Source organism: Trichomycterus rosablanca, unplaced genomic scaffold (genome assembly GCF_030014385.1).
Source record: "Trichomycterus rosablanca isolate fTriRos1 unplaced genomic scaffold, fTriRos1.hap1 scaffold_196, whole genome shotgun sequence".
NCBI lineage: Eukaryota > Metazoa > Chordata > Actinopteri > Siluriformes > Trichomycteridae > Trichomycterus > Trichomycterus rosablanca.
Window position 1 is genome coordinate 25,234 of NW_026947024.1, and position 62,401 is coordinate 87,634.

A 62,401-nucleotide genomic window follows, 5' to 3' on the forward strand; every position below is an offset into this window, starting at 1 on the left:
GAAGTGATGCGAGAGACTCTTCAGTGTGTATCTCTTTGTAATCCTGGAGTTCATGCTTTCATCATCATCATACCTGTTGGTCCACTTCAGGATGAAGATAAAGCAGAAATCAAGCTGATCCAGAGGATCTTCAGCTCCAGAATGAATGACCACACCATCGTCCTCTTCAGCAACAGTAACACTGATGAAACTGCAGCAATAAACTTTATTAAACAAAGTTCAGAAACAGAAGAACTTCTCAGCATGTGCAGTGGTAGATACATCATGTTACAGAAAACAGAGAGTGAAAGACTCCAGCAGGTACCAGCTCTGTTGGATCAAGTAAAGAAGATGGCGACTACCAACAAGTTTTATTCTCTCCTGATGTACGTTGAAGCACAAAAAGACAGAGTTAAACAAGAACTAGAGAACAAACTGGCTGAGATGGAGGAGAAAATCAAGCAGCTACAGAAACATCAACAGCAAACATGTGAGTAGTTTAATATATAATAATTATATAATTAATAGCTACTAATCAAATACAGGGCACCACTGACATTTTAAGGAGAAATTCATTTCTGTAGGAGTAAAGTCTGTTAAACAAGTATTTCTCTTACCCAAGTAATTAAACTCACAGCACTAAATTTTGAGTCTCTGTATTGTCTATTGAACTAACAAAAACAACACATACAATGACTATTAATAAGTAAATGGCATAATTAAGCGGTTATGATAGAAGTATGAATCTGTAGGTTAACTATTAGAAAACTATAAAACAACATTATTATAGTGGATTTATAGTAGAACCAGGAGTTTTAGAGCCAGATTGAAGTGTTTGCTTTTGATTAATAGTGGAAATAAAAAAGTATTAAAACCAAACACTCCACCGTGAGTACATGAGAGCGTGTACCTGTCGGCTCATGAAGGAAGTGTTTAAAGGGAGAGGAGAGAGTCCCGTAGCTGAATCACTTCAATGTTCCGCTGAGAAGTGGGCTTTCCATGCTGCAAGACTTCGCTTAGGTGCCTCGTCCCAATGACTTTTAATTCTGAGGTGTTTAAATCAGACTGAAGCGCTCTCCTTTTCTTAGTCTTTAAAGATGTACAGATGTGGAGCACACTGGTCAGCCCACTTTGGGCAATTCGATGAAGAGTTGATTTCTCTACATGCAGCTAAATAGGAACTTTTAGAAGCGGACCATTCACGTCATATCCAAACTTCCAAAAACGCAAACAGTAAACTACTGAATCAAATGAGTTGGCTCATTGACCTAACCTAACTCTTCTGAATTAGCTGCATTCTTGAAACTTCCAAAAGTTCTTAAACTGACTCCGAATGCTGTGCCGCTTCTTTTCAACTCAGTTACAGAGGAGTGGCCTGCAGGAGTTAAGCCAATGGAAGAGCCAATGAGCCAATTTAGGTTATTTAAGTGTCATTTTCAACTTATTAGGCCAGAGAATTTTTTCCCTCACTTTACCATGTTGTTTGGCTGTCATATGCCCATTACTTAACTGCAGCTTTCTGTTCTGCCACGCTGCTAAAATCATTCTGGCCTGATTTACTGTGTGCAAGCTGAGATGACACTGAGCACAGCACAGAGTTTAAACACTTTGTGAATAAGAGATTTCAGTTTGTGATTTTTAATGAATTTTTAAAAACCTCAAATATGTTTTATTATACAATTATATTATTAAATCAGGTTAAATCAGGACTGATTTCTTTTTCAACCATTATACTTGTGTTTTTCATTTTAATAGCATTTTATAACTTTACTGCTTTTATCTGGTCCCTTAAATGATGTAGAGCAAAATGCACAAATAAAGCTGGGAAAATTTTTGTTTTAAAGTTTTATAGTCATTTATTTTGAACTTTTATGTTAAAGTGGTTAATTAATGAGCACTGTCTACACAATCCTTAGTTATTAAAATAAAAAATGTCTTCATGTGCCAAACCCAAGATATACAGCTTAAATAAATACAGACAGCTGAGAAGCACTAAGTATTAATAAACATTCTACTCTTCATTTATCTGACCTGCCTTTAACATCATCTGCTGTTTTTATAGTTTAATGCTTTATCTTATTACTTATTCTCATCTGTGCAAAAAACATCACAAAAAACAGCATAAATTCACTTAAAGCATAAATTGAGCAAACATGGCAAATTAGTAGCATCCCTTGATGTCCTTTTCAAGCCCAACATGCACCTATCCAACTTTTTATAAATATTAGACATATTACTGCTATCTGATGGTGGGGCCACACACTACACTCAAAACAGTCATGAATCTGTGGCTTGATGATCTGGAAGGTCCCAAAATACACCAAAAGATCATGAAAGAAAGTGTCAATGTTTAAATTAGTGTTCCCAGGACCACATCATTTATTTTGTTTCTCCCCAAATGTTTCCTATTGCAGTTGCTCTGCTGCTAGCCCAGAAGAGCCAAAGACTTGCACAAGCCTTCTTGCTGTCACCAGGGCCTTTTTTTTCACCAGCCGATTCAGCAGCAGATTCCTACGCAGAGCCGTATCTAGTAGGTCATTGTATATCTAATGTGAATGTGACCTGGAGGCTGCATTGCGCAGTGGCAGTGTGGAGAAATTCAATCTTCCCTCTCTCAGACACAGCCATTTTTGTTTGTTGGACCCAAAGCCAGGTCTTTAGAACCACTGAGATTTAAACTTCAAACACATCTAAACTAGTGTATTAGACTGCTGCTGCAACTGAAAATTATAACATTTAGCTAATTAAAATAAAAATTAAAATGATCTTAGTGGCCAGTGCTTATACCAGAGTAATAGAAAATGTGTCTCTTGTCCTGTATTTTTTGGATTTGTAGCAAATACTTTATTTTAAACAAATAACATCAGGGGGACATGGTTATGATATTCAACATATTGAATTATTTTTGCAAAGTTAAAATTCACACCAGAAAAAAAAAAGATTGAATACATTTAATTTTAATTTAATACATTTTATTTTCAGGTGCTGAGGGTAAATCACCTGATCCTGGGAGTCTGAGAATTGTTCTTATTGGAAAAACAGGAAATGGGAAAAGTGCATCAGGAAACACCATCCTTGGAAGAGAAGAATTTCAGTGTGATGTCAGCATGAAATCTGTGACAAAAAATTGCCAGAAGGGATTTGGAGAAGTTGAGGGCAAAACCATTGCTGTTGTTGATACTCCAGGACTTTTTGACACCACATTGTCAAATGAAGAAGCAATTGAAGAAATAGTAAAATGTATCTCACTCTCTGCTCCTGGACCTCATGCCTTTGTCATTGTGTTAAGTGTAGGAAGAATCACACAGGAAGAGCTGAAGACTTTGAGTTTGATCAAGAAAATGTTTGGTACTGAGGCAGCAAAGTTCACCATAGTGCTGTTTACACATGGAGATGATCTGAAAAAACTGACTCTTAAAGAGTTTATCCAAAAAAGTGATAATAGAAGCATAGATAAACTAATCAGGGACTGTGGTGAAAGAGTTCACGTGTTCAATAATGAAAAAGAGAACGATCGTACACAAGTCCATGATCTTATTAGAATGATAGAAGAAATGATAAAGTCCGACAGAAACAATTACTTTACAAACGAGATGTTTGAGGCGGCAGAAAATTCCATCCAGCAGAAACAACAAGAAATACTGAAAGAGAAGGAGGAACAGATGCAGGCTGAAAAAGAAGCTCTGAGATACAAATATGAAGAAGAACTGGAGAAGATAAGGAAGAGTATGGAGACAGAGAAAGAAAAGCTGGAACAAGAGAGACGTGAAAGAGAAAAAGTGTTTAAGGAAAAGGAAGAAGCACTGAGACGAGAGTTTGAGAAAAAAGAAGAAGAAGAAAAGGAGAAACGGAGGCTGGAGGACCTAAGAAGATCAGAAGAGGATGAACAACAAAAGGCAGAGAATGATCGCATGTTGAAGGAGATGAGGAAGGAAATGGAAAACCAAAATGCTACATTTCTCAAGCAGCAAGCTGAAAAAGACGAGGAGGACCGGAGGAGAGCAGAAAGAGAAAAAATCGAGAGGGAACGTTTTGAACATGAACAAAAAGAAGCAATGGAGAAACTACAAATCAGACAACAAGAAGAGATTAAAAAGAAAGACGAGGAAGAACAAAAGAGAAGAAAAGAACAAGATGAAGAACAGGAAAACTGGAAGAGGAAAATGAAGGAGGCAGAAAATGATAAAAAGGAGATAAAAGATGAAATTCAGAGAAAACTGAGAGAACAGGAGATGGAATGGAAGGAGAAGATGAGAGCAAGCGAAGAAGAACACAAGACAACGAAAGAGAAACATGATAAAGAAGTAAAAGAACAGGAAGAAAAACAAAAACAAATGAGAAGAAACTTTAAGAAGGAAAAAGAAGATGAAAGACATAAAAGAGAAGAGGAAAGAGAACAACTGAAAGAAGCAGAAAGAAGAGAAAGAGAGCAGAGAGAGCGAGAGTATGAGGAATACAAACTAAAACTGAAGAAAGAGTATGAAGAACGAGAAAGAATTAGAAAAGAAGAGTGGGAGAGAAGAACCAGTGAGGACAATGAGAGAAGAGAAGAAGACAGGCAGAGGATAAAAAGACTAAAAGAGGAAATTGAGAGAGAAAGACAGGAAGAGATCAAGAGAAGAGAGAAAGAAGACAGAGACAGAAGAGAGAAAGAAGAACGAGAGCGTGAGGGAATGAAAAAGAACTACGAGAAGAAAGAGCTGGACATGAAGAGCAAATATGAAGATGAGGCTAGAAGACAAGCTGAGCAATTTAGTGATGTTAAAGCTCGGCTGGAAGAACTGATTACCAAGCACGAGGAGGATTATAAACTTCTCAGTGATCTGTACTACGGTACACATCAGTTCGAACAGAGCAAGGAGGAGACAAAAGGGGGATTACTTAAGCTTATACAAAGCAAATGTACTATTGCCTAAAAACAACTGCTTCTATATGGATATTATTGTCTTGATATTTATATTTCAACAACACAAACGGGGTAAGCCAAGAAATTATAGCTTTTGTAAATAAATTAAATAGCCAAAAGTATGTGGACACCTGAGCAAGATTACCTTCTTTAACCTCCCATTACAAAACCATTAATTTAACCTTTATTCATGCAATAAAGATTTATGCCCACACACAGAAATCCAGTAGCCTATCAGGAGAGGCAGTCTCTAAATATCTACAGGGAGGACACACTTATTGATCTGTATGGGCCAACAGCAATGTCCTATGAATACATATGTAGGGAGCCCCTCACAGGGGCCAAAAACAACTAATGAACCACTTAAACTTTGATTCCTCGGATGGCACTGCTTGAAAAAACAGCATGTATCTGTAATAAAATCATATGAGCTCATAAAATCATAAAATACTGCATTCTGAATTCATATGACCTTGTGTGTTGACTTGTGTTTTGATTCTTAAAAGAGTGTTGTCATGACTTTGGTATTCAGACTCCACCAGACCAGAAAGGTTCTGCGCTGTGACCCAGAATATGGGAAAGTAGATCAAAAGTTACTAATGTATCAGTGGTTCTCTACACCCAGATTTTGTGGTCACTTGGTTGGATAAGAACAGCCAGAGAATTAGTATTACATAGAAGTAGGCTAAAGGCTACCGACACCGCGGCCACAGTCACAAGGTGATGAGATTATTATTATATTTGAAGGACGGGCAAAACAGAAAGAATTTAGTCTGGAAAGCAGTATTGGTCGTTCTCCATTGTTCAACTGATATAACTACTTTTTTTGTTTGTTTTAAAATATTTTGCAGTATTGAACCAATTTAAAGATTTCAGTGTTATCCCTTCTGTATTTGTAAGTTGTTTTATATATAATATATATAATATATATGCATTTATGTCTACTTTTACTTTGGATGAAAAATAAATGTATTCTATACATTACAGTGTTCAAGCAAAGTGATTTTTTTTGTATAGCGCTTTTTACAATAGACCCCGTCTCATAACAACTTTATAGATTCCAGGACCTAAACTGCTGTTGAGCAAAGCCAAGGGCAACAGTGACAAGGAGAAACTCCATACAGCGAATTTAACCATTTTCGTTACACGGAGGGAGACGTTATATTGACATGCTAGCGTGTTGTGCCACCTCATCCCATTGGTTTAAATGGAAAGATGCTAATGTGTTAGCTTAGTAAGCGAAACTCGATGGAATCGCTGTCTAAGTAGCGCGTTCGAATAACCTGACTTATAAATCGATGACTTATTAGAATCCTCTCTACTGAGGCAGCTGCCTGTGTAGACAGCAAGGCAGCTCACTAGGTTTTCAAACACACCATATCTGAATGTTCCAAAAGGTAAACGAGGATAAAGAAGGCAAGATTATCAAAAAGTATGTCGTTGGCAGCATGTAATTTTCAACCTAACTGCACTGTTGTGTGGCAGTTGTGTGTTGTTTTGTGATGCTGAACCCACTGCGATTCTGACCATGAAAACGGTAAGTTTAAAAAGATGTACAATTCAGTAGAAAATCGAGACATAAAACATGTGCTGTGAATAAGAAAATGAAAGCAGATCTCACAGTAGAATGATGAGCAGTTACAGCAAACTCACACAATAAACTCCAATCTTATTCCACTCTAATCCACTTTAAAACCAACATAAAAATAAAAATAAATAAATAAAAATAATGCTAATAGAGGAAGAACTGAATGGATAATGGGGGGTATAATTATATATGAGGGCAGTAGATGGGGATGTTGTGTAGCAAGTGATGAAGGTTCCAACTTGACTGAAGTTTTGTTTGGCTAAAACTCACTTTCGATTTCAACTGGAACCAAATGGCGTCGAGTAACGGTAAGAGCAACATTACCTTCAAACTATGTAAAGGAGTTACATCTGATTTTAGTCATTTAACATAGATCTAAACTGTGTCTAAATGTGTAACATGAATCTGCAAAACTTAATAAAAAACAGGATCATATAACACAGTGTTAACACTAGTACTGTAATTTTACACCATTTCTCCATGTAAACAACACATAAGTCAGTGAAACAGTAAAAATCATTCTATTTCTTTTATTTCTTTTTTTAATATTCATGCTGTTAGGATGAATCTTTTAGTTCAAAAGGTCCTGAAGAAAGCAGTCGGGAAGTCCAGAAAGTACTCTTTAAAACACTTTATTAAGTGTAAAAATGATCTGTGAATATAGGTCAGAGCTAAGCCGATCGGCGCTCCTTTCTCCTGCAGTCTAGAAACACAACCACCAAGAAAGAGGCCCGGCGTCGGAGCGCGCCCTTCTTTTAAACTAGTCTAGGCTCCTCCTCCGCCGCTGCTGTTGGAGCCAATGAAATGTGCTAAAAAGCCCAGGGCTCCGCCTCCCCCCCTCGGTAGGAGTCAGGGAGGGGGCCTGGCCAGCGCCATTTTGAACAAAAGGCCGCATGGCCTGAATGTCGTAAAACTTCCCATATTGAATTTATGTTTAATAATGATGTTTAATAATGATGTTATGTTCCGAAAAACCTAACATCCCCCCTTGAAAGCATCTTAATGCTTTCACATTAACTTTTAACTATAGGTTAGGTGTTTCTAGATTCCAGGAGATAAGGATAGCTGTCAGCAACCCCCCAATTTAACCCCTTCTGACTTACATGGCCACTGGGCTGAATTTTTACAATAAAAGGTATCTAAAAAATAAAAGGCTACCAGTTAAACTAAAGGAACCGTACCTATCGCAACAGCTCCTACCCTTAAACCAAACAAACAAACAAAAAATAGAAAATTAAATAAGAATAGGAAAACAAAATAAAGCAATTTAAAAATAGGAAATCAAAAACGAGAAAAATAAAATAAAAACAATGGGTGCGTGGCTTCTACAGGAAGTCCGTTCAGGTTGTCCTCCACCAGACGGAGCTGCAGATATTCAGAAGGGGCCCATAGCTCCTGTGTCTCTGCATGACTCCTAATGTCTTATGGATTCTCCCCTGTCGGTCTTACCTGTTTCCACAGCAGTACAAACATTTAAACGATGAAACACAGAGAATATCCCTCCTAAAAATAGTATGAAACATATATACATTGTAAACAATCCTGAACTAACCCCTTGCGTTTTGTAGCTAAACTATGTGTGTTGCACTTAACTAGTGTTTTCAAAGATGGTCTATGTGTCTGCGAACTATATGTTTATGTTTTTCCCTCCTAGTCTAATCAAATCCTTTCTCTTCTTCTTGTTCCGGTGGCTCCTCTGGACTCGTCTTCCGCATAGTTGGTTTCGTTGGGCTTTCTGCTGTGTTTTTTGTTCCCTGTAGGCAGGTCCAGTTAGTGGCACTTCTGTCCCTTGGAGTGGGTCTTCCAGTCCCCTCAGTGTCTGCCTCTGCCAGTCCTTCCAAGTCTCCTTCCTTCATCACGGTGTGTGATCAGTAGTGCTGGTCCTCTCTCCAATCTTGTCTGGTCGGTTTTACCTTTAATTAAGCAATGTTAGTAGCACTTATACTGCTCGAAGTGGGTCTTCCGGCCCACCTTCAAGGGTATCCTCCTCATCATCATCTACATGATATCTCGACAAATCAGCCAACACCATCTGGATAACTGGTGGATCCTGCCCCCCTCTGCTTCCTCTACACACTACTTCTATCCCAAATTTTTCTATTAATACCCTACACATACTGACATCACCAAGACCCCGGTAAGTAGTTTCCCTGACCAGTTCTAGCCTCACTGACTTTACTAACCAATTGCTAACCATGCAATAGGAAACTTAATAAATTCCACTGATTATTCCACAAAGCAATTGCTATATTGGTTTTCAGGACCGACTGCTCGACACCGACCAGAAAATAACTTACCACACAAACGGTTGGACTTTAACCAACCGACCTGAACCCGTTCAGGCTTTCACAGTTGGACTCGGACCAACTGTCCTGGTACCAGGCTTCGAGTTTGGACTCTAACCAAACTGGCATGGACTCTAACCACACCGGATCCTTTAGACTCACCAGGAGTCAAGGCATGCCCACCATACCTTTGTCAGTGAAAGAGGAACCACGCCTTAACATTTATCAGTGATTATTTCTAATTATCTACAAGAGAATTCTCAACATACCAGACTCAGAACTAAATATTTGATTGCATCTAAATGAGGACTTAAATCGCCCTTACCTTTTTTTTCGGGTACCCTTTTGAGTCTGGCAGATTTCGAATTCTCCCGATCCTGGATCCAATCTGATCCCGTCACACCACTAAAATTGCCAATCCCACACTCTCATATTGACATCACTAAACTCGTAATAACTCCCTCCCATGGTCCAAATATCTTTTCTAGTCACTTGACCCATTCATTGTTTATCCCTGAATTTTCCTTCCATTCTCGTGACAAAGCCCTTAATCCTTCCAAAGCTCGTGTCACACTACCATCGGGTGCAGTATTATTAGGGATGAAGGTGCAACACGATGAACCCACAATCTGGCAAACTCTATCTTTCTCTGCTAACAACATGTCTAATGTCAGTCTATTCTGTATGGTCATAAGTGAAGTCTGGTCTAGCTGGTCTCTCAGTCCCTCAATGGCCTGAACACTGAAATTAACAAATCTCTGCTGATTGTAATAGAGATAGTTTATCCAGTCTACATTCTTGTTGATAGTTACCCACCAAAAGAGTGCACTTTCAAACCCTGCAGCAATCTGGTTCCCAGCCTTAAATTCATCTGGGACCCCCCTTGGGACCCCTATACCATCAATCCACACGGTCTTGTTGAAGGATCCGCCAGGTTTGACCTCTCGGGTGTCTCTTCGATGGCTGTGGTGATTGGTCAGGACGTCCGCGGCATCCTCCACTCCGTGCTGCTTGTAAATTCTGAAAGGCATAATCAGAAAGACCAACGCCCACTCCCCAGACCAATTCCCATACAACCTTTGCCGGATTCTCATATCTCCACACAACCATACTAAATCCGCCCTACTGAATTTTTGTGCATTCAGCTGGCTGCCTGTATACTTCCCATCACTATCCAGGATAATGGTTTCCTTACACCATCCTTCTGAAAAATATCCCCTTTTTTTCTTGCTAGGCTGACCCGCCTTAAGCAGAATTAGGAATCACCCTCAAGGATGGGTGCCTGCAGATCTTGTCCAGTCCCTGCGAGGGTTCTGGTCGGAGGTTCAGCACGGACGCAGTGGCTCAGATGATACCAGTTGTTACCTTTCTTCCCTCTTACTCTGACTGCATGTGAAGTGGCTTCAGTCACTTCCCAAGGTCCGGTCCACCTCGGCTGATCCCACTTCCTTTTGTGCACCTTGATCCTGACCCACTGTCCTGGTTCCACCTCAGACACCAATGGTACTCGTTCCTCTCCTTTCAGTTTCTGGGGAGAGATACTGGCAACAAACTTAGTTAAAGCTTCCATGTAATTGTCCAACTCTTCATCCCACAAATCTAACATTTTGCCTACTGCTCTATCTCGTGGCGGACCTGACATGGGTCGACCAGTCAGCAGCTGGTGAGGTGAGTAGTGAGAGTCCCCCCTAGGGGAGCTCCTCATGGACATGAGCACTAATGGCAATGCTTCAACCCAAGTCATCTTGGATTTATAGCAGGCTTTGGCCAATTTGGTCTTGATTGTTTGATTGGCTCTTTCTACAATACCCTGCGAACTCGGATGATACACTGAGCCAAATTTATGGGTTATCCCCAGGGCTTTTTCCACTTCTTGTAGTTGCCTGTTGCTAAAGTGGGTCCCATTATCCGACCTGATTGTGGTAGGTACACCATACCTTGGAATCAATTCGGTCTTAAGCCATTTCACTACAGTTTTGGCATCTTCACGCCTGGCGGGTATGGCTTCCACCCACCTTGTGTATCTGTCGATCATTACCAGTAGGTAACGATAACCCTTCACCACTCTGTCTGGACCCATGTCAGTGTAATCAATACAAATTTCCTTAAAAGTTGCGTCTGGTACTGGAAAGTTTCCGATAGGTAACCTGTAGGTTGATTTCGGATTATTTTCCTGGCACGCCCCACACTCTCTTACATGCAACTGAACCATGTCTGCTAGATTTGGATGCCACCAATTGGCCCTAAGGTGGTGTAGCATGGTTTTTGTCCCTACATGGGTGGGACCATGGGCTTCGATTAAGAGTAGCTTTAGTACCGCTCCTGGTGCCACTATCTTACCTTCGTGATTTCTCCAGATTCCGTCCACCTCTTTCGCCCCTTTCTGTAACCAACTATTCTTTTCATACGCTCCTGCCCTCTCTTGCATCTGTCTAAGATGAGTGTCTGTAAGTTCCGGCAGACTCAGTGTCGTCAGTGCTACCAGCTGTCTTACATAACCCCCAGCTGCTTTAGCCGCTAAATCGGCTGCATTGTTTCCCTGGGCTACCTTGGTTTTCAAATTGGAATGTCCCTTACACTTTATTATGGCTACATGCTTTGGTAGGTGTACTGCTGTTAACAGTTCCTGTAACTCAGTCATGTGTTTAATAGGGGTGCCCTGTGAGGTGACTAGGCCACGTCGGAGCCACTGAGGTCCATCTACATGTATGGCTGAGTGTGCATATGCTGAATCAGTGTAGATGTTAACCCTTTTACCAGCTGACAGCTTCAGTGCCTTAGTTACAGCAGTGATTTCTGCCAGCTGGGCGGAAGCAGGTTGTGGTATGATTCCATCCTCTAAGGTCTCAAACTGTCCCTGTTTTTCACTTACCACCGCATATGAGGCTACCAACCCCTCATTGCTCTTGTAGCAGCATCCATCACAGTACAGGTCCATGTCTCTTTCTCCTAGAGGTTCGGTGCTCAGTTCCTCCCTAACCCTTAGCGCTTTGCTAGCTACTAATTCACAAATGTGTAACTCATCTTCTTCTACTCCACCAGGAAGTGTGCTGGTCATATTAACAGTTTTTGCAGGTGCAAATGTGATACTTGGCTGAAGCAGGGTGTCACTAATCTTTGAACGCCTAGCATTAGATAGTGTAAACGCAGCTGAGGTCAAGAATGCTACCACCCCATGCGATGTGTTGATTACCAAAGGATGACACATTACAATGTGGGCTGTTTTATCCACTGCTGTGGCTAATGCTGCCAAATGTTTAGTACATTGTGGTTGTCCCTGTACTACGGGATCCAATTTTGAGCTATGGTATTGGAGAATTTGTCTTTCCCCATTGCCTCTTTTTCAGAGACATCCAGATAAAAAGGTTTAGTGTAGTCAGGGGACTGCAGATGCTCTGCAAGTGCGAGTGCTTGTTTTACTTGGCTAAACTGGCTTCCAGGCTGGTACTCCACTCAATTAGAGCAGTGAGGTTACGTTGACCCAATCTGGTCACTTCAGCCCTCAGTGGTGAGGTTAAGCCTGTGTAATTTGGGATGTAATTTCTACTATAGCCTGTCAGACCTAAAAAAGATAACATCTGGCTGACTGTTTTAGGTTTAGGGAAGGCTCGGATCGTTTGCACAGCTTTCATAGTCAATGTGTGTCCCTTTGGAGAAATGCAACGACCTAAGAAGGTGACAACGGGTCGACAGACCTGTAATTTGGATTTGTTGACTTTATATCCTGCTTGTGCTAGCCTACAAAGGACCGTCTGGGTGTCTGTCAGGCAGGTGCGTGAGTCAGTGCAGGCAATAAGTAGGTCGTCTACATACTGAATTAGTGCTGTGTCAGTGTCCAGCAATTGGTCAGTCAGCAGCTGGGAAAGATCTTGTTTCAGACACTTGTTAAAAATACCGGGACTGTCCTTGTAACCTTGTGGTAATCTAGTGTAGGTGTATTGTTGTCCCCGATATGTGAAAGCAAAAATGTTTGCTAAATGTGATGGTACTGGTATGCAGAAGAAAGCGTTGGCTAAGTCAATAACTGTGAAAAACTTGTGTTCAGGGGTCAAGTTCTGTAGTGATCTGTAGGGGTCTGGGACAGGTATGCTTTCAGTGACAGTCACCTGATTGATCAGTCTCAAGTCATGTACCATCCTGTATTCGTCCTTGTCCGGCTTTTTAACTGGAAGTATGGGTGTGTTCCATTTTGATCGGGTTGGGACTAAGACCCCAGTATCCAATAGGCCTTGTATAGTGGGGGCAATGCCAGTCTCTGCCTCAGCAGAGAGTGGGTATTGCCTTTTATACACGACCTCCGCCTCAGGTTTCATAGAAATAGGGGCGACATGATGTTTTACATGCCCTACGTCTATTTTGGAGGTGGTCCATAAAGAAGTAGGGACAGTCTTTAGCATCTGATCAGCCAGGTGGTGATCTGTGTGTTCTCGTCCATGGTGACGTGGGAGGGAAACCTGTTCATAATGTACATTGTCCACACACTTACAGTCAATTTTCCAATACTTACTGTCCTGAGTTCGTGACAGGTATGGAATGTCCGTCGGTGTATATGTCAGGGTCTGTGCAAGACATACCATAGGACCAAAGGAATCTAGCTTCAGAACCTTTAGCCAACATCAAGGAGACATGTGGTGCCTGCGAGATGTCCGGATCCATTTTGAAGTATTCTTTCTGCTCCTAGTTTAGCTGCACCGCTGCTGCTACTCCCTCTGGTCCTAAGAAAATGGCTACACTACACAATTGGTTATTTAATCCTTCCATGTTTTGTTTCCATAAGTCATCGTAAAGGTCATCAGGGTCTCTGGTGTAGTACAAGGTACAATGGTATGGGTCTTGTGGGGGAACCAAGCAGGCTTGTGCCACCAACCAGGGTTTCCACATGTTAAATACATACATTAAATTGGATGTGTTACCTTGTTTGTCGGGTGCGGTCAATCTAGCCCAGTAGATATCGCAGGACTGAGGTTTCGGCTCAGAAACAGGCTGCATTACACAAATTCTGGCCTCTGGAGGAGGCTCCTGGCCTGGTAAAACTAACTTTGTACCTTGTGGGGTACAATAGACAGTGGCCGACAACTTGCACAATACATCTCTACCCAACAGACAAATAGGACAATTCGGGGAATATAAAAAAGAATGGGTTAGTCATAGTTTTCCAATTTCCAGAACCATTGGGGTGGTGAAATATTGGGTCTGCGCTGTTCCCGAGTATCCAACGGTGGTGATTGTGTTTGACGTAAGCGGAGGAATCCAATTGGGCTTACCAGTGATGACCGAAGCTGTAGCTCCAGTGTCAATCAAAAAGTCAAATTGCTCACCACCTACACCACAGGTGACAATTGGTTCTGGGAAAATGTCACGACCTGTGGAGGACACTGGGCAGCATCAGTAAGGGCCTCCGGAGTTTCCAGGGCTCTGGGGCTGGTAGGCGGGTGCTAGGGATTGATTTGGAATTTCGGGATGTGCTTGTGGTTTAGGTCCCTGTGTAAACCGCGGTTGCGGTGTCCCCGCACGCTGGCTGGGGTAAGGACAATGTCTTGCCCGGTGGTTTGGTTCGCCACAGTTAAAACATCCTATTCTATCTGCTCGTCTAAACTGAAAGTGTGGCCTACGTGGACCTTCATAACTTCGCCTATTATGTGGGGTTGCCCATTGCTGTACAGGAGGGTTGGGACAATATTGTGGCTGGTACTGGTGCTGGTATTGGACAGGGGCAGATTGCTGTATGTACTGCTGTGGCCTCTGCGATGTTAACGGCTGGGCGGGAGTTGCGGTTTGGGCCGGTTGTACATTATCGTTGGCGAAAGTCTCACTTACCACCAATTGCTTCTTTTTACCCTTGTTGTCTCTTTCTGCCAGTTCTAACTTAATCAGGCGTTGTTGCATATGTTGTAGTACGTCTACCTGCTCTGACTCCTTTTTATTGTGTTTGGTGATGCAATGAACCACAATGGCTGTCCACTCGTCCTCTGGTTTATTTAGCAGTCCTACTACATCGTCTAGTTTGTCCTGTATAGCAGTTGGGAGTGCTTTGACAACTTGCGTCTTAAATAACAATGAGTTTACTGAATTGTGGTCATGTCGCTCTCCCGTGCACTGTCTCCAGGTTTTCTGAGCTCGCCTCAAGAATTCACCTCCCTCTTCACCCTTATTCATGGTCATGCCCTCTAACGCCTGTAGGTTCTTTTGTGTGGGGTACATGCTGCGTAATGCATCCCAGACATCTCCTCTATGGCGTGAAAAAGGGGTACGAGAGGACAATGCGGTAGTTCCTAGCTGTGTTTCTATTCGCCCAAAGGGTTCCTTGTAATCCATCCTCAGCATTATGGCTCTAAGGTCGCCCATACATAAATTGTCAGCTGCGGTTAACTGTTCAAACTCCTCTATCCAAGGTTGGGCCCCTTTAATTAGGGGAGGTAAACTATTCACTAATGATTGCATATCGCGGTGAGACCATGGGACAAAAATCTGACCTCCGGAGGCAGTTTCGATCAGTGGGAGTTGCAGGTGTTTCCCGCTTCTTAGTCTGAGTCCGTCGTCAGGGTGATTGATGGGCTGTCGATGCATTTTGTCTAACATATAATCGTCTTCTAGGTGTTCCGAGATTGACGAATCAATGGGGTTCACAGGTGGTGGAGTAACAGTCATGGGAAGCGCCCTATAGTCTGTACTAGGGGATTTACGTGTTGCAGTGGGTATAGCTACAGGGTGAGTCCGTGTGACGGTCAATGTGGTGGGGTGACAGTCCTGCTGGTTTACCTGGGGGTATGTCATTGGGTGGGGATCAGTTGATGTCAAATGATAACCAGTCACTGTTATCTGTTCAGGGGGTCCAGGTGGCTTGGATGTGGGGGATATGGTTGGGAGAGCTTGAAAAGAGGATCTGGTCTGGTCAGAGCCTACACTATCTTGTTCCGACTCACCACAACCACTACGATTGCCTTGAGGTGAGTGTGTAGGTACCTGTTCGGGGAATCTTACCGTGTTATTTTCAGGTCTCTGTCGTTTTGTGCCAGTTGGTGACTGTTGTAGATCAGTCAGTCTATCTATGGTTTGTTTGTGTTTCTGTCTTAGGTTAGCCATCTCGGCGTTTAAGTCGTCCAACATGGCCAAGTGTACACTTAACTGCCCTCCGGTCACTACCATCGTAGTCTCTTGGGCTTCCGGACGGTGATGTGTGGGTGAAGCAACATCCTGCTTGGTAGGGTCCGAATGCTCCCCATTCCTTAGCGACATCTGCTGGAGAGCTTTCAACATATTATTTGCATTTTCATATGGAGGAGGGGCCTTGGGTAGGGGTATTGCACCAGAATCCAAAGCGGGTGGATCAGGGACTGGTAATTTAGGTTGAGGTGTGTCAACGTTTGGAGCCACAAGGCCTTTGTTCATTTCCCTATCTGCTTTGCTTATTACAATTTTCATATGTTGCAAACACACCTTAGTTCTAGCTAATTGGTCTTGCAGTTTTATCAACTGTCGCCTGTATGCTAATGACTTCAGTAGCCCTCCTTGATCTAATCTCTCCTGTTGTACCCCAACTTCTCCCTGCTGGTATTCCAAAATTTTTAATCTTTGTGCAGCTGGAGGAACAGACTCACTTGAAATTGGATACAATCCCCTAGTTACCCAACTACGAAATATTTTTTTATATTTCTCCCCTTCCTTGTCTCTACCTTTTACTGGAGTGGTGTCTTTAATCCTATTAATAACTACCTGCTGCAATTGTCCTGCTGTTAGATCTCCCATTTTAGGTTACACTACTGTTATATTTTGCTATCAGAGCAGTTAAAGTAAAACACAAGTGTGATGGACTGAATAAAGTGTCAAGCTAAAAGCAACACACACCAAGTTATTCACCTGAGGAAGAAATGGTCTTACTCAGAGGTGGGGAGTCGCAGATAATGTTAGCCACTCGTGACGTCACTTTAGCTCCACCTCTTGAGGGTCGTCCAGGGCTTCCTGGTGGGATTCCTCCAATTCACTACTTACTGCAAAAAGAGACCACATACAGTATTTCTAAAGTTGATCATCACCATTTGCAATGGAAGCCTTAAACTTTTTGGATCACGTAGCCACGTGTTTCCTAACTCCACAACCCCCACACTAGGGTTGGATGATATGGCTAAAATTTATATCACGATATGATTCCTAGTTTCGGTCGACACGACACAATTCCGACATTGACACGAACAACACAAATTCTCAGAAAAACTGCCAAAAACAACAACATTGAAAGGCCTCACCTGTAAACTTCTGAACCCTGCAACAGTCTATGAAATCTCACTCTTTACAACTACACAATATTTTAGAAACAGTAACATATTAGCTTTTACCTTTTTACTTGTATTCAGCATTTGTACACAGAGAAAAACACGACATCACTCTCAAATAAACACAAGCTTTGACAGTATATAATCCAATATATCAACACATGTCTTAATCAGAGGTGGAAAGAGTACCAAAAAGTGTATTCAAGCAAAAGTACTATTACCTTAATGAATCACCACCTAATTACGAGTAAAGTTACTACTCTGAAAATCCACTCAAGCAAAAAGTAGAAAGTAACTCATTTAAAACGTACTCAGAACAAACAGCAAGGGGGTCTCCTCTGTGTAATGCAAACAGGAGTGGATACAAACCTCACAACCGTAGTCTTTAATTCAAATGCAATAGAAGAAACGTTGTCCTTAACTCAAATGCAATAGAAGAAACATGTTGATGCAACAATTAAAACAGTTAGGGATGTGTAATGTGTCATTTCAAATGACATAAAACTTTTTCAAACTGTATAATCACTAGCGATGTGTCGTAAAATGATTCGAATCTATGAACCGGCTCTTCTAACCGAAACATAGGAACCGACTCTTCCAGGAGCCATTATGTAAATATACGGCTCCCTAAAAGGAACCGAGACAAAAGACTCGACTCCCCGTCGCAAAACTCACTGGATTCTTTCAGACGTCACCCACATTAAAACACACTTAATAAGGTACCATAACAAATACTTCATCTTAACTCATAGTTATCCTAAGATTATAAAATTAAATTATATTATAAAATTAACTGCAGCACTTACCCAATCCAGGCATACAAAGACAAAACGGCCGTTGGACACACATAACACGCTGCGCACATAGAGCCAAAATGGCCGACGGACAGAACCAAAATGGCGGACAGACAGAAAACACACGCAGCGCTCCCAGAGCCAAAATGGCGGACAGACAGAGCCAAAATGGCGGACAGACAGAGAACACGCGCAGCTCTCCCAGAGCCAAAATGGTGGACAGACAGAGCCAAAATGGCGGACAGACAGAAAACACGCGCTGAGTTCCCAAGACCAAAATGGCGGATAGACGGGAAACCACGCTGCGTTCCCAAGACCAAAATGGCGGACAAACAAAAGGTTACATACAAATACACACAGAAACACTGACAAACAAACTCCTGATGTACTATTTACGAACCGAATTTAGAATTCTAGTAGTCTAATTAACCGAACTCCGCTCCCATAACAGTCAAGTCCGAATTTAGAATAATCTTATTGATCAAATCTCGTTCCCAGCACCGACAGATTCTTTCAAGATTAAACGGCACTCCGCTACCATAACAGACAAGCCAGTATATAGGACAAGCCAGTATATAGGACAATCCTATTGATCGAATCCTGTTCTCAGAACCGCCAGATTCTTTCAAGATTTCCCACACGAATTACGAATTCCGCTTCCATAACAGACACATTCGTTATAATTTAGAACAACCAATTTAGCTTCGCCCCGCTTCCATAACAGACAGGCTTGCTTTTTCACTCCAATGGTGCTCCGGACCTTGCCCTGCCGAACACATGGCGCCCTCTACTGTTTATTTTAACCGGTTTGGTTCGAACTCAGCAATCAGGAAACATACATTTTAGCTCCAACATATATTCACAGTTTTAAACTATCTAATGATACTTTAGTAATTTAATCAGACACTTACGGACTCTGAGATTCACTTTCACACTCAGTACGCTAAATAATAAATGCAGCTAATATATATACAGAGAACGTCTGTTTACCTTAAGTAGGCGCGCGCCTTGTACTGAGTACAAAAGATCCTCAGAATCTCCGGTCTTAGCTTTATCAGCTGAATCGATCTGATGCTACCTCAGGTCTCTTGAACCATCCTCCTGCTACCATTTGTTAGGATGAATCTTTTAGTTCAAAAGGTCCTGAAGAAAGCAGTCGGGAAGTCCAGAAAGTACTCTTTAAAACACTTTATTAAGTGTAAAAATGATCTGTGAATATAGGTCAGAGCTAAGCCGATCGGCGCTCCTTTCTCCTGCAGTCTAGAAACACAACCACCAAGAAAGAGGCCCGGCGTCGGAGCGCGCCCTTCTTTTAAACTAGTCTAGGCTCCTCCTCCGCCGCTGCTGTTGGAGCCAATGAAATGTGCTAAAAAGCCCAGGGCTCCGCCTCCCCCCCTCGGTAGGAGTCAGGGAGGGGGCCTGGCCAGCGCCATTTTGAACAAAAGGCCGCATGGCCTGAATGTCGTAAAACTTGCAAAATGCCGTAAAACTTCCCATATTGAATTTATGTTTAATAATGATGTTTAATAATGATGTTATGTTCCGAAAAACCTAACAATGCTTATAACCTCCACTGTTAAATGTTGGTTAGGTACACCCGGACACAGATATTGACTTTGTGTTAACATCAGTATGATCCTAGCTTTAAAATGTTCTATTTAAACACACATACACTACATTGGTATGTTGACAGCCCTTGTCCTATTAATAACTCTTTTCATTACATCCACACTGTATGATTAGTACAGTGTACTGAGTACATTTTCAGCTCTCTCCACAGATTTTGGACAGGGTTTATGTCTGGGCTATGGCTGGGGCACAAGGATATTCATACTGGCATCAAAGTAAACTGTATACTGCATACTTTTATGAACGAGAGATTTTAGCTTTTACATTTTAATAATTTTTTTTTTTGAAAAACAAGTTTTCACTTCAATATGTATGATTAAGTTCGAATTGATGTTTAAAATGACACGTTAAAATGTGCCACACCCCTCTCTTTAGGAGCACATGTTGGAGGTGGACTTGTTTATAGTTCCAAGTTGATGCTCCTTTGCTACAATTGGTAAATGAAGCTGATGATCCACAGCTGAACCTCATTAGGTTCTATACTCAGTGTATTTAGGGACTGAGCTGTGGATCATTCGGTGGAGGTTATTTTGGTTTGTTATGATGACTTTGACTTAGCGGTAAGCTTAGCATTTCGCTTATTTCATGTGTTTGTGTCAGGTCTTGTCTTGTTATAATTAAACGTTTTGTGAAAGATCTCTGCGTGTGTGTCCGCCTTTCTTGTCATGCCATAGCCCATTTGTTACAAAAGTTTTAGGGTTAAATTTTTAATGTTAAAGTTTCCAGTGTATTTAAAAAGTTCAGATCAAGCGACAGTTTCCTCAATCAAGAGGTGAGGGCTTAATTTCTCTTACCTGCATTAATCATGCATTACAGTAATCCCTCCTCGATCGCGGGGGTTGCGTTCCAGAACCCTCCGCGAAAGGTGAAAATCCGCGAAGTAAAAACCATGTGTTTATATGGGTATTTTTATAACTCGATTCCATCGGCTTTAGCATTTAGCATCTTGTCATTCAAACCAATGGGTTGAGGTAGCACAGCACGCTAACATTTCAATATAACACCTCCCTTCATGTACCGATAACGGTTACATTTCCTGACAAGCCCGAACTTGCAAATAAAAACACTCGGTATAAGTTTATACAAGTTAAAAATCAGTAATATTTTATTTACGTTTGAAAAGAACTCCATTCGTTTGTCCGCACCGTCAGCCATGTTTATTTTTCTGTGAGAGAAGATCACCTGACCCGTAATGAATTCTGGGATTGCCTTGATCACTAAGGCAGCGTCGGATGCACACTCATTTTTGAGTGAAAATAACGTTGAAACGTTAAGAAGTGAGGATATTAAGGCATCTAGGATTTGGAACAGCTTCCTAATCGGGAGCGCGCACAGGATTACGTAAAATGCGTCTATGTAGAGAGCGCACTAGCTTTTCGAACACACCCATAGTCTGCAGAAATCCACGAACCAGCGAAAAATCCGCGATTTATATTTAGACATGCTTGCAAATAAAATCCGCGATAGAGTGAAGTCGCAAAAGTCGAAGCGCGATATAGCGAGGGATTACTGTAATTAGTTTTATTGTCATGAAATAAAAATGTGTGTATTTCAGTAACTACTTTATGCCAGTCACCTTGATGTTACTGTTTTTATTACAGTGTTTACATGTCTGGTTTATATATATTTTTATTATCGGCATATTGGCAGGAAGAACGGGAAACACTTTAACGTTTGGAATCTTTGATGCTAGAAGTGTTGTGAGAAGGAACGGCAACATTACAAAGTGGAAAATGCTTTACTGCCCCAATCTTTCTGGAATCTGTTGCAGGCCTGAAATACATAAATGGATTTATATTAACACATTAAATGAAGTTGTGTTCATGCTGTCTGCAATAAAATAAAAGTCAATAAAAAATAAAAAAGTAAATGTAAAGAACACTGCATTTTTATAGCATTTTCTATAATGTCCCAACTTCTACTCATGTGAGGTTGTAATCAATTCAGATTATATGGTGTGAAAATATTTCCAGAGTTAGCAGAACCATGTAATTTGTCTTCTTAAAGGGTTTAAAAAATCTGCAAAAGAAGCACAAAGTATGCCAATACCTCTCACTTGTAAGTCATGTCAAAACTTTTTCATTTAAACTTAATACTCAGACGTGTAAGTAAATGTTCATCAAAAATAGCTATTAATAAACAAAATATAAAATATACAGCAGTCAGTTTTCTCAGAAATATAATCACACGTTACCCTGGTTACTGAACCCAGTGACTGAATCTGGACCAGTTTACCAATCATAAATGTGAATTATATTTTTTTCAGTCTCTGAGCTGAGGATCGTGCTACTGGGTACAAATGTTCATTACACCAACAAATTAGCAAACATCCTCCTGGGAAAAGAAGTGTTTGAGACTGAAGTTCCTCCATATTTAATAGATCATCACTGTCAGAAAGTTAGTGGACGGGTGGAGGGAAGAACCATCACCATCATCAATGCACCTCACCTATATAATCCCAAACTCTCTCAGAAGGAACTGATACAGAAAGTGAAAGAGTGCATCACACTCTCAGATCCTGGACCTCATGTGTTCTTACTGGTGCTCCAGTCCCAAAACCTCACAAAGGAGCACAATGACAGAATCATAAGCACCCTGTACTCGTACATCCCACAGTCTATAAACCGGTTATTATTAGTAACTACAGCTGAAGAGCATGGATTCTTCTCCACATGTATCAGTGAATGTGAGATGAAACACTACAGAATTGTGGATCTATCACCATTTAATGAACATCAAGTTCTGCAGCTTCTGAAGAAGATAGATCTGATGGTAACTGAGAATGGAGGAGATCACATGACCTGCACAATTAATGAACCACGCGAGAGGAAGAACCTGGGATTACCAAGACCACAAGACCAGGATTATTCATTAGAAACTACATCAACTGATCCAGCTGTGAAGAGAAAACAGCTGGTGCAGAGTGGAGGTAAGATTATTTTAATGTCTTTACTAAGGATAAAACTTGATATTTACTTATTTTGTAGATCATTTGTAGAACTACATGAAGTCGTCTTAAGCAGAGATGGTCCTGACCAATGTGGTGCCCCTTGCTTTATTCATTCATCAGTCATTGTGTTTATACACAGACAGTCCCCATATGCTTTATGTTGTTGAGATTTTCATTATTTTACAAACAGCAGTATTAAATAGTATACGTAGAATAAAAAAAAACTCGTGACAAAAAACACATTTTAAATATAACTTAATTCACAAAAGTGTGAACCCCCTGGCTCTTTGTGAGGGCTCTTTTAGGTAAAAGTGGGAGTTGCCTCAGACTGTAGAGCATTTTTTTATGTTGTTTTCATGGCATTTCACATGCAGTTATAGTTGCTGTGCTTCAGTTCAAATGTTTCTTTTACATTTTATTTTTTTCCATTCATATTTAATGCCTGTAATTTGCTCAAAAAAGTTGGGACAGAGGCAAAATAAGAGTGAAAGTAATAGGTGAAGTTACAGTGTTTTGAAACATTCCAAAATAAGCAGGTAAGTTGGTAACAGGTGCATGGTTATTTTAGCAAGGTGATACCAGGCCTAATTCTATACACACTACAAAAGTGTTGCTTTATTGACTCAGAGTGAGTGTGCTTTACTGACCTGCCTGCAGTCCAGATCTGTCTTCTGTTGAGAATGAACACAAGTGTTAAAATATTTTTGTACAAACATTTTTAAGTGTTTGGAGACATTAAATGTACTGTTTGTTCATATTTACAAAATACAATTAAGTTGTTCAAAGAAAATTTCTTTGTACTTTACCCACCAAAGACTCAAGTGAATTAACAAACACAAATTCCTCTTTTTATTGCATTATAAAAACTGTCTCAACTTTAATGTGAATGGGGTTTGTATTCTTGCTGCAAAGGTTTTCTGCTTTTTGACTTGTCCAGGGACACCTGCTGTATGGGTTTGAGGCATTTGGGTCACGCTTATTTATTAGTTAATGAAGTATTTGTGAATGTTAGTGTTTCCTAAACCATTAAATACAAATTAATACAAAATATTATGTATTTTTCTCTTGTAGAGCCTAAACTAAGGATCGTTATTTTGGGTAAGAGTCAACATGACACCAGTACAGTGCAAAGTTTAATCTTGCAGACCAACGTTCCTCAACGCTCAGTAGATCAGCACAGTGCAAGTGCTAAAGGAAAGGTAAAGGGAGGACGCTTTACCCTCATCAACCCACCTCTTCTCTATGATCCAGATCTTTCTCAGGAAGAAGTGATTCAGAAAGTGAAAGAGTGTCTGTCTCGTTCTCATCCACACTGTAAAACCAAACAAGTTCAGAAAACTCAAAACTTTTGTTGTAACCGATTACCTAAGAAAATTTAAGTGTATGTAATATATTTTTTAAGTATACTGTACTTAACAATGATATTTTCAGTGAACTCTTTTTTAGTGTTCATTTTAAGTTTTCTGAACTTATATATAATATTTACAATTTACAATATTTTAAGTATACTGTACTTAACAATTATATTGTCAGTGAACTCTTTTTTAGTGTTCATTTTAAGTTTACTGAACTTATATATAATATTTACAATTTACAATATTTTAAGTTCTACATACTACATTAGTGTTAGTAAGCATTATATAATTTGATTAAGGTCCACCAACCTTAATCAAACTACGTATAACAAAATATATGATAGTAGACAACTTATTGCTTTTAGGAAAAAAAGATAAGTGTGTCAAACTGCTAGTCAATCTTAGTCAAGATCATTTAAACCAATGAATTAAAAATTTAACATACAAAATTTTAAGCATGTAATTCACAAAACATGAAATAACACCAATGTAAGAATAAGTTATTTATTAAAGTTATAAAACACTTTAAAAACAAACTGCCATTCCAAAGGCAATAACACAAAAAACAGGCTGCCATTCCAAGGCAATAACTGTTAGAGCTCGAAATATCTTCTATAATTAAATATTTCACAGTAAACACTCAACAGATAATGACACTGAAAATGTGAAAGACATTATCTTGAGGTAAACACAAAAGAGCACTTATCTCCCCCTGAACATCATTCATACCTACACAGCTGTATTGAAAGCAATCAATATTTAACCTTAACACCACCTCCTTATTTCTACACACATTGTACATTCTATTAGCTCCACTTACCATATAGGAGCACTTTGTAGTTCTATAATTCCAGACAGTATCCATCTGTTTCTCTGCATACTTTGTTAGCTTCCTTTTATCCTGTTCTTCAAATGGTCAGGACCCCGCAGGACCACCACAGAGCAGGTATTATTTAGGTGGTGGATGATTCTCAGCACTGCAGTGACACTGACATGGTGGTGGTGTGTTAGTGTGTGTTGTGCTGGTATGAGTGGATCAGACACAGCAGTGCTACTGGAGTGAAACGGACGCAGAAACAGTCTGGAATTGTAGAACTACAATGTGTTTCTATATGGTCAGTAGAGCTGATAGAATGGACAGTGAGTGTAGAAACAAGGTCAATGTCATGGCGTGTATGTTATGTTTATATATATATATATATATATATATATATATATATATATATATATATATATATATATATATATATATATATATATATATATATATATATATGCATTCAAGTGTCCTAATAATCATAATCAAATGTGAAAAACAAACTGCATAAACAATTGTACATCACAGTAAACGGTCTTTCCAGCATTAGGCTGAACATGCTGGTTGGAAAAATATTAATCTGTAATAATTTTGACAGTTGAATAATTCAGTCAGTCAGTCATCATATGCTTAACATTGTCTTTGTCTAGCTTTTAAGCTGTGAAATTTGCAATCAAATGAGCAGTAATATTCTGACAGAAAAGACCAAACAATCAAATAACGTTTGACTCAAAACAACAAAAAGTTAAATTTGTAACAGTTTACAATCAACTGCATTTTTAATTTACTTAGCCTGAAGCACACACGCTCACTGGCCACTCGATTATAGACACCTCCATGTATCTAATGTGTCTAATAGAATGAACAGTGAGTGAACATCTCTGCAGCGCTGCTGTGTCTTATCCAATTGTACCAGCAGAACACACACTAACACACCACCACCATGTTAGGGTCACTTTGTGAACTTTGGTGGTGGTGTTTTGGCGTGTGTTGTCCTGGTACAATTGGATCAGCAGAACACCCACTAACACTACCAGCACCACAGAGCAAAGAGTGACTAACATGGTGGTGGTGTGTTAGTGTGTGTTCTCCTGGTACAATTGGATCAGCAAAACACCCACTAACACTACCAGCACCACAGAGCAAAGAGTGACTCTAACATGGTGGTGGTGTGTTAGTGTGTGTTCTCCTGGTACAATTGGATCAGCAGAACACCCACTAACACTACCACCACCACAGAGTGACCCTAACATGGTGGTGGTGTGTTAGTGTGTGTTCTCCTGGTACAATTGGATCAGCAGAACACCCACTAACACTACCACCACCACAGAGTGACCCTAACATGGTGGTGGTGTGTTAGTGTGTGTTCTCCTGGTACAATTGGATCAGCAGAACACCCACTAACACTACCACCACCACATAGTGACTCTAACATGGTGGTGGTGTGTTAGTGTGTGTTCTCCTGGTACAATTGGATCAGCAGAACACCCACTAACACTACCACCACCACAGAGTGACCCTAACATGGTGGTGGTGTGTTAGTGTGTGTTCTCCTGGTACAATTGGATCAGCAGAACACCCACTAACACTACCACCACCACAGAGTGACTCTAACATGGTGGTGGTGTGTTAGTGTGTGTTCTCCTGGTACAATTGGATCAGCAGAACACCCACTAACACTACCACCACCACAGAGTGACCCTAACATGGTGGTGGTGTGTTAGTGTGTGTTCTCCTGGTACAATTGGATCAGCAGAACACCCACTAACACTACCACCACCACAGAGTGACCCTAACATGGTGGTGGTGTGTTAGTGTGTGTTCTCCTGGTACAATTGGATCAGCAGAACACCCACTAACACTACCACCACCACATAGTGACTCTAACATGGTGGTGGTGTGTTAGTGTGTGTTCTCCTGGTACAATTGGATCAGCAGAACACCCACTAACACTACCACCACCACAGAGTGACCCTAACATGGTGGTGGTGTGTTAGTGTGTGTTCTCCTGGTACAATTGGATCAGCAGAACACCCACTAACACTACCACCACCACAGAGTGACCCTAACATGGTGGTGGTGTGTTAGTGTGTGTTCTCCTGGTACAATTGGATCAGCAGAACACCCACTAACACTACCACCACCACAGAGTGACCCTAACATGGTGGTGGTGTGTTAGTGTGTGTTCTCCTGGTACAGTAGGATCAGACACAGCAGTGAATGGAGTGAAATGGCTGGTCAGTGTACATGTATGGAACATTTATGCACATGTGCATTCAAGCTTGGTTTAGTGTTCCAACAAATCATTTTTCAGACTCAGCAGGCATGGTTTCAGTGGTTTACCATCATCCAGACACATCAGTATTTTCTGGACAAAGGTGAATGTGTGGATGAGTTTCTTTGGATATTGTAAATTGAAAGCATAGATCAAGCCAAACAACACAATGAATGCATCAGGCAACCAGGGAAGACCACTCACAATAATGCCCCCCTCAACTACAACAAAGATGCTGTTGGGGTTGAAGGAGTCTCCACCAGTATTAAAAGGAGCAACAGGAGTGTCGGTGATATCTGGCTCCTCTTCCTGCTGCAAAACACAAACACTCTAATGAGGAAAGTGGCAGAATGAAGGCTACAAGTCATGAACTGTATGTTCATCATTGCTCTTGTCACACTTTTATAGGTTTGCATTTTTAAGCCTGTGTTGATGCTTACACCTTGCATTTCTCACCTGGAAACAAACACACACACACACACACACACACACACACACACACACACACACACACACACACACACACACACACACACACACACACACCTCTGGAATGGCTACTCGCCGAATTGACAACACACTGACTTCAGACGCACGCCCTTCTACAAACCATCAAGTATAGGGAGACGCAGCCCCTGTAGGTGATGATGACGACAGGATGCAGCAAAATTCTTTAGTGCACTGACTAATCTGCCATGTGAAACCAAAAATAATCGGACCAAATGTATATAATGTGACATAACCACAAACTTTAGTTTGGCAAGTGTAAACAGGGCCAATCACTATAAGGCATTTCACAACTGTTAAGATAGACTTGCAAACATACAAAACTATATGGTAATCAAAATAATGTTCATATAGTTTTTGTATAAATTAATATGCATTTTTAAAGTCTGATACAATTATGTGAAATCCTGGAGGACACATTCAAGTTGGTTTACTTTATGATATGTATGCACTGAACTAATTGACATTTCCACATCACATTGCTTACATTGAAGGTCTTGAAGAACTCTGAGGCATCCTCGCGCAGGTAGACAGGAAGTGCGTGAAGGGACAAAGTGCGTCTTACATTGACATCATTTTCTTCCTTGACAAATAAAAAGAAATAGTTATTGTAAAAATTTAATCAACCACAAGTCTGTTCTGCCTATATCATCTCTACACACAAAATAATTTAGCCCTCCAATTCAACTTGGCAGTATAGTGGTTCAGCTCCATACTAATACATGAACTTATTTTAACTTTATTGTAACTAAGTATCGGACACATGAGTGTTGTACTGTATATATCCTTTAACCAGAAACAAAGTTTAATAATTTTGATACTGATAGGCTAGGTTATGTTGGGTTGACCCATAGAGACAAAAGAAAAACGAGAGACCGTTAAACAAGACAGTGATGGCAATTCCAGTCACTGCACTTAACTTGTGGATTTTCCTTGATGTGCCAAAAAAATCTCGCCAGAAATGGAAGTTCTACATGTGTTTCTAGGCTAGTCTCTCTTTTTACTTCCGAAAAAAGCTCGTTTAGTGAATATAACCGAGAAACAGACTGCTGCGAACATATGCTAATACTGGAGTCATGTTGTATTTGTCCCTAGTGCTGCACTTTAACTACTCATCATTTAAAAATGCTCATGCATTGTCAGTTAAGTAATAACCGAGTAAAAATAAACGAACTTTTTCCAAGCTGGCGTCAGATACTGATACAGTCACAAACCTAAGTTTGAAAAAATAAAGACCCACAAATTGTTTTCAAAAAACAATATCTGTGCCCTCACAAGTTTTAACAAACAAGTACTTAACTTACCCGTTTTGCTCAAAAAATCTTCTCATCCGTTAACGTGCCGCCATCTTCACCACTTTGAAAAGGTAAATCCGGGACACAGGGCACGTTGATGACGTCAGACGCTGGGTGTCTTTGTATACTCATAAGTTATAGTATAGGTGACGACGCTTACTCAAAAATATGTACTTAGGTAAAATTAAAACATAACAACAAGTTAATATAGTGCAAAACTTTAATGTTGGGTTAACTAAATAACAGGTTTTGATTGCTAAACCAATAAAATGTATAAGTTAACAGTACTGTTCGGGTTTACAGTGCAGGGCCTCATGTGTTTTTAATTCTGGTAAAATCATACAGCTTTACAGAGGTGGAACGAATGCGGCTGATCTCCATACTGAACTGCTTCAGTGACAAAGCTCTACAGTATTCCATTTTGATCAGAACAGACAGTACAGGTGGTAGTTTCAAGAGAACGTCTGATGCTTTTCAGAAGCTAAAGGAAAACTGTCCTATGAAGCATCACAAACTCAAAGAGTTACCTAAGAATGAAAAAAATGTTTGCCGGCTTTTTCAGGACATTGAAATAATGGTTAAAAAGAATGGAGGTCACCTCACGTGTAAAAGCGTTAAAAATGTGAAGAACATTTTGTTCCCAATAGATGACGGATCTACAACACAAAAAAGGGGAACTAAACAAAGTATAATGGAACAGGTTAAAGAAAAGGGTAAGTAATCATTTATAACATGGTGGCACAGCAGTGTTTCTTACAGTTTTATTATCCTTAGGACCTGTGTGCAAACCTCGCCCTCAGTCACTGAGCGTATTAAACTGGACACGAACAATCTGACTAAGACCAAGTTCTGGTTGTAACTTTGATTATCCCAATCTGATCAAATATATTTTAGTCTAATTCTAGTACTTATAATGAGTAAACTTAAAATCAGGATTTCTGCCCAGAGTGGTACAGTGTTGCAGTGAGATGGTCTTGGGTTTACTTCCCTGATGAAGCGGCCCAGGTCTTTTCTATGTGGAGTTTGCATGTTTTCCTGTATCTGGGTTTCCTCTGGGAGCTCTAGGTTTCTTCACACAAGTCCAAAGACATGCAATTAGGATAACTGGAGCTGCTAAAAACATAAACAGTGATTACAAAGCACTATTTTTATTACTCATATATTTTGTTATATGTATAGTTATATAAACATAAATTGCATAATTATACGCCGAGGTACTGACTGGATGAATCCTTTCTAATCACTGTAGTTGTTGGTATTTATTGTTTTATAACTGTATTGTGTTTAATTATAGTTGATGTGGCTAGTGTAAGTATTTTGTGGTCAGTTGTTTGGGCTGTAAATTAATGCCTGCAATCTTAGTGATTACACACAGAGATCCATGTTCATTTGACTTTAACTTGAAATTTTTACAACCCCAAATCAGAAGAAGTTGGGACAGCATGGAAAATGCAAATAAAATAAAAAACACAGTGCTTCTTAAATTTACTTTGACTTTTATTTGATTGCAGAAAGTTTGAACCCAGGATATTTTATGTTTTGTCTGGTTAACAAAGTCAGGCAAAGTCAAAAACTGAAAGACAAACAGACAGGCAGAGAAAACCAAATGGCGCAGGCAAAAACAGTAATCGGAAGAAGAAAATGGTCATACACGGTAACGACTAGATCCAGTATTAAGGAACGCTCTGTATGCACAAAAATACGGTCTGCAATACTTCGCGACGAGACAAACAGAAGTATTTAAATAAAGTTCATGGAATTAAACACAGCTAAACAGAATCAAAACTCTGGAGACGGTGAGCGTGAGGACCAATCAGGATTGGCTGACTGGGGACATGTGACAGTCACGTGAGAGTCCGTGGGAGCATAGGAATTGTAGTCTATGTTGTCAGAGGCAGAGAGAGAGTTGGTACTCGTGACAGTACTCCCCGCCAAGGAGTCTGAGACGGACTACGACGAATACTACCCACGCCACCGGAAGCAGTTCTACAAGTTGCACTGGAACCATTACGAGATTGACGAGTACTGGCAGACATCTGTACAGACTTGGTAAGACGTGACACAACACCCTCTCATACTGGATCCCCATCCACTGCCAACAGTCTCAAAGGTGAGTTCAAAAGATCTACTTGCAGCTGGAGTTGTTCCTCCAGTCTGGAATGGATGAAATTCCCCTCTGCTCCGGAATCTACCAGTGCTGGAAAAACAGACATAGAACTGGTGCAGGTAAATGTCACGAGTAAAAAGAAGGACTTTAAAACCAACCCCAGAGCTAGTACACTCACCACATTAGCACGTGGGGTAGCCTCCATGTGCTTTCCTGGGGTCGGTGCCTGGGGTCTGTGTGAGCGAGCCCGACAATCATGAAGAACACGACCAGCTGCACTGCAGTACATGCGACCAAACAGTTTTGATCTCCTCAACAAATGATGCATATGAGTCTGTCCCAAACAGCGGTAGCCCAATCTAAAGCTTTGCCAGCCAGGGTCTGTCATGGTATAGGATGTGTCAGTGCCAGGGTCTGTCATGGTATGGAAGTGTGTCAGTACCAGGGTCTGTCATGGTATCAAATCAAATCAAGGTTTATTTGTCACATACATAGTCATACACAGTACAACTGGCAGTGAAATGCTTTAGTGACTGCTCAACCACATTAGTTGCATGGTATGGGGGTGTATCAGTGCCCTTGGTAAAGGTCATTTACACTCTGTGATCCAGCATTTATGCAGAAAGGTACATAGAGATCAACATGTGCTGCCCTCAAGACGTCGTCTTTTCCAGGGACGTCCAGCAATTTTTAACAAGACGATGCAAAACCAGCTGCTGCACACATTACAAAGGCGTGGCTGTGGAAGAAGAGGGTACAGGTACTAGACTGGCCTGCCTGCAGTCCTGACCTGTCTCCAGTAGAGAACGTGTGGAGGATTTTGAAACAGTGACGACCCCCCGTACTGCTGCACATCTTAAGACGTGTTTGCAGGAAGAACGAGACAAAATAAAAGCTGAAACACTAAATCACTTGGTCTCCTCGGTGCCAAAACCTCTTTTAAGTGGTGAAAAGGAACGACAACATTACAGAGTGGTAAATGCTTTACTGTCTCAACTTTTTTTGGAATGTGTTGCAGAACTGAAATGCAGGAATGGATGTTTATTAATACATGAAATGAAGTTGAGCAGATAAAAGATGAAATATCTCAGGTTCATCCTGTCTGACATCAAATAAAAGTCAAAGTAAATGTAAGAAACTTACTAACAAACTAACTTTATTATTTGCATTTTCCATGCTGTCCCAACTTTTTCTGATTTGGGTTTGTAATACTAATATCTAAATATTTTTTTATTTCTGTAATAAATTTAAAGGTATTGCATCAGTGATACCAAAATGGTCAAGAAGAATCAAAGACGAAATTATACAAAGTAAGTATTCAGCATGTTCGGGTAATAATACCTCTAAATATCAAATTATTTTTAACCTTTTATATTCCTGTTATATAACTGTTATTTGTACACTTTGACTCTGCTTTGTAAAAGTTTGTTTAGCTTGTGTAAATGTCTACTTAAGCAGTATTATTTTGGGTAAACATGTAACTTGGCTATATACAACCGAGCAACCTCAATCTTTCTGTGAACAGTTACTCATGGAAGCCTTTTAAAGAAAATGCCTGTGCTGTAGGTGATTAAGCAAATGTAACTTTACTTATTCTATTTGTTTGCAATTTTACCACTTTTACTCTGTTACTTCAGTACCAGAAGGAGTCTCTACATTGCCAGTGTTGAACTTGGTGCTGTGTGGTAGTGATGAACTCAAATCTTCAATATCAGATCTCATTCTGAAGCAGACAGAACTGATATCAGATCCCAGATCAGAGTGTTTGATGAGGAAGGGTGTGGTGAGTGGATACCAGGTCACACTGGTGGAGACTCCGACTCACTACAGCACTCTGCACTCAGAAGAGGAAGTGATGCGAGAGACTCTTCAGTGTGTATCTCTTTGTAATCCTGGAGTTCATGCTTTCATCATCATCATACCTGTTGGTCCACTTCAGGATGAAGATAAAGCAGAAATCAAGATGATCCAGAGGATCTTCAGCTCCAGAATGAATGACCACACCATCGTCCTCTTTAGCAACAGTAACACTGATGAAACTGCAGCAATAAACTTTATTAAACAAAGTTCAGAAACAGAAGAACTTCTCAGCATGTGCAGTGGTAGATACATCATGTTACAGAAAACAGAGAGTGAAAGACTCCAGCAGGTACCAGCTCTGTTGGATCAAGTAAAGAAGATGGCGACTACCAACAAGTTTTATTCTCTCCTGATGTATGTTGAAGCACAAAAAGACAGAGTTAAACAAGAACTAGAGAACAAACTGGCTGAGATGGAGGAGAAAATCAAGCAGCTACAGAAACATCTACAGCAAACATGTAAGTAGTGTCACTAGTGTCTCTAGACATAGAGAACACAAGGAAACATGATTTTAATAAATTATTTCATTTTTTGTTGAAAATAGGCTGTACAACATTTAAATCATCAATGTGAAAAATCCTTAAAACTATTTGTGCCACCTTTAACAGGAACCATTGCAACCTAGATGAGCTCATGTTTGAAAATGTTCATTCATTAGCAGCCCATTTAAAAACCTGCCAAAGCCTTTCAATGAGGTTTAAGTCAGGACTTTCTATAGACTCTCCAAAACTGTATTATTATTTTTTCAGCCCTTAAATAATTTTCTTCTTACACCATCAATTGCACTTTTACCATTGGTGCTTATTACCAAGGGCTTTTTTATATTTCATAGGTAGATGTAGTAGGATTTGTGATGGAAAATCCATAAAAATACCTCAAAGACTGGATTGTGAGTAAGATATCTTGTCTGCAGAGAGAAGATACACTGAGGCTCTGTGTATGTGATAACAACTGATAAAATACACGTCTATTTATACTAATGTTAGTGACCTTGTAGAACAGTGGAAGATTCCACCGTTAAAAGAGATTTCTTAGCTCGAACATAGGAACTGGTCTAAACCACCTGGAACTGGGTTTCGGAGGTCATACAATGCAATTGATGCACATCTTATCAAATACACCGTGTACACATTCAGTAACATTCTACTGTAGCAGAATTCTTCTCATTTTGGAATATGACTACTGGATCTACATTTTAGAAGTAGTATTTGATTGTGTTAATACTTCCAGGTTAATGCAGCCAGGTCATTAGCACTGCTGAGATTCAAACTCTAAAAACCTAAGCTCCAACCAAAATCCCACCAATTGGCAAATTAGAATAAAAGTAATGCCAATGTATAAATAAGCTCATACCAGAGAAACCATGCAATGTTAAAGAGATGTTAGAACTTTATTTTAAACAAAGAACTGGATGGTACGTTGTAATTAAAAAATTTATTATTAGCAGTATTAATAATATTTATGCAAAGATAAAATTCACACTAGAATAAAAGATTAAATAAATGTAACTTTTATTTTCAGGTGCTGAGGGTGAATCACCTGATTCTGGGAGTCTGAGAATTGTTCTTATTGGAAAAACAGGAAATGGGAAAAGTGCATCAGGAAACACCATCCTTGGACATAAAGAATTTCAGTGTAATGTCAGCTTGTCCTCTGTGACAAAAATTGGCCAGAAGGGAGTTGGAGAAGTTGAGGGCAAATCCATTGCTGTTGTTGATACTCCAGGACTTTTTGACACCACATTGTCAAATATAGAAGCAGTTGAAGAAATAGTGAAATGTATCTCACTCTCTGCTCCTGGACCTCACGCCTTTATCATTGTGTTAATTGTAGGAAGAATCACACAGGAAGAGCTGGAGACTTTGAGTTTGATCAAGAAAATGTTTGGTACTGAGGCAGCAAAGTTCACCATAGTGCTGTTTACACACGGAGATAACCTGGAAGATCAAACTTTTGAACAATTTATCAAAAATAGTGGTCATAAAAGCATGGATAAACTAATCAGGGACTGTGGTGGAAGAGTTCATGTGTTCAATAATAAAGAAAAGAACGATCGTACACAAGTCCATGATCTTATCCGAATGATAGAAGGAATGATAAAGTCTGACAAAAACAATTACTTTACAAATGAGATGTTTGAGGCGGCAGAAAATTCCATTCAGCAGAAACAGAAGAAAATACTGAAAGAGAAGGAGGAACAGATGCAAGCTGAAAAAGAAGCTCTGAAATACAAATATGAAGAAGAGCTGGAGAAGATAAGGAAGAGTATGGAGAAAGAGAAAGAAAAGCTGGAACAGGAGAGATGTGAAAGAGAAAAAGTGTTTAAGGAAAAGGAGGAAGTACTGAGACGAGAGTTTGAGAAAAAAGAAGAAGAAGAAAAGGAGAAACGAAGGCTGGAGGACCTAAGAAGATCAGAAGAGGATGAACGACAAAAGGCAGAGAATGATCACATGTTGGAGGAGATGAGGAAGGAAATGGAAAACCAAAATACTACATTTCTCAAGCAGCAAGCTGAAAAAGACGAGGAGGACCGGAGGAGAGCAGAAAGAGAAAAAATCGAGAGGGAACGTTTTGAACATGAACAAAAAGAAGCAATGGAGAAACTACAAATCAGGCAACAAGAAGAGATTAAAAAGAAAGACGAGGAAGAACAAAAGAGAAGAAAAGAACAAGAAGAAGAACAGGAGAACTGGAAGAGGAAAATGAAGGAGGCAGAAAATAATAAAAAGGAAATAAAAGATGATATTGAGAGAAAACTGAGAGAACAGGAGATGGAATGGGAGGAGAAGATGAGAGCAAGAGAGGAAGAACAAACGAGAACAAAAGAGAAACATGATAAAGAAGTGAAAGAACAGGAAGAAAAACAAGAACAAATAAGAAGAAACTTTGAGAAGGAAAGAGAAGATGAAAGACATAAAAGAGAAGAGGAAAGAGAACAGTGGAAAGAAACTGAAAGAAAGGAAGGAGAGCAGAGAGAGCGAGAGTATGAGGAATACAAACTAAAAATGAAGAAAGAGTATGAAGAACGAGAAAGAATTAGAAAAGAAGAGTGGGAGAGAAGAACCGGTGAGTACTATAAAAGAAGAGAAGAAGACAGGCAGAGGATAAAGACACTAAAAGAGGAAATTGAGAGAGAAAGACAGGAAGAGATCAAGAGAAGAGAGAAAGAAGACAGAGACAGAAGAGAGAAAGAAGAACGAGAGCGTGAGGAAATGAAAAAGAACTACGAGAAGAAAGAGCTGGACATGAAGAGCAAATATGATGATGAAGCTAGAAGTCAAGCCGAGCAATTTAATGATGTTAAAGCTCAGTTAGAAAAACACATAGAGGAACTGATTACCAAGCACCAGAAGGATTATGAACTTCTCGATGAGCTGTACCGTGGTACACAGAAGGAATATGATCAGTTTAAACAGAGCAAGGAGGAAACAGAGCGTGAATTACACAGGACGATATATGAGCTTCAAAAAAGCACATGTAATATTCTCTAAAAAACAACTGCTTCTGTTTAGTATTGTCTTGATATTTACATTTTAACAACACAAAGTGGGTTTTACTACCTGGACCATGCTGGCCAAAAGTTTTCAACAACACTTTGTTCAAAACTAATGAACCCCTGAAACCTTGATTCCTCAGATGACACTGCCTGAGAAACTGTCTTGGTACTGTGATAAATATAGCCACATGGGCTTGTGATTGTTGGCAGGGCGACCTTAAACATACAGGCTTCAGCCTCAGCTGGCATAAAGGTTAACATTAGTAAAAGTGCCAAGCCTTCTCAGAAGGCTGTTTTACATTTTAATGCTGTTTGTTTTTGAAATGGTCCAACAAGTTTTAATCAGGTGTTCAAGTACTTTTGAACATATAGTTAATAACTTTAGTGTATGATTAATAGGGATAATCTAAAGCAGGGTCACCAAGTCGTGTTCCAAAAATAGCACTAGTCATCATGGAGCTCCATCTAAAAATTTTATTTGTGTTGCTGTTATTTTTGAATCAATAACACCTTGCATTGATGTAGATTTGAAAGTGACAAAAGTGAATAAAAAATGTATTTTTATGTATTTTATGTATATATGAACTCTGACCTTGTCTGGGAGCGAAGTTCAATATCAGGCACAAGGCCACATCTATCTCACTCTGCTGAAATTTCACAAAGGAATTGATACAAACGGGACATTATTTGAAGATGTGACAGTTAATGCTTTCCTAAAAAATGAAATAATTTTGATCAAAATGCTACAAATGTGCTCATTCATACGAAACTGTCAAGAAAAATATCAGAGTTGTGATAACTCTGACTTTCAAATATTAAAACAGATTGAGATTAATAGAAATAAATAATGTTACATGTTTCCTATCATGGTAAATCATTGTTAATTATTATTGTGAGGAATTATTAACATGTGATCAGACAGAAAGGCCATGGGTGTGACAGGCCTTTATATAACATCATGTTATATACACATACGTACAGTTAGGCCCAGAAATATTTGGACAGTGACACAATCTTCATGATTTGGGCTCTGCATGCCACCTTACTGGATTTAAAATGAAACAACTGAGATGCAATTAAAGTGTAGACTTCCAGGTTTCATTCAAGGGGTTGAACAAAAATATCCTATGAAACGTTTAGGAATTGCAACCATTTTTCTACAAAGCCTCCTCATTTCAGGGGCTTGAAAGTAATTGGACAACTTACCTTTACAATAAATAAAATGTTCATTTTTAATACTTTGTTGAGAATCCTTCGCAGGCAATGACTGCCTGAAGTCTGGAACCCATGGACATCACCAAACGCTGGGTTTCCTCCTTTGTGATGCTTTGCCAGGCCTTTACTGCAGCTGTCTTCAGTTGTTGCTTGTTTGTGGGTCTTTCTGCCTTAAGTTTTGTCTTAAGCAAGTGAAATGCATGCTCAATAGGGTTGAGATCTGGTGATTGACTCGGCCATTGCAGAATATTCCACTTCTTTGCCTTAAAAAAAACTCCTGGGATGCTTTTGCAGTATGTTTTGGGTCATTGTCCATCTGTACTGTGAAGCACCGCCCAGTCAACCTTGCTGCATTGATCCACCACCTAAATAATACCTGCTCTGTGGTGGTCCTGTGGGGGTCCTGACCATTGAAGAACAGCATGAAAGGGGGCTAACAAAGCATACAGAGAAACAGATGGACTACAGTCAGTAATTGTAGAACTACAAAGTGCTTCTATATGGTAAGTGGAGCTGATAAAATAGAAGTGAATGTAGAAACAAGGAGGTGGTTTTAATGTTATGGCTTATATATATATATATTTTAGATTTGTGTAAATTTAGTCCTGAATGATATTCTGGTTGAGGACCCGGAGCTTGTGGGAAGAAGCTCTTTCTCATCCTGTAACAGAGAAAACAGTCCATTATTGGGATGACTGGGATCCTTTACTATCCTCCTGGCCCTTGTCCAGCAACGTTTCCTGTATATGGACTGTAGGTCAGGTAACTTGGTCCGGATGATGCGCTCAGCTGAACGCATCACCCTCTGGAGAACCTGCCAGTCCTGCTTGGTGCTGTTTCTGAACCAGCCTGTAATGTGACTGTATATATCCCAATAACCTATAACCACTGAATGTTGTCTGAATTAATTTGAAGCAACTAAAGAGAGTTTAACAAAACGTATGGTGCTGTTAAAGACGTGCATTTACCTCAACACCATGAATCTTTCCTCTGCTTGTAGAGAACCTGTAAGCACTTGCGCATTAATGTGTTTAACCGCTGATCTAACTTACAGGCACTGATTCACCAGACCTGCTTGCAGTCTGTCACAAATCTTACATCATTTAGCTACCAAATTACTTGTTTTATTTTGTAGTAACGAATTCACATACGGCAAATGTATCAGAGTAAAAGTTTACAATTTATTTAGGAAATGTAGTGGAGTTAAAGTAAATGTTAATTGAAATTCAAAACATAAAGTAAAGTACAGATACTCTAAAAATACTTAAGTACTGTAATGAAGTATTATTTACTATGGTACATTACACCACTGGTGTGAGGTGTGTTGCATGGTGGGGGGTGTGGTCTGGTTGTAATATCTCTATGGTAACTAGACAGTGGGTGGAGTCGGTGAGTATGTGAAGAGAGGCAGAACCAGCAGCCACGTTTCTTTCATACAACTGAGTCGAATGAACAGCTCTGCGTAAAAGTGAATCATCTGTAAGTACAATGTTTGTTTATGTATTAAACTTTATTTATTTACTACATTCTAATTAATAATAATACTAGAGTTTATAGTAAAATATCACCGTGAGGATTTGAGGAGCTTTAACTCTCTTTTCATTCTCTAACTGGCAGCAATACTGATCAACCGATTCATTTGAACCGACCCAGCTAAATGAATCAGTCGATCTGAACTGAGTTTCTTCATTGTTAAATCTAACACTTTTATAGAAACACATCAAGTTCTTTTGCATTTGTACAGATTGTTTTTAATAAAAATACATCAAGTTCTTCGAGCTTTGTTTAAAAGGTTGGTTTTTGCTGGAATGTTCTGACAAAAGTCATTAATCTGATCTGTACTAAGTATGTAAGATGTACAGTTTCATCATTTAAAGGACTGTAGGATCGTGTTCAATTTTATTAGTGGATGTACAAATGAACAATCCAGCCAGCAGTGACCCAACACTAAGTTGGTGTTAGATCTAAGTTACACTTATGTCCATATACTTATGGTATTAAGCCTAGTATTTCTGCTCTTCTCACCGCTTATGAGCTGAGCATGAAGTTCTGCACATTGTTTTGGTTAGTTTTGTTCTTGTTGATCAAAACTCTCCTCTCTAAAACTTTCTCATGTAGTTTAGCCATCACACACACACACACACACACACACTTGTGTATATAAAAACTTTGACTTGGTAAACTTGTGCTCATGTGTGGGATGAAGATAATACTAGTTTATAGAATAGAATAAAATAGAATAGAATAGAATAAAATAGAATAGATTAGAATGCCTTTACTGTCATTGCACAACAAAATTTTCGAGCATCTCCTTGACACTGATACACCGATCAGCCATAACATTAAAACCACCTCCTTGTTTCTACAGTCACTGTCCATTTTATCAGCTCCACTTACCATATAGGAGCAATTATGGACTGTAGTCCATCTGTTTCTCTACGTACCTTTTTCACCCTGTTCTTCAATGGTCAGGACCACCACAGAGCAGGTATTATTTAGGTAGTGGATCATTCTCAGCACTGCAGTGACACTGACATGGTGGTGCTGTTGGCTGGATATTTTTTGGTTGGTGGACAATTCTCAGTCCAGCCGTGACATTGAGGTGTTTAAAAACTCCAGCAGCGCTGCTGTGTCTGATCCACTCATACCAGCACAACACACACTAACACACCACCACCATGTCAGTGTCACTGCAGTGCTGAGAATGATCCACCACCTAAATAATACCTGCTCTGTGGTGGTCCTGTGAGGGTCCTGACCATTGAAGAACAGCATGAAAGGGGGCTAACAAAGCATGTAGAGAAACAGATGGACTACAGTCAGTAATTGTAAAACTACAAAGTGCTTCTATATGGTAAGTGGAGCTGACAAATTGAACAGTGAGTGTTGAAGCAAAGAGGGGGTTTTAATGTTATGGCTGATGGGTGTATATACACACATGTATTTACAAATAAACTGTGAATGGAAATTTTATATTTTATTAATTATTTGCATTAAACTCATAAGTTTCTGCTTTCTTAGTTAATTAGCAAAGGTAAAAGAGACTATTGGAAGGTTTCTTAGGTCCAGAGATATGTTGACCTTGGCATGGGCTTTTTGCTTCTGTGGGAGTGCATGGGTTTCAGGATGGTGTGTGCGGGAGTGCACGCGCAGTTTTGATACAGGTGCATTCTTGTTAAAGTACGCCATGTTTCTAACAAACTGACTATTCTTGTAGGATGATAAACAAGTTTAGTGGGGAAGGTTGGCCTTGAGCTGGGTTGCTGAGCAGAGTTAGCCTAAAGGGGCAGTAAAGCGGGGTATAAATACTGTGACGGGGCAGACAGGAGTCGCCCTTTCTCTCTGTAAAGCTGTGTGAGTGGTTTGCATTGAGATGGACCCTCAGCTGAGTAATAAATAGATTTGCTTTTATCATTATCCCGTTTGTCTGTGTCAATCTTTAAGGGTTATTTTGAATTCCCACGACAAAACATATACACATCTAGATACAAAAATACCTGTTATTGCACAGTTCCTATAAATTGCACATTATTTACAAGAATGCAAAGTTTTGAGAGTTGAGTGTTTTTATGGTGGCGAGGTAAAAGCTTTGTAGGAGTCTGGAAGTGCAGGCCTTGATACTCAGTTACCACTTTATTCATCAACCCGGCTACATGTAGATTAAGAAGTTTTACCTCTAATAGCTCAGTGATGATGGAGCTAAAGACTGGCGTGTGTTGCTCAAGGATCTAGATGCTTCAATAAAGAATGTAATAATGTTAATTGCATCATCTATAAATCCCAGGTTGTGGACTTGACCAGCTTTTTTTCAAAGTTCTGCATGATAACGATGGTTCTTCACCTCTTGCTAAGTGACATTGAGAATTGGGGGTGACAGGTATGGGGGTTGAACAGAGGACTGGCGTCTGATTGGCCATCTGTAGTATCTGTGGTAGTTGTTAAGTGGGTTTAAAAGATGGGGGATGTCTTTTGTAGTCTGTGATAGCCCTCACACCGTTTCAGACAGAAGAGATGTCGTTTGCTCCGGTTCTAAAAGCATCTTCCTGAACTCTGTGTTAAATAGAGGTTTATTATTGTAAGAACAGGTGAGATAAGATGTGACTGTTTCCATGTACAACCCCAATTCCAATGAAGTTGGGATGTTGTGTAAAACGTAAATAAAAACAGAATACGATGATTTGCAAATCCTTTTCAACCCATATTCAATTGAATACACTACGAAGACAAGATATTTAATGTTCAAACAGATAAACTTTATTGTGTTTTGCAAATATTCACTCATTTTGAATTTGATGCCTGCAACACGTTCCAAAGAAGTTGGGACAGGGGCATGTTTACCACTGTGTTACATCACCTTTCCTTTTAACAACACTCAGTAAGTGTTTGGGAACTGAGGACACTATCTGTTGAAGCTTTGTAGGTGGAATTATTTCCCATTCTTGCTTGATGTACAACTTCAGTTGCTCAACAGTCCGGGGTCTCCGTTGTCGGATTTTGCACTTCATAATGCACCACACATTTTCAATGGGAGACGGGTCTGGACTGCAGGCAGGCCAGTCTAGTACCCGCACTCTTTTACTACGAAGCCACGCTGTTGTAACACGTGCAGAAGGTGGCTTGGCATCGTCTTGCTGAAATAAGCAGGGACGTCCCTGAAAAAGACGTTGCTTAATTGGCAGCATATGTTGCTCCAAAACCTGTATGTACCTTTCAGCATTAATGGTGCCTTCACAGATGTGCAAGTTACCCATGCCATGGGCAGTAACACCCCCCCTTCCCGGACAATCCGGACAGTTCTTTTCATCTTTGGCCCGGAGGACACGACGTCCATGATTTCCAAAAATAATTTGAAATGTGGACTCGTCAGACCACAGGACACTTTTCCACTTTGCGTCGGTCCATCTCAGATGAGCTCGGGCCCAGAGAAGCCGGTGGCGTTTTTGGGTGTTGTTGATATATGGCTTTCTCTTTGCATGGTAGAGTTTTAACTTGCACTTGTAGATGGAGCGACGAACTGTGTTCACTGACAATGGTTTTCTGAAGTGTTCCTGAGCCCATGTGGTAATATCCGTTACAGAATGATGTGGGTTTTTTATGCAGTGCCGCCTGAGGGGTCGAAGGTTACGGGCATTCAATGTTGGTTTTCGGCCTTGCCGCTTACTTGCACAGATTTCTCCAGATTCTCTGAATCCATTGATGATATTATGGACTGTAGATGATGAAATCCCTAAATTCCTTGCAATTGCACGTTGAGAAACGTTGTTCTTAAACTGTTGGACTATTTGCTCACGCAGTTGTTCACAAAGTGGTGAACCTCGCTTGTGAACGACTGAGCCTTTCGGGGACGCTCCCTTTATACCCAATCATGACATTTACCTGTTTCCAATTAAACTGTTCACCTGTGGAATGTTCCAAACAGGTGTTTTTAAACATTCCTCAACTTTCCTAGTCTTTTGTTGCACACCCTCTGAATTGCCCTATAGGTGAATGTGTGTGTGTATGTGTGTGTGTGTGTGTACTAATCTATAAATCCCATAACCCTGAAAACTTAAGATGATTATATGTGATTATATATTATAAATGATTATATATGTATCACGATTGATTGATTGACTGATTATATATGTATATTTTTGTGTGTACACATATATCGGGTGTATGTGTCTCGTAATCTTCAGATGTATTTATTCAAACTCTCTATAGCTTGTTTTTTAGTGTATTTTCTCCATCCAGAAGGAATCTTTCCGTCTCCGTGGAATTTTTTTCCATAGTTATGCTCCAGGTCTGTTTGGAATCTGCATACAAACCACTTCCAGTATGTGAGCACTGATTTATCAGGGGTGATGCTCCACTCAGCATATTTTCCTCCTGCTCTTCTGTATTTTTTGTAATGTACCAAATCATCTGTATCATGATGGGGGTGGAACTGTTTATCACTTTGTACTAAAGTTGTACAAATATCAGCACAGAGATCTGTAGTATTTGTGTAGTGTGATCCTATGATTCCATCTACTCTGTGGAAGGGGACACTATGATCTCCATCATGGTCCTCCATTGTGTTGGTGCAGATGGCTTTACAGAATGGACACTGAACCCAGCAGCACTGACAGAGATGTTCAATCAGAATCTCATCTGGTTTCTTCCTGAACTTCTCCATGTTGATGTCTGTTACACTGTTAATGCTTTTATGTTGTTCTGACATCATCTTTGTGAGACCTTCACACACAACCTGCCGAAGAAAATCTAAATCTGTAATTCCCTCCAGACCAGTGCAGGTTATTTCTTTTAAGCTCAGTTCATCTGTTAGTGAATTCTTCAAACTTCTCAGCCACATGTTTGCATCACCACTGCTCTTCTTCACTTCTTCAGTTGTGATGTTCACAGCGTTCATCACTTTCTGCTCTTTGTGTTTCAGGTTTCCTTTCAGAAGATCCAGAACCTCTCTGTTATTTTCAGTGATGTATTTATCAACATTTTCTGTAATAAACTGTTCAAAGTGTTTCTTGGGATGGTGGACGTACTCCATGTACTTCTCAAAGTTCTCCTGCTCTGCCAGAGATTTCAGGATGTGTTTCTCAAGCTGTGACCTGTTACCATTAAATTCTGGCATGTCTGAGCTCATCTGTGTTGACAGATCAATAGCAGTTTTATTGTAGGCTGCTTCCAGGATGGCTGGTACAAGATTGTTGTAGACAAGTTCACCAAGTACTGTTGTGGTTGTTGCTCCTCTGCAGTAGTTTTGGAAGATGCTGTAATATTGTGGTTTCTGTTTTTCCAGGTAAAATTTTACATCATTTTCATCTCTGAACTGTTGGTGGATCTTGGTGAATTCAGGATTTGCCAGGTAACACACATGAAGACAGAGATCCAGAGTGAATTCCTTCTTCAGCTTTATTTTCTTGTTCTCACTGTTAGATCGAACAACTCTGTGTTTGACCTGGGCAGTTATTTCCTGAATGTAGCTGTTCTTGTACCCCTGTCCTGTAATTTTGCTGCAGATCTTCTTGATTAAGTTCTCAGATTCTTGGATGACATTGTTGATTAGGTTCCTCACTGACTCACGGTCTTCAAAATTCAAAAGATTTATCTCTGACTGGCTGACTGGCTGACTGTTGGATTGAAAAAAAGACCAATTTTTCCAGAATTTTACTTTTTCAAGAACTGAAATATTTTCATTTTGTACCTCATTTATTTTGGTGTTCTGTACTTCCAATACACCCAAATGTCTTCTCTGTTCTTCATGCTTGGTTAGAAGTATGTAGCATGAATAATCTCCCAGTCTGTGTATCTTTGTGTAATCTTCCTGAGATATTCGCTCACACACAGCAGCTTGTTCATTACCTTCAGATAGAATCTGTATCACATCCTCCCAAACATCAAAAGGTTTCTCTACAGGTGTGTCTTGTGTTAGATAAGAGACCCATTTGTTCCACACTTTATCAAATTCCTGTCTGAGGACCCGTTCATCAGTTTTTGTGCTTTTTTGTTTTAGAGCAAGTGCTTTACTCATATTGAAGAGCTTTTCATCATACTCTGTCATTTTGTGATCAAAAGCTTCTCGAGCTTTTTGCTGTTGAAGAAAATCATTCAGGTTTGTTTTTGCATTTTTAACAAGATCTTCAAGAAGTTGTTTAATTCTCTGTTCACATCTCACTTTCCACTGAATTAAAATGTCTTTGTCTCTTTCCTCTTCAAAGTAACATTTCATTGATTTCTCCACTTCTTCTTTGGTCTTCTTCATGGGAGCATAAAGGTCTTTGTCCTCAATCTTTTGCAGTTTTTTGTTTTTAATTGTGTTGTGAAGTTTTTCTTCATGTTCTAACATGGCACTTCTGAGGGACCAAGTCCATTTTCCAAACTCAGTTTCTAGTTTCCTGTAGGCTGCAATCTCCAGTGTGTTTCTGAAGCTAAAAACAAAGTTCTCGTTCAGTAGAGCCTTCCACAGATCACTGATGCGTGATTTAAACTCTGAGAGTTTCATACTATGAGACTTGGTAGCATTTGTGAAAATAGCTCTCTTTAGCTTTTGAACATTTTCACTGTATGAGGGGTTTGGTGAAGCCATTGGTGGGCTGCCCTCCCAGAGCTGTGCAAAATACTGAACATCATCTTGTACATTGAAAGCAATAACATCACTGAAGCACTCAGCTTCACTGTCTTCCTCTTTAGCAGCTAATTTTGTCATTTCATCCAGTTTTTCCTGTAGACGTCTCCTACCCTCCATGTTCTTCTCTCCAGCAGTGATGTCACCAACATTTTGATGGACAAACATACATCTGGGATTTAGTTTGACCTTCTTCATTCTCAGGAAGGCCTGAACAACAATCTGAAGAATCTCCTGCATCTCAGCAGGGTTCTCACCAAATATGTTGATCAAAGTCAGATTTCCAAGACCTACAACAAATGTTGCAACTTCATTATCATGATGGTGAGTGGATTTTCCTGCAAGCTCAAGTGCTCTAAGCCCTTCAGTATCTACAATAAGAACATAGTCAAACTTCAGCTGCTTCTTCATCTCCCCTGATACTCTGACCAGCTGCATGAAGGCTCCTCGGGTGCACCTTCCAGCACTGACAGCAAACTGGAGTCCAAACATGGCATTTAGCATGGTGGATTTTCCTGTGCTCTGAATCCCTAGAACTGACAGCACAAAGACTCTCTGGTCTCCCAGTTTCTTTATGAGTTCATCTAGAACTGCTGTGACCCAGATCAGAGGAACATGTGCAGCATCACCATCCATCAGCTCCATTGGAAGACCAGATTTTATGAGTTCTGCAGCAAGTTTTGGGAGATCTGAGATGCTTTTTTCTTTAGAGGTTTTCTTACTTGACTCATATATCTGACCCATCTCCCTGAAGATGTGTTCCAGACCAAATGTTGCTGCATTTAGTTTTTTAGATATTTCTCCAAGTTCTGTTTGCTTAGCCTTCATCTTTTCTCTTGCAGATGCGTCATGTTTCTTTTTGAGGTCTAAAACCCTTGTCCATGTTTCATTGTACTTGTGATGAAGATCTGAAAGATCATCTGAAGTTCGTTTGTCCAGTAGAATCTCGAGCCATTTAATAAAGAATGATTTTTCATTTCCTGATAGAGAATTCAGAGAGGAAATAATGTTTTTCATAAATGCCGATTGTCCAATTTCTTGTTGGTGTTTACGGATTTGTTTCATTTGTGTTTGTTTTTCACTCTTTTGCATTTCTAAATTGTTTCCTTGAAGTTGATGTGAGTCTTTATTTATCTGACACCACTCATACCAGAGCTTCCCTTGACAGGGCAGGTGTGTTTCCTTTAATGTGGAGATTTCCTTCCCCTCCAGTAGTTTTATTATCTCTAGTGCAGCTTCTTTTCCTTTCCTGCATTCAGGATCATCTTCATCTTTGCTGATCTCATTGTTTTTGTATAAATTCTCAAGTTTAAAAACTGAAGATGACTTGGACAGACACTCAGTGATGGTTGTTCTGAGGTTCTCAGATACGTCTGACTGATTTCTGTCTTTTAGACCAATTCTGTATTTTCTATTCTTAATCTTACTGACACCTGATTTATCCTCAGAAAGGAGACAGATCAGTGGTTTGGGGTCTTTCAGAAGCTTCTGTAGCATCTCCTTATTTCTTTCATTTTTAGGATCAGATAAAAGAACAACATTTACAGACGACATTTCAGTCAGAATATCCAGTTGTTCTTTACTGGTTTCTGAATCACCATGTAGATTACAGAAAGCAACACAGTCAGTAAAATGATCAGTTTCCTTTCCAGATGGACAGTACCAAGCAATCTCCACAACTCCATCCATCAGTAGACGGTTTTTAATGCTGCCTGGACAGTGTCTGTGGAAGAACGTATCATGCTTCTTACTGATCAAGCTGTTCATCAGTTGAGACTTGGAAAAGGACACGTCTCCTAACCTGAAGAATGCCACCATTGGAGTTTCTGCTTCATAAACATGCTGGGTTTTACTGATCTTGGTACGAGAAGTGTCAGTGGTTTTCCAACTTTTAATAATTTGGCGAAATGTCCACAGAGGAAACTCAATATTTCCAGTAAATGGATTTGGCACCAGTAGAGGCAGAGCGTACCGACACTGAGAGAGTTTAGTCACTATTAGTTGCTTCAGGAAACTGTCTGAGCAGTGGAACACCGCCATCTGAAGATCCATGGGATGGATAGAATTTGTCTCACCATCAAAAGATTCAGCCTTTTGGCAAACAAGCTCATCAAATGCATAAAGTTCTTCTTCATCTGTATCTGAGGAAAGAGGGTCTAAAGCTGTGGTTTCTTTTTTGGTGGTGATGTATCTTGCTCTGTAATCCATCATTAACAACCTTTGTAGGAAAGTTTGAACCAGATCTTTTTCTTCACAAGGTTCTTGGCAATTTAATGAAAGAGAAGTTAGTTGAAGAACATCTGAAGTCTTCAGTTTCTGTTTGTCCAGAAGATTAAGTGTAGTTAAAAGTTGCTCAGATTTGTTCTTTTGTTCAGGTTCTGATCCAGGTTCTTCTATTCCAAGCTCCATCTTTTTTTCCTGCAAAATAATTTTTGGAATTCATATTACAAAATATTTTTAGGGCCATGATTCATATTTAAGGCTTACTTTACACTGCACAGACTGTTAATCAGTTCCCATTTGCATCCACTCAAATTTTTATATATACAAACAATTAACTGCTAATTAAACTGCAGTTCACAGCTTATAGCTCAGTGTTGATCAGTAGATGATGGTAATCAATCCAGCATATTTAGTTTAGCCTGTTTTACATAAAATACCCCTGTAATGGGTGCTCAGGTATCACAGCAGTAAAATTTGCTTGGCGCCAAAGCTGAACTTGAATGTGAATTCGATTATCAGCTCTACTATTGGATAATGATTTGCTCATCCATCAGGGTTGCATGCCGGTTCCTCATAACTCATGCAATCAAACCTCTAATGGCTGATTGATGGTGCCTGCATCAAAGCTTGCAAAGCTCTCAGCATTGTGGAAGACCCATCACATCAATCGCATGGACTTTTTACTCTCCTGCCATTCGGGAGAAGGTACCGCAGCATTAGCACAACTAGACTGTGTAACAGTTTCATACCACATGCCATTTCTGAACTCTAATCTGAACTAAGGGACCACATGTATGTGTGTATATACAGTGGGAAAAATAAGTATTTGATACCCTGCTGATTTTGTAAGTTTACTCCTTACAAAGACTTGAACAGTCTATAATTTTTATGGAAGGTTTATTTTAACAGAGACAGAATATCAACAAAAAATCCAGAAAAAAAACATTAAATAAAGGTTATAAATTAATTTGTATTTAATTAGTATTTGATCCCCTACCAACCAGCAAGAATTCTGACGCCCACAGACCGGTTATGTGCCCATGAGGCACACAAATTAGTCCTGTCCCTTTAAGAAAGTACTCTTAATCTCACCTCGTTATGTGTATAAAAGACACCTGTCACAGAATTAGTTTCTTCCATTCAAATCTCTCGACCACCATGGGCAAGACCAAAGAGCTATCAAAGGACGTCAGGGACAAGATTGTAGACCTGCACAAGGCTGGAATGGGCTACAAGACCATCAGCAAGAAGCTTGGTGAGAAAGAGACCACTGTTGGCGTGATAATTCGAAAATGGAAGAAATACAAGATCACAGTCAATCGCCCTCGCTCTGGAGCTCCATGCAAGATCTCACCTGGTGGGGTAAGAATGATTCTGAGAAAGGTGAGGTCAGCCCAGAATTACACGGCAGGAGCTTGTCAATGATCTCAAGGGAGCTGGGAGCACAGTCACCAAGAAAACCATTAGTAACACACTTTGCCGTAATGGATTGAGATCCTGCAGTGCCCGCAAAGTCCCTCTGCTCAAGAAGGCTCATGTACAGGCCCGTCTGAAGTTTGCCAATGAACACCTGAATGATTCAGAGAAAGCTTGGGAGAATGTGATATGGTCAGATGAGACCAAAATTGAGCTCTTTGGCATCAACTCCACTCGCCATGTTTGGAGGCAAAGAAATGCCCAGTGTGGATGGTGTTCTTGGGGTCATATCCATCATTTCTCTGCTCCCAGCTCCCTTGAGATCATTGACAAGCTGGTTGTTGTTGATATATGGCTTTCGCTTTGCATGGTAGAGTTTTAACTTGCACTTGTAGATGGAGCGATGAACTGTGTTCACTGACGATGGTTTTCTGAAGTGTTTCTGAGCCCATGTGGTAATATCCGTTACAGAATGATGTCGGTTTTTTATGCAGTGCCGCCTGAGGGATCGAAGGTCACGGGCATTCAATGTTGGTTTTCGGCCTTGCTGCTTACTTGCACAGATTTCTCCAGATTCTCTGTAGATGATGAAATCCCTAAATTCCTTGCAATTGCACGTTGAGAAACGTTGTTCTTAAACTGTTGGACTATTTGCTCACGCAGTTGTTTACAAAGTGCTGAACCTCGCTTGTGAACGACTGAGCCTTTCGGGGACGCTCCCTTTATACCCAATCATGACATTTACCTGTTTCCAATTAAACTGTTCACCTGTGGAATGTTCCTAACAGGTGTTTTTTGAGCATTCCTCAACTGTCCCAGTCTTTTGTTGCCCCGTCCCAACTTTAAACAATAAAGTTTATCCGTTTGAATATTAAATATCTTGTCTTTGTAGTGTATTCAATTGAATATGGGTTGAAAAGGATTTGCAATTCATCGTATTCTGTTTTTATTTACGTTTTACACAACATCCCAACTTCATTGGAATTGGGGTTGTATTTTGTAATCACATTACAGTTACTAACTTAATAAAAACTATGTTACTTGCATTACTCACATTTTTATATAAAATATTATTTTTAAAACCCAAAGCATAAAACAAAGCTGTTTCGGCATAATTTGTGCATGCACGCCTTGCCACAGCTGACTGCACAGCTGCTCATGTGACTGAGTGATGAGTTGTTTGCGAACAATCCATTCTATTGAACGCCTTTTTGAAATGAACGAAAGGAACCGAGTCGCTCCTGTAGCGTAAGGACAAATAATTAAGGAATAAACTACGTAGTAAAAAAAGTATGTTTTAAGGCAGAAACAAACACAGGTACACCTCTGCACAAGAGGATTTTTCGAAATTTATTATTATTATTTTTTTGTAGATGTGATTCCAGTATACAGTATTTGTGTGGGTTTTAGAATGTAAGGTGGAAGTAAAGTAATGAGGAACAAGAAGGTAAGTAATCCCGTTACAATTTTAGTTAAGTAATAAGTAATGAGTAATGGATTACTTTTTTTGAGTAACTACTCCAACACTGGACGTGGGGGTCCCTGCTGAGTCTGGTTCCTCTCAAGGTTTTTTTCTGTAATTGTTAAGGGAGTTTTTCCTGCCACTGTCGCCCTCGGCTTGCTCAGCAGGGGTAAAGTTGATGTGAGACAATGTTCATTATAAGAAGCGTTATATAAATGAGTCTAACTTAACTTGACTAATACACATAACTTATCTATCTCACTATTATTTTCTCAGTACCATGTACTGACCAACAGTTGTCTCTAGTCTTGTCTTCCTTTATTTATTTTACATTCTTGTATTTATTGTAATGTTGTTTACCTGCACTGTACTGTCTTGCACTTTTTGTTCTGTGTTGCACCTTGAACCTGGAGGAACGTTGTTTCATTTCAATATGTACTCGTATATAGCTGAAATGACAACAAACCTCTCTTATCTCTGTTGACTCTCCAAGCCCCATATAATCTCATCTTGTGTTTTCAAAAGCAGAGAATGAAAAAAACAACAACAAAAAAACCTCTTTCTACATAAGCAAGGTAAACACACAACAACCGACTACCGTACTGACTGAGTGTAAACAATGACTTAGCATCGCACTGTACTCCAGGTTTCTCCTAAATAGCCCCAAAATCAGGTGCAGTGCATTAGCACTTCTTAGAGCTCAAGCTCTTGGAGTTTGTATGGATTTGGAACTATTATGGACCAATCTACATTATGGCTCTAGAATGTCCCAAAATGGCACCCAAGATTCCCTGGAAACTGCCAACCATTTGTGGTGGTGGAGGATTAGTCATTAAGGCGTTTTAAGGAGCTGCATACCAATGGCTTGAGTTTTGTAATGTGTAAGCTTGAGTTTATTCTCATGGACTGAGGTAGTGAGGGTATAAGCTATAAGGTTAACTGTTCTATTGATTTGAATGGTCCCACTTATATGGGGTTTAACTTGACTGCACACAGACTGCAGTGGAAAAGGAAGGTCTTTAGTAGACAGCAAAACTCTTGCCCTTGGCGAACAGAGGGGCCCAAGCACCTCTTTTGGTTTGTGCATCCCCCTGCTTTGTAAACATGGAAGAGGATTCCTGAATTGGTTCTTGAACAGGGACATGCCAGTGAACAAATGACATACGGTATTGTGGGTGTATTCCGCCCAAAGCAGATGATTTGCCCAAGAGGTAGGGTTTGTTGAGACTGAGTTAACCATGTTAAACACTGACACAACATGTCCAGAAATTTTAGTTTCTCTAGGTAAGCAGGCCTGTAGTGGTAAAACATGCTTTGGTCCAAGTAGTATATTTGTGTCTTCAAAGTGAACAGCAGAGGTGTTTCCAAACAGTACAATAGTGACTGGAAAATTTACCACTACTTTCAGCTTGAAATGTGGTACTTTCAGATATATCATCATTCTCCTTAAACACAGACCAGGTGATCATTATTGTTGTGTCTGATTGTGTCACTGCTGCATATTAATGCAAATGTATTTATTTACTGATCTAATCTTAAGATATAATTAATAATAACTATACCCATAATGCACTGTGACAGTATTTTGTACGTACCTCATTATTTTCTGATGTTATTTGGATTTCCATACTGCTGGTTGTAAGAAAGCTTTCATGTCTACTGAGACCTTGATTAAAGAAAATAAACAGTTGTTATTTTACTGCAGAATAATTATTTTTATGATAGTTACTTAATTAATTTAGAAATCAGATGACAAAACTGATAATCAACAGTCCCCTCTAAAAGTGTTAACACCCCTGGAAAACATGAACAAAACAAGCTGGGGGAAAAAAAGTTCTTTAATGCTTATTAATTTGACTCTTCATTCAAAACATTAAGAAAACAATTCTACATTAAAAGTGCAATAATTGAAAGAAACAAAAATATTTTTTAATAATCATCTCAAACCCATTTACAGAAAAGTTGGGAATTTTGTAAATTGCTGAAGAATTTTATAAAAAGAAAAACTTATAATAATAATAATACATTTTATTTATAACGCACTTTACATTTGAAAACAAATCAAAGTGCTACAGAAAAACAGTAATATAAAAAAATCATGAAATATAAAATAAATATAAACATCATAGTATCATGAGACATACATCATAAAATCAGCAGTTATTTAAGAGTCATAACATCTGTTAAAAAGAACCGTTTTTAGACCCTTTTTAAAACTCTCAGTCGTCTGTGGTCGGGAAGGGCATTCCATAGACGAGGAGCAGCAGAACAGAAAGCCTGATCACCCATGGTACTTAGTTTAGTTCTGGGAATGTGGAGAAGATTTGAGTTTGCAGAACGGAGGGATCGCGATGAAATTTTAGGGGTAAGAGGTTCTTTTATGTAGGGCGGTGCATTTCCATAGATGCACTGATATGTAAGGAGACAAATTTTATATTCTATTCTTGAAGAGACAGGGAGCCAGTGGAGTGAAAGAAGGATAGGTGTAATGTGCTCGTGTTTCCGTACTCTCAGCAGGATCTGTGCAGCACTATTCTGGATATATTGTAATCTCTGGAGACTCTTGGTAGAAATCCCAATGAGAAGTGCATTGCAGTAATCCAGCCTGGAGGAAACAAAAGCGTGAACCAGCTTTTCAGCATCTGAGACGGTGATGGTTGGACGAAGTTTGGCAATGTTTCTGAGATGATGAAAGGAGGTCTTGCATAGATGTTTAATATTGGCTTCAAAAGTGAGTTGAGGGTAAAATTTTATGCCAAGATTGATAACCGTTGAAGAGGGGGAAATAGTATGACCAGCCAGTGTAATACTGGTTATAGGGGATGACTGAGTCTGAAGTGAGGTGCCAACCAACATTACTTCAGTTTTTGCACTATTTGCACTGATGTAAAGTTGTATATCATCAGATATACCAGCAGTGAAATGAAACTCCATAGCGCTTTATAATTTGTCCAAGGGGAAGCATGTATAGGGTGAAAAGGACGGGGCCCAGGACTGACCCCTGGGGGACTCCGCATGTCACAGCATATGACTGGGACCTTGCATTTCCAATGGAGATGTACTCTGTTCTGTCGGTAAGATAGGACTGAAACCAAGCCAGAGCAGCGTCAGTGAGTCCAATGGTGTGGACCGGCTTAACCGGCTTAAGAGCATACCATGGTCAATGGTGTCAAATGCTGCCGATAAATTAAGGAGGACAAGCAGAGAAGGTGAGCCAGCATCAGCCATCATCAGAAGGTCATTGGTAACTTTAACCAAGGCCGTTTCTGTGCTATGAGCAGAGCGAAAACCAGACTGAAATTTTTCAAAAAGGTTGTTGTGTTTAAGGTGATCCTGGAGATAAGTGTCAACTACTTTTTCCAATACCTTAGAGAGAAAAGGAAGATTGGAGATAGGCCTATAATTTTCCAAAACTTCAGGATCAAGTGCTGTTTTTTTAGAAGTGGTCTAATTATGGCAGTTTTTAGAGAAGGTGGAACATAGCCAGCTTGGAGGGAGTAATTTACTACAGTTGTAATCAGAGGACTTATAGTAACAGTGTGCACTTTTACTAAAGCACTAGGAAAGGGGTCCAGGGCACAGGTGGAGGATTTCATCTTCCTGATAATGTCTTCAATCTGTTGTTGTGAGACTTCTGGGAAAGAGTTAAGGGGCTGGGAAACCTCTGCCTTTGTATGAAAAAGAGTCTGCACTTGTAGAGAGTTGGTACTAGAGAGATCAGAGCGTATTGAGTCCATTTTTGTTTTGAAATAAGTCATAAAGTTATTACAGCGCTCTTCTGTAGCTGTAGTGATTGAGGGGACCTGTGGGTTGAGGAGATAATTGATAGTGGAGAATAACTGTTTAGAATTCCCTGGGCTGTTGTTAATGATGCTTGAATAAAATTGTGAGCGAGCCTCTCTAAGGGACCTAGAGTATGCTTTCTGATGTTCTCGATAGGTCAACTTGTGGACGGTGAGGCCGGAGGCTTTGTAGCAGCATTCGAGGGCACGCCCAGCTGTCTTCATTTTCCGTAGTTCATTAGTGAACCAGGGGGCTGAGCAGGAAAAGATGACTCTCTTGGTTTTAACAGGGGCATGGAGATCCAAAATGCTGCTTAGTGTTCTACTGTAGAAATCCACTGCATCACCGACTGATGTAAAGCTTCCAGAAGGATTTGAATGAAGAAGATGCCGTAGATCAGCTGTCATGGTTTCTTGGTTAATATTTTTTTAGATTCCTAAAACAAATTTGGCGTATGGGCCTAAGAAGAGGCGCAAAAAATGGCAGATCCATAGAGATTATGATCGGACACACCCAGATCATAAACAGATAGTCTGCTGACAGTGGCGTAACCAGTAATAACTACATCAAGAATGTGCCCTCTATTATGCATGGGGACATTAACAAGCTGCTTGTGTTACGTGGGTGGAGAAAGGACTCAAGCACGGGGGTTAAATGAAATAATGATTTTATTTATTTAAACAAAACAATAAAATCAAAACACAAAACAGAAACAAAAACAAATAGAAACCCCAATGGACGGCGCTGGGCGCTGCCGGCAACAAAAAAAACAAAAGGGAAAAAAAATAAAAGATGCTGGACGCGAACTTCGGTCGTTGAGCGAAGAACCGGGCGCGTTACCAGCGCGCCAATGCAGCGCGGATGAGGGGGTGAATGTAGACGCTGAAGGCGCTTCGGTGAGCTGACGCAAGGGTAGCAAATCTCCGCTAATAGCCTAGCCCCAGCACAGCGGTTGGCTAGGGTTGTTCGCTATCGGCGGACACCTCGCTTAAGGAACCACGCCGATCTGAAAGAAGAGAGAAAATCATATTTGGTTAGTCAAGTTCACAAATGCGGATACGAACCGGGTGATGGCGTGATAGCCGAGCGCTTGACGGCATCACCATCAGGCAGTACGAAACCCACTCGAACTCAGTATAAACCAGTTGGATCCGAACCGGGTAGTGGCGTTTTAGCCGAGCGCTTGACGGCATCGCCACCAGGCAGTTACAGAATCCAATGGGCCACTCGAAAGTGACCGCCCCGAAATCACCTATGGTGCGGTTCGGGGGGAACAGAAGGCTCCTTCTTTAGCCGCAGCCGGAGTCAGTCTGTCCAAGAAAATAGATAAAGAAAACCGGTTAGTGATAAAGGTAATCAAGCTCCTAATGCGGATTCGAACCGGGGTTGTTGGCGGACCAACCGAGCGTTTTACGGAGTCGCCACCCAAGGGTTGCAGAATCCAATAGCTAGATTCAATAAGCGAACTATAGCGGTGAGAGATCCAGCACCGTCTCACGGGGCTGGCTTCACCCGCTAAAGCTAAATGCTAAGCAAATAATATCGATTAAGCGAACCGGTTATTGACTAAGGTATTCAAGCTCCTAATGTGGATTCGAACCGGGGTTGCTGGCGGACCAACCGAACGTTTTACGGAGTCGCCACCGTAACACGGGGCTGGCTTCAACCGCTAATGCTAAATGCTAACGAGGAAATAAAAAGCAGTTCGAGAAAGAAAGGTACTTCTAAGAAAGGTAAAGCAAAGCTAATTACCTCAACCTTGCGGTCTACACACCCTAATGGCCTTATGCCACCAGGGGTACCTCTAAGGCTAAAAAGAAGCGTGGGGGAGCCGTCAGCAGTCCCCACGGACACCGCAGTGCCCAAAACAAAAAAGGAAATGAAGGCAGAAGGTGCGACGCCTGCAGCCTGGCGGCGTGCCCTTAAATAAGGGAACCGCAGCTGCAGGTCATTCGCCCTAACGAGCTGGCCTATTACTTAAGGCCTAGCTCAGTACTGCTCTGTAAGGCTTGTGACGTCGGGGAAGAGTGGTAAGTCCCACAGACGCCACAGAACCTTACAGCTTGAGATTAAAACAGTCAATTGTTTGCAAAAATTCAACTGCTGAGCAACAGGAGGGGGTGTCAACGTGAATGTTAAAATCCCCTAGTATTATAATATTGGCAGAAGAAGTACAAAATGATGAGAGAAGGTTGTACATCTCAGAGAAGAAAGAATGGTTATGTTTAGGAGGTCGATAAATGAGCAAAATTGTCACAGGGAAAGGGGGTTTACATCTGAATGCCAAGCATTCAAAAGAAGACAGCTCGGGTAGAGACAAAGTAAACAGATCCAAACCACTCCGGTAAATAACAGCCAGGCCACCACCACGACCAGTGCTACGGACTTTCTGAACATAACAATAACCAGGAGGACACGTCTCATTTAAAACAGAAAAAACCTCTGGTTGATGCCAGGTTTCTGTGAGACACATTAAATCCAGATATTTGTCCAGGATATGGTCTGATTTGTTTGTTAATGATTGTACATTAAACAGTTCAATTTTAAGATTGGATGATGCAGTGAATCTCGGTATCGGTTGAAGCAGATTAAAACCCACTCCGCGTTTCCCATCCCACTCCGTGGACAGCGTTGTCATGGAGACTACACCGCTACTAGTGTGCAAGGCAGCAGCGCTCTGATGACGTGTTTGCGGAGCGGCAGTGCGCACGGCTGACCAGAAGGACGGAATAGCATTACTGTTTAGAAAATAAACAAGCTTTCTCTGGGAGCCTCTGTAAATATAACGAGGTCGGTGAAGGAGTCCAAGCTGTTTGATGACTAGAATACACGATGGAGTAGTGCAATTGTTGAACTTCATCAGCTGGTCAATGGAATAGTTCAACATTGTGGCGATCCCAGGAAAACTCACCCACCGTTCGCCACCAGCCGCAGACGCGATGCACAGTAGAAAGAACAAAAGTAACATAAAAAGAAATAAAGCCACAGGGGTGTGTAAAAAGATGAACATGAAAGAAAGAAAAAAAAACCCCCGATAAAAATACAATAAAATACAGTAACGGTAGCGGCAGCCAAATGCGCCGGCATCCACCATCACCATGACAACATTGATATATCAATTATGACACATTAATTCTCTTTTTAATGTTTCTACTGATTAACTGTATTGTATTTATGAAAGTTTCCATAAAATATCTGTAAATTAAGTATTTAATGCCTGAAACAAAAAGGTTGGCATGGAGGCGTGTTAACCCCTGTGTTTCATTTCTCTTTCTATTAATAAGACTTTTTAATGACAGTCTGAACATTATTTTTTTCCTTGGCACAGTGAACTCACTGTCCATCTGAGTTGATCTCACAGCAAAGAAACTATGAGGCGTTTCTGCATAGAATTGGCTTTCAGCTTTTTTAAGTAATAGAGTGCTTCATGCACTGGCAAGCTTTTTTCATTAACAATAGTTTTCTGAAGTACTCCCACGCCCATGTGACTACATTTCACAATTACGGTATTATGAATTTTTCTCTTTTATATGTCTGATGGCTCAAAGGTCACACACACCCAACAAGTTAAAAAGCCAGGGTCTGTCATGGTATGGGGGTGTGTCAGTGCCCTTGCCACTTCTGTGATGCAGCATTAATGCAGAAAATTACCTGCAAGTTTTGAGCAACATGAATTACAGAAATGAATGTATAATGACAAATAAAATGTAGGTGACCAGACAAACCATGAAATAAATTGGGTTCAACCTCTCTGCAATAAAATAAAAGTTATAATAAATACACAAAACACTGCTTTTTATTTGCATTTTCCATACTGTCCCAACATTTTTCTGATTTGGAGTTGTACATACATAGAGCACACCAAACTTTTCATAAAATATGACTGGAGGTATGACTTAAAACCAGGACATAAGGATGCTGGTGTTATGTGTTAGTTATGTGGTGCCACTACTTGCTGTGTCACCATACCACTTATAATTACAATTACATAAGTATAAAGAATTATATATTATTTATAATAGTTAATTATATTGAATATAATTATTATTATTAACTAACTTTGACCTTTGCTAAGAAGCCATTTACATTTTAGCAGCAAAAGAACGTGGGGTGAGACCAGTCATTTATATACAATAATAAATAGACATTAATTCTCTTGCAATCTGATACAGAAGCATTGCCTGTAAGTAGCAAACATTTAAATTCTCAGTTGTTTGAAAATGTTTACGTTACAGCGTTTCAGTTACAAATTTACCATGAATTTGTAATTAAATACAGTCGTTATCGTCACTATAGTGATTATCATTTTTTATTTCGAAATCTTGTTTGTGTGTTTATTTCATTTGGCCTAATAAAAAAAATATAATAAAAAAATGAAAACACTCTAAATGACTGGAAACCTGCTGCCAGAATTTTACTGTATTTTGCATTTTAACAGTATTTTACTGCTTTCTAATAAAATGGTAAAGAACTGTAATTCAGACTACAGTATACATATGGTTAAAAGTACAGTAATTAGCTGGAAACCTGCTGCCAGAATTTTACTCTTTTACAGGACAATTTTTTTACAGTGTAGATGTAACTGGCACTTTGATTAATGGATTCTGGGTCATGACTGGCTTATTGTGACTGTGAGTTAATAAGTATAATAAGTCTCAAAATCGTTTTGTTCTTGTTTCATCTTTTGTTAAGTGGAACTGGTTCAGGTTTTGTTTTGTTTGTTTCTGTAGTGCATTACAAAACCTTCCTACAAAAAACACGCCTTGAAATAATACAAAACACTCTCACCAGTGACGTTCATTCACTGAAAAGACACAATGATCTTTTACCCGGGTAAACTTGTCGATAACATTTGTCAAAGTCCACCAATTCATTTTCAACAATTCAAAATTCAACTTGTAATAAACTTGACTCATTATGATGCCAATGTCTATCTGTGTAGCAGCACCAATAAGTTTATGTAAATAATTTTCAGTACAGTGTTGCCAACTCCTCAGTATGGAAAGTAGCTATTGGCTGTCCTAACAGTTGCTAGAAGTCTAAATTAAAGATAGATTCAACTTTATTGTCATTGCTCAGTACAGGTACAAGGCAACAAAATCTAGTCAGCATCTACCAGAAGTGCAAATAGTAGCATAGTGCAAAGAAAAACAGAGAATATTAGTAACATATATCTATGATTAATATAAGTATATAGTTATAACTAGAGCTATATACACACGTGGAATAATAATTGCAATAATAATAATAAGAAGAAGAATAATAGTAATATAATATAATAATAATATAATAGTAATAATATCAAAATGATGCCATCGCCTAATTTGCATGAGAGTTAGCACATGTAATTGGGTTTATATTATTATAAACTGTAGGTAACACATCCTGATAGATCCATTGATCTGTATCTCTGACATATATCTCAAATTTATTTATTAGGATTTTAAATAAATTAAAATGTAATTTAATATTAGCCAGTATACAAAACATTTAGTAGTAAATACTATTCTAACCCTCTATGAGAAAAATCTTCTAGGGTTTTGCCTCTGTGATTTATCATATGCTGTTGGATAAGATCCCAGTGAGAAATCTATAGATCACACAGATCTTTTCTATAGCTACAAAAAACATGGAATAAAAAACAAATAATTAGAACTGAACTGATCTGACCAGGGAAAAGCAACACAAATTGTTTCACGTATACAAACAGTCAAGTACAAGATAACATAATAAATGCTCAACATAGTCACTCAGTAATTAACTTTATTAGACACAACCTTTACTGTACCAGCTGAACTGCTAATTAAGCACAAAACTGAAAAATAACCAAATACATTTTGTGTTGTCGTAAGGTTTTAAGGTCTCAGATGGTTATTTAAAAATAATTGGCTTCCCTAGATGTATGAAAAACGCTTATAAACGTGGTTAAATAAAACTTCCTCTTCCATTAATAGAGGGTGGCAGAAAAATGTAAGATTCTCTTCTCAATAAGGTACTATTTATATTTATGTTTAAACAAAACTGCAACTTTTAAAAGAACATAAATGTTACAGATTGAAGTTTACAAAAGTGATCTTACAAATGCACACTTTTAAAAAAGAGAAGAGTTTTGGTGTAGCCATTACAAAGTACACATTTAAGCCACTATGAACCTGTAAACCGTTTCTTCTGTAGAGAATGGCAATAATGAAGCTGTATCATTTACTGTTGCACATTCATTCATGCTCTAGGTGGAAAAAAGTACATAAAAAAAACAGACAAAAAGTACATCAAACTTTTCAATTAATAAAAGTATGTAAACTTTAAATTTCAATGTTTTGCTTGGAAAGCGACCTTGTTTATTAAAAAAAAGTTCTATATATTAAAAAGGTTAATATACATAAGGTATTTATAGAATCATATATAGAAATTTTATTTTCTATTTACTACACCAGTGTTGGTCATTGACTGTTTTATCTAAGTCGTATTTGTAGGTAAAATCTGCTGCACTTTTAAACTGCAGCAGTGTAACGTAAATAACATTGTGTCAAAAAAAGTATAAGCACATATTATGGATTAAACATATATTTATAACCACTACATAGCACAGTGTATAATGTGTTCCTTACTGAACACAAATTCTGCTTTAAAATAATGAAAAAAATTAGTTGCTTTAAAACATAAAACAAACATAAAACCATAAAACAAAAGACTTAATAGAAACACCTGCATAAATCACAAAGGATTTATAGTCAGTTTTTTTGTATTAAATCCTAATTAAAAACTTATACATATTTACCATCATCTAATTTATTTAATGTGTTCCTAAGTATCAGTATAATAAAATACACACTCAGTATGTAGTTTATCATAGATAAAATCTTACCTGAACACTAGAGCCTGTCTGTGCTAGTTTGAAATTAAAAGAAATCAAACAGATTTATATAAGACAGAAGAACAGGTATTCCTAGAAGTCACATGACAGCGGAGAATCAGCGCTAGAGGTGGAGCTAAAAGCAAGTGAATGGAAAGCACAGGATGCACTGTGGTAACGGTCCTCATACAACCCCTGGCAAAAATGATGGAATCACCACTCTTGGAGGCTTTTTTAATTGTTTAATTTTGTAGAAAAAAAAATGAATCACAGACATGCCACAAAACTATCATTCTTCAAAATCCCAACCTTAACAAAAAGAAATCTAATTGTTGTGGTCAGTCACAATTGCTTTTTTTAGATCAAGTAGAGAAAACAATATGGAATCACTCAAATCTGAGGAAAAAGTGATGGAATCAATCTGTAATTTGCAGTTCTAAAACAAACACCTGCAGCAGATAAAATTAGAATTATTTTAAATTATTCTTCTATAAAAAGAGTGCTCATAGCTTGGAGAGCTGTTGCACAAATCCAATTGACATGAATCATGGCTCCAACACGAGAGATGTCAGTTGAAACAAAGGAGAAGATTATAAAATTTCTTTATGAAGGTAAATCATCATGGGATGTCGCCAAAGATGTTGGTTGTTCCCAGTCAGCTGTGTCTAAAATCTGATGATATGGGCCTGCATATCAGGTAAAGGCACGTGAGAGTCTACAAAGTCTACATTGAAATTTTGGACACTTTTCTTATTTCTTTAGTTGAAAGGATGTTTGGTGATAATGACTTCATTTTTCAAGATAATAATGCATCTTGCCATGGGGCAAAGGACGTGAAAACTTTCCTTCAAGAAAGTCATATAATGTCAGTGGCATGGCCTGCAAATAGTCCAGATAGATCATCTGAGACTTTATCACCTCATCACTTCCGGACTCTATGGACCCTTTACAGTTTGCGTACCGCCACAACCGTTCCACAGATGATGCCATCACCTACCTCCTTCACACCACATTATCACACCTGTACACCGGGAGGGGTAATTATGTTAAAATGCTGTTTGTTGACTACAGCTCAGCATTTAACACAATTATCCCCTCTAAACTAACCATCAAGTTGGAGAACCTGGGACTTCATCCATCCTTGTGTCACTGGATCTCTAACTTCTAACTTCTTGATTCCCCCCTGTCCACAGCCCCCTACCCGTTCTCTGAGGCCACTTCAACACCGTCAG

At 39.6% G+C, this 62,401-nt stretch overlaps 3 protein-coding genes and 1 long non-coding RNA gene across 4 annotated transcripts in view; 2 read left to right on the forward strand and 2 right to left on the reverse strand.

The window, feature by feature from the left end:
- The window catches only part of LOC134306507 (GTPase IMAP family member 8-like), a 12,320-nt gene extending 11,843 nt beyond the window's left edge, over positions 1 to 477 (forward strand). Inside the window, exon 4 of the mRNA XM_062990343.1 lies at positions 1 to 477. This exon is cut by the window's left edge and continues 212 nt beyond it. Within this exon, the coding sequence (XP_062846413.1) occupies positions 1 to 477 (477 nt within the window).
- A 422-nt stretch (positions 478 to 899) lies between these two features.
- LOC134306508 (trichohyalin-like) lies at positions 900 to 4,895 on the forward strand. Its single transcript, XM_062990344.1, has 2 exons — positions 900 to 999; positions 2,962 to 4,895. The coding sequence occupies exons 1-2, from the start codon at positions 900 to 902 to the stop codon at positions 4,893 to 4,895; spliced, it is 2,034 nt and encodes a 677-aa protein (XP_062846414.1).
- A 21,767-nt stretch (positions 4,896 to 26,662) lies between these two features.
- Positions 26,663 to 28,708, reverse strand: LOC134306510 (uncharacterized). Its single transcript, XR_010009263.1, has 3 exons — positions 28,660 to 28,708; positions 27,843 to 27,938; positions 26,663 to 27,160 (listed from the first exon to the last, which is right to left on the reverse strand). It is a non-coding gene; the product is annotated as an uncharacterized LOC134306510 (long non-coding RNA).
- Positions 28,709 to 43,002: 14,294 nt separating this feature from the next.
- Positions 43,003 to 54,723, reverse strand: LOC134306509 (interferon-induced very large GTPase 1-like). The gene is made up of 4 exons (XM_062990345.1): positions 54,443 to 54,723; positions 53,042 to 53,213; positions 44,512 to 47,850; positions 43,003 to 44,385 (listed from the first exon to the last, which is right to left on the reverse strand). Exons 1-4 carry the CDS (start codon positions 54,721 to 54,723, stop codon positions 43,003 to 43,005), a joined length of 5,175 nt encoding a protein of 1,724 aa, XP_062846415.1.
- Between the last annotated feature and the right edge of the window lie 7,678 nt (positions 54,724 to 62,401).

Excerpts from the sequence above, each read along its gene's own strand:
- LOC134306508 (XM_062990344.1), top strand. The coding sequence starts at position 900 with ATGAAGGAAGTGTTTAAAGGGAGAGGAGAGAGTCCCGTAGCTGAATCA. Across the intron at positions 1,000-2,961 it reads TGCTGCAAGACTTCGCTTAG|GTGCTGAGGGTAAATCACCT; the intron begins GTGCCTCGTCCC and ends TTTTATTTTCAG.
- LOC134306509 (XM_062990345.1), bottom strand. The coding sequence starts at position 54,723 with ATGACAGCTGATCTACGGCATCTTCTTCATTCAAATCCTTCTGGAAGC. Across the intron at positions 53,214-54,442 it reads CATCAGAAAGCATACTCTAG|AAACATTGCCAAACTTCGTC; the intron begins GTCCCTTAGAGA and ends TCATCATCTCAG. Across the intron at positions 47,851-53,041 it reads CTGCACAGATCCTGCTGAGA|GAAAAAAAGATGGAGCTTGG; the intron begins GTACGGAAACAC and ends ATTATTTTGCAG.